Source organism: Rousettus aegyptiacus, unplaced genomic scaffold (genome assembly GCF_014176215.1).
Source record: "Rousettus aegyptiacus isolate mRouAeg1 unplaced genomic scaffold, mRouAeg1.p scaffold_m13_p_1, whole genome shotgun sequence".
In the NCBI taxonomy this organism is placed as follows: domain Eukaryota; kingdom Metazoa; phylum Chordata; class Mammalia; order Chiroptera; family Pteropodidae; genus Rousettus; species Rousettus aegyptiacus.
Window position 1 is genome coordinate 83,017,208 of NW_023416284.1, and position 72,089 is coordinate 83,089,296.

Below are 72,089 nucleotides of genomic sequence, written 5' to 3' on the forward strand. Positions count from 1 at the left end.
TAAACTGCTCTGAAAAATAAAGTCTATTCCTATATACAGAGAAAAAGTAAGCAAGGAGGAAGATGAAGAGTGACGGCGAGGTTTTTTAGACAGCTTGGTCAGAGAAAGTCTCAGACCTAAAGGAAGTGAGAGAGTGAGCCATGAGTATATCAGGAGGAATAGCATTCCAGGCAGAGAGAACAGCAAGTGCAAAGTATCTGAAGTAGGAATAAGCTTTGTGTGTGTTCCAGGGACAGCAAGCAAGACAGAATGGCTGGGGCTGAGTGTATGAGAGAGAGTAACAGAGAAAAGTCTAAGGAAGTAGGCAGGAGCTAAAGCATGCAAGAGCCAGTTTATATACCATAGTATGAACTTTGCACTTAATTCTTCTCCTGACTGACATAGACATTCTTTCTTTAGTTAACACCTCAAGCTCAATATTTCCTTTTGAGGTGACTGGATGTTCAGCTCTTATTCATTATGTACCTATATTATGGTTTAAAATAAAAAGGCAATCTCATTTATCATTCTTGGAGATCATCTCCCTAGTATCTACCATTTATAGGATGTTGGGAAGTTTAAATAAGATAGAAATATGTTGGAATAATATATTAGTCCCTGTAGATGTAAAGAGTACGATTGTTATTGAAATTATGCATGTTGACACAAGCCAGAAAGATGTTTATTTCTAATTAGCAGAGATAAGTCATTTGTAGCCAACCAAAATTTCAAAAACTATTTTAAGTAAGACTGTTGTAAGAGTTTGGAGAAATTAACCCTTTAAAGTTGGAATTAAAAAAAAAAGTCCGTACCTATCGCCCTGCTATTTCTTGAATAATTTAGTGCAGTTATCTATTGGTTCAAAATGTTTTCAATTAAGAAAGACAAAATTTCTTCTCCTAGATTAATCAAAATTCACTTTAAGTGACTTTAATTAGCAACCAGAAAAGATATTTCATCAACTTGAAAAGTAAACTAAGTGAATTTGGTTCATTATTGGAAGTGAAGTCAAAGGAAAATTAAAAATAAAATAGCATGTGCTTTAAATTTCTCACCACAAAATTTAATAACAGGTTTTATATTAGACTGTGTATCAGGCAGCTTGGTTCAGAAGACATCTCAGAACATATCTAGATCCCCAGGTCATGATTTTGTTCTCTTCCTTTGTCCAAGGGAGATATGATTTGTTATTTTCCCACAGAAGCCATATTTCAGTAGCTTGTACCCACCAGTTCCTCTCTGCCATGTGGCTTTGTGAATGCTGTTTCCTCTACCCAGAACACCTTTCCATTCTCTCTTCATTTAGTTCTTTCCTACCGGTCTTCAAATATCAGCTTGTTTGTCAAATGTCACCTCTTCCTGCAGGCTTCCCCTGACCTCCCAGAGCAGAATGCCTCTGTTTATAGCACTTGTTAAAGTGAGATTTGTGGGGGCAGGTTCCATGTCTTCATTTCACACTGTATCCCTAGTTCTGGGCACCTCAATGAATATTTGTTGAATAAAGGAATGAATGTGAGGAATTCATACCATCATTGGGGGGGCAATTGCTGTGAAATACTTAAACTATCAGATGCAAAGATCCAAAAATATCTTATTTGGGAATTCTGGCTTTATTGTGATTAAAGTTGTGTCTTCAACTTTTTTGTCATGACCAGATGATTTTCGATTTCCTTGTCTTTTGATTCAAGGTTCAATGTTATGAATCACATTAAAAACTGGTAATGGGTTCTCCTATTTTGATAAAAATCCCAAATAGCCAAAGAAAGGGGCTTCATAACAACATTGGATATGTATATAAACCAGGTCAAGTTTTGAGGTCAACTTTTGAGAAGCCTTGAATCCATGGTTCTTATATTTACTTTTACATTTGGCAGCAACTATTTCCTTAACGCCTTTACCAGTTGTAATAAAGGGAGCCTAATAATAAAGCATAAGATGAACTGAGGGAAGCAAGAGAGAAGGGAAATGGGGAAGAAACAATATTTAGAAGAATTACAACTCCATATAGCTTTTCCCTAGAACATTTTCTGTAGAATAACTGATATGCAGCCAACTCCTCATCTGTTTCCTTTGTGTACTTAGCCCTTTGCCCAAACAAACTTATCTTAGAATTATTATTCTCTTGAATGTTTTCAAATGTAATTGTGATAAATTGTAAATTCCCTCAATAATTAAAAAATAGTTTGTGTATCTGAAAATAAATGGAACACCAAAGCAAACCAGAAAGAAGCCAATTTTACATAAACCTAGGGCCCCTTAGAGACACTAGGGTCTGACATTTTCCAAACCGTGGTCCATAGATCATCAGATTGGACATCAATGGGAAACTTTTAGAAGTGGAATTTCTGAGAGATGGCTTGTAATTCTTGTTTTTGCTATGTTGCCCAGATGATTCTCATGAATTCTCTGGTTTGAGAACCTCTGATCTAGTCTTCCCTATTGTTTTATAGATGAGGAAGATTAGGCAGGTCCCTGGGATTACCTAGCTGGTATGCAGCAGGAATGAGACTGACCAGGGCCTTCCTTTGTGATCACTGTCAGACCCAGAGCTCTCAGGGAGGCCTGCTAGTGCTAAAAATAATATACTTTCTACAGACCTGCAGTGTCACTGCTTCCTGTTCACACCATCCTGAAATCTCTGCAACTATTAACACAGTGACCACTAGAACGCACCACACCAAGGACTTTGATTTCAGCAAGTCTCCAGCTAGAGGTAACTGGGGGCTTTGAAAATATGCTCCCACTTGTTCTTTCATGACCTAAGACATCCCACAGTGGGGTAAGGGAAGAAGCAGTGGCAGAGAGCCAACTCACTTAGTAGAAGCCTAAAACATGAAGAGTGCAGTCAGGCCATAAACAAAAAGCCATTTTGTAGCAATTTCCCTGTGTTCAAAATAGCAACCATCTCATTTAGTTGAATTTTTTTTTTCAGATTTACTGCAACATTTTTAGCTTGCTAGGGATGTCACTAGTATTTTAAAAGTTCAAGCCCTGTCATGACTTTTGAGTAAGCAGTCCTCACAGAGGTCAAAAAAAACCCACCCAAGACTTAAAGGCAGTGTGATCAATGCAAGTAGCAAAATCTCATTGCCCTTGAGAAAGCAATTCACTTTCTTTTTTTTTTTTTTCCAGAACTGAGAGCTATGTTTACTGAACATGAAGTCCAAAGTAGAAAGCATTACTTTTTTTTTTCATGGAGACTCAAGGGGAAGAAAAGAGTTGTTACTCAGAATAACTTTCCCATCTTAACCAAAAGTTTAACTACAAAGAATGAACTTGAGAAGTCTTCCCAAGGGTGATGAGCTATTCATAACTCTGAAGTACAGCAGGATTCCTGCAAAGGTCACTGTTGTTCCCCTTCCTCCCCTTCATCATTAATGTGGTTGGTACAGCAAACCAGTGCCTGTGTGGGGTGGAGGAACACAGCAAGACAAGCCCATTCGTTTTGGTCGAGATGAAATTACAAGTGGTGGAAGTCCTTCTGGAAACCAGTGAGTCAGCCGATATGTGGCAATGTGGGCAGGGGCTACCCTATTAAGGGCAAATTCTGAACAGCTCAGTGCAACCTCCAAGACAAGCATTGCTCACTTTCTCTCTGAAAATGGATGATCCCCAGGCCAGATCAAGACAGCCAGAGCCTGTCCTTGCCCCTTCCAGCTAATTGATTGACCCTGAAAACCAGTGCAGCGGAAACACTAGAGCCAAGATTGTGGTGTTGGTGGGAGATAGTCTCATCTCAGTCCATGCTTTCCTTCCACTGGTACTCCATTTCTCTCTCTACTCCCACCCAAACAAAGCACCTCCAGGAACCCACACTGTATCTCTTTGCCCTATGTTTCCAGTTCAATTTTAGGTTAGTGTTAAAACTACTTATTAAGTAAGACACTAGAGTGACTTAAAAGAAGACAAAGGTTGCTGGCATGTTAGTGGACTTCTTTACAACTATGACACCTATGTGAACAAAAGTTTTTCCCATTTTGCTCTAAATCACGTATTCTGAACATGTCTTACACAAGAAAAAACAAACTCTCCCACTACATAGTGCTTTCCAGTTATACTCCTACCAACACCATAATAATCCATGTAATACATGGACAGGGAGCAGGGAGCTATTGTTAAGGGAGGCAGAAGAAATCATTTGGTAGCCAATAACCTTCCCTTGGGAGTCATTCCTGGGTGTCTTCTCCTCTTCTACCTTCAGAGTTACCCTTCGGAGGCCCTCCAACCACAAGCTCTAACGGAATCCAAACTTTCTCCAAAACTGGATACCAGTGGAATCACATGAGCCCAAAAAGCCATGTTAAAAGGAAGAGATAAGATAATTAATTATAATAAGGTAAAATATTCTAAGGCAATAGGGAATATAAAGAGTCAGCATGTAATTTCATTTAAGAAAAGTCGTTTCGAGAAAAACAATACTGGAGAAATGGTCACATGAAGAGTTTCCCCACCATGGAAGCATAAAGGCCGGAAAATGCCCCACTTCTACTGAGCATTGCTTAATAACTGTTCTTCCTGGCAGCTTTTTGGTGGTTGTTATAACCCTCTCAAGAGGGGTTTCAAAATCCTATGCTGTAGCGGGGAACTACGAAAGACCCCACATAGCCAAAGCAATATGGAGAAAGAACAAAGTTGGAGGTATCATGCTACCTGATAACATATAAGGCTATATAATCAAAGCAGAATGGTACTGGCATAAAAACAGACACACACATTAATGGAACAGAATAGAGAGATCAGAAATAAACCCACACCTATACAGTCATTTAATCTATGACAAAGGCAAGAATATACAATGGAGTAAAGACAGTCTCTTCAACAAATGATGTTGGGAAAACTGGACAGATACATGCAAAAATATGAAATTTGACTACTCTCTTACACCATATACAAGAATAAACTCAAAATGGATTAAAGATTTAAATGTAAGACCTGAAACCATAAAACTCCTAGAAGAAAACATAGGCAGTAAATTCTCTGACATTGCTCTTAAAAATATTTTTATAATTATTTCTCCCCAGGCAAAGGAAACAAAAGACAAAATAAACAAATGGGACTAAATCAAACTAAAAGGTTTCTAACAGGGAAAAAAATCAACAAAACAGAAAGACAACCAATGAATAGGAAGATATTTGCCAGTGATTCATCTGATAAAGGGTTAACATTCAAAATTTATAAAGAACTCACTCGATTTAATACCAAAAAAACTAACAATCCAATTAAAAAATGGGCAGAGGACCTGCATGAACATTTTTCCAAAGGAAACATACAAACGGCCAATAGACATATGAGAAGATGCTCAATAAACATCACTAATCATCAGGAAAGTGCAAATCAAAATCATAGTGAGATATCAACTCAAACTTGTAGATAGCTATTATCAATAAATCAAACAAGTGTTGGCGAGGATGTGGAGAAAAGGGAACTCTTGTGCATTGTTAGTAGGATTGTAAATTTGGCAGGAACTATGGAAAATAGTATGGAGATTCCTCAAAAAAGTTAAAAATAGAACTACCTCATGACCCAGCAATTCCACTTTGGGGTATTTATCCAATAAAATCCAAAACTCTAATTTGAAAAAGTATAAACACTCCTATGTTTATCACAGCATTGCTTACGATAGCCAAAATAGAGAAGCAACCTAAGTGCTCACCAATATATGAATGGATAAGGGAGATATGGTACATACATACAATGGAATGTTACTCAGCCATAAAAAAGAATGAAATATTGCCATTTGTGACATAGATGAACCTAGAGGGTATTATGCTAAGTGAAATAATTCGGACAGAGAAAGACAAATACTACATGATTTTTCTTATATGTGGAATCTAAAAATCAAAATAAACAAAACAAACTCATAGATACAGAGAACAAATTGATGGTAGCCAGATAGGAGGGGAGTTGGGAGTATGGGGGAATTAAGAATTACAAATTGCCAGTTACAATAATAGTCATGAGGATGTGAAGTACAGTATAAGAAATACAGTCAATAATATTGTAATAACTATGTATGGCATCGGTTGGGTACTAGACCTATTGGAGTGATCACTTTGTAATGTATATGAATGTCTAACTACTATGTTGTATACCTGAAACTAATATATTGCATGTCAACTATAATTTAAAAATAAATAAATAAATAAATAAATAAATAAATAAATAAATAAATAAAAATCTAATACAAAATGAACAAAGTGGACAGTGGCCATAGCCTCAACAGTTTAGATAAAAGACTAGAAACTTAAAAGGCATTTTCTTAATTAGAATTCTATAAGTAGAAAACACCTTTATTTACCTCTTTCTAACCTTTTAATTGAGAGTTTTGGGTAGTACTTTTGGGAGAGTTCAAATATCTGAAAGCGTATGAACCTAGAAACACAGAAATCCATGCCTACTTCTTGCCTGCAGGAGTATAAGGCTGAAGCTAGTGAGGAAATGTGGACAGTAGGGAAGAGAGAGAGAGTGCTAATTTCTGAAGTTGTACATCTGTCATTTGGTAAACTAAAGATAAATAAGATTCTCCAAAGCTCAATCAGATCCCAGGCAGTGTACCTGAGCTTGAGTCATCTCAAAGGGATTTATTCTACTTAAGAAGCTCTATGATGTACCTCTAGGAGATAGAAGCTGAAGAAAGGTAGCAAGAGGTCAATCTATGCATTTGCCTACATCAGGAAACTGAGAGAAAGTTCACTTAAGGTGGGATTAAACAGCACTAATAGATAAGACTTTTGTCTACTTTACTCCAATCTTTGTCCTGACAGTGCAAACAGGAGAGAGAGAGAAGTGAAGGAAGACAAAATCAATTACTTTTTCACCAGAGCAGGTCCCCAGGAAAAAAAGGATTGAAGGTCTAAATTAAAGGAAAAGAAGAAACTTTAACTTGAATAAATTTTAACTTTTGCTTGAAACATTAACTTACATTATTTTATAATGTAAAATATCAGACTTCTTAATTTTTAAAAATGATGTCAAAATTGTGGAATTGTCCTGAGATGTCATTATTAGGGATAGTAGATCTGAAATGGCGTATTTTATAAGAGAAATAAAAATATAAAATAAAAGGAAAAAAATGTTATGGCAGAATGACAGGTATGGGTGGGTGTACCCCCTCAGATCTGTAAATATTTCATGATGGCATTATTGAGAACCAGCTAAGCTGGGGTTTGGGCTGGGCTCATGTAGGTAACCCACCTGGAGTCAGATGAAACTTTTTTCTCCTTCTGCTTTCACTGACTAATTCAACAAATATTTGTCGGGTCCTTTGTGATATGTTGGGGACAACTTCTCTTCTCCAAGCTGTTTTCTCCAAAATATCGTATATAACCTGGTTCTGATACATGTACAAACCCAGTGGCCTGCTCTAGTTGGCATGAAAGCATAAATGTCCATTGCTCCAGTGTAGAATCCAACTAGACGAGGACGTACCCTGGAAGAACGATGCAATTGCCCCACTGGAGCTTAGAGTCGCTATCCTTTGCAGTTTCTTCTCAACACAACTCATGCTGGAGTCCATCCTGGTCCTAAAGTCCTGTCTATATTCTTCCAAAAGAACTTAAGCTAGATCTCACTAAGAAAATGAGGGTTGTATGCTGAAGAGGTTATGTACAGACTCTCTGATAGACAGCCCCGGACGAGCCCTCCCTGCCGAGACGTCAGACCTATTAGGGAAGACTTCTCAGACTTTCAGACTAGCTGATTGTCACAACATGACCTCAGTTGGCACCAACTGGACAGTATTTTTGGTTATCAGTTTATATTTCCTTTCTTTTTGACTTAGTCAATCAGAAATCAGGCTGTGAGGTTTATCACCTCAAGCATACAGCTAGACAGAAAGCAGAAATAATCGATGTCTTCCTGGCTTTTGTTTTCAAAAGCCTAAAACAACAAATAGAGTTCGAAAGAGAAAAGCTTGCCTCACAGCAGAAAGACATTCCCCGAGCAGGGAAAAAGAAAAGCATCAAACCCAAGCAGTAAAGAACGAGGACCTGCTCCATGTGTGTGTACATTCTACCCAACATTCAGCTCACCCGTGAAATCATAGGTGAATTCAAAGGATGGTCAAATTCCCATATATTTGAAACCATTAAAATATATTTCAAAAAACAAAAAGAAATCGATGGTTATCCTTTGTGGGGTGCAACTTTCTGTGCCAGTTACCTTAAGGACCCAATCTCCCCTGTCCTAACCTAACATTTTCATTCTTATGGATCTCCAGAGTTTAGAAAGAAAATTACAGCTTCTTTAATCTTTAATTGGTGCCTGAATGGCTTTGAGTACAACCCTCAAATATAATGAGAAAAGATTTTCTTGTCCTTTCTGTTAACATGACACAATAGCATACATATCAAAGGGATCTCATGTTTTTATTTTAAGTATAGTATTTAAATAATGTGACATTCAGGACTATGTGACAGAATCAAGACTCGAATCTAGATTTTCTCATTCTAAGCCTGTTGCTGATAGAAAGACTGAGTTCTTGAAATAAAACAGGTCTGAATATCATAACCAAAACATACACCTTGTAAAAGTGGATACATACTTGTGTAGAGGAGCAGTGTGGGTGCCTATGCTAGGAGGGTCCATTGGGCCAGTTACAGTGTTGTTATCTTTGTGAATTTCTATTGCTTTTCAGGCCCAAAGGTCTTGGGATTTATAGGATAATGCATTTTTAAAAGTTTTTTAAAAAGAGTTTTATTAGAATAAAGCTAACATACAATATTGCGTTAGTTTCATAGGACAGTGCATTTTTGAATGTTGGAGAAGGCTGCCTCTTTCTTTGAGGACTCAAGTCTGAAACACATCCAAGAACCCAGAAATAACAGTCAAATTATTGTGTGTGTTGCGGGGAAGGAGGGAGGGCCGTGGGGAAGACATTCCCTAAAGAAGACTAGTTTATCTGATAAACATCTTTATTTTTACACAAAAATTTCAAGTGGATTGACTGTATCAAAAATAAGCCTTGTTTCAGGGAATTCCCTACCTATTTATGGTAATCCTATGGCCAATAAAAAGCTGCTTAAATGAAATGCATTTACCCAGTAGCCACTCAGTGAAAAGTATCTTATGTAGCTGGCTTCAGTGGCTGAGAGATGACCCTTCAATAATGCACTGTTTAAGCTAAATGGATTTTGAAGGTTCTATTAAATTCTTGGCAATTATTTTAATTGAGGGTGGTGATGATTAAATGGAGATTTGAAGTGATCTATAAATTAAGATGCAGAGAAAATGTGACAGAATGCATTGAAATGCCCACTTGTTTCTGGAGCTATTATAATCCGAGCATAAATAGGACCGTTAAGTGGAGACTAATTAGTTTTCCCCATGGAAAAAGAAATGACAGCTATAATTCAAATAGCAACACCTAAATTAAGACATTCTTCTTCTTTTTTTAAATTCTTTTTCTTTTTCTTTTCTTTTTTTTTTTTTTTTTGGTGACATTGGTTAATGAAAACCAGTAAGTTTCAGGTATACAATTTAACAGTAAGGCATATATATATTGCATTGTATGTTCCCCTCCTGTAATTAGATTTCTTTCTGTCACCACATATTTGACCCCTTTTACTCCATCTACCTCCCTCCACCCCCCTCCTCCCTACCTTCTGGTGACCACTAGTTTATTGTCCATGTATTCATTTTTTTTGTTTAATTTTACTATCCCACAGTCAAGTTCAAAAACTATTATCTGAGGAAGATTAGAAGGCACAAAATGGGGCTGGGAGAGTAAGGTCCCAAATACACTGCATTTGCCATTTTTAATATAAATTTCTCTAAGTTTTTATTTCCTGTTTTCCCATCTTGTTAATAGAAGAGCATGGGTATAAAGTAACCTTTTATTGATGGCTCAGAGTTCTTATTTAAATAAGTATACTGAATTGTGATACAGCAATGACTTTGGGCACAAATGGGGAGAAAATGGTCATTCACTCCTGCCCCAAATGCTTTCAGAGAGCTGCACTCTGAGAGCTGTGCCTTACAGATTATTTTCCAAGTTTAAGCTAACCATCTGTATGCATCACCTTCTCTTTTCACTCTGTGTGGGACATTTACTTCTAAATGCAAATAGTGATTCCGTATCATAATTTATCAGTCTGCACATATTACGTACATGTGACCCATAATCAGTGTTTAATTAATATTTGTCGAAGGAAGGAAGGAAGGAAGGATGGAAGGAAGGAAGGAAGGAAGGAAGGAAGGAAGGAAGGAAGGAAGGAAGGAAGGAAAGAAGGAGGGAAGGAAGGAAGGGAGGAAGTCCCCAGGCCAGAGTTTGGCCAGCCATTCTGTTTTTGCTCTCATCATCCAACTTTTACTTCTCCACTGTGCTCCAGAAATCACACCAGTTGCATTGCGTGGGCTCTAGAAAGATATATTCTTTCATTTTTATCATATGCTTCTTTTCTCCCTTGGCTCCTGTACCTTTTAGGGAAAGCCGGCCATGATGAATTAAACATAGCTCTCACTAACCTACTGCGCATATCCCCTGCTAAATCCCACTGTAGACCAAGCTCAGATTTCCATCTGGGAGTCTTCTGCCACCAGGCAAACCACAGGGTGTGTCTTTTGCTTCCCCACCCCTACCCCAAGTATCTAAAGCAAGCTTCTTAGACTCTGGCAGCATCAGGTTCACCTAGAGAGCTTGTTAATATACAAAATCCTTTGCCCCATCCCCAGAGTTTCTGAGGTAGGTCTGATGTGGTGCCCCTGAGTTTGCATTTCTAATAGGTTTCTAGGTGAGAGTGTGTGGATGTGGCTTGTCTGGGGCACCACTAGAGGACCTTTTTTCTAACTTGGCCCCAGAGGCCCAGTGTTGAAGTTCTAGCTGTCTCCACTAAGTTCACTCCACTCCACTTAAAAATCACTTTCCTACTGTAGAACATCTAAATGCCTTAACCTGCAGCAAACCAGGCTCCTCTATTCTGTAAGTATTTCCGGGCTAACAGCTAGCAGCTTTGGAAGCTGAGGTGGCCTTTTCATGCCCTATAGAATCTAATTCATCACCCTGAATGCACTTGTTATTTCATCCTTTAAGAGTCCAAGGCTGGGCCCAGCTCACACTAAATGTGTGGATGCAAGATTGAATGTGACTTCTTAAGGAGCCTGGTAGCTAGGGAGTAATCATCGGCAGCATTTGGCACCATGCCCAGGCAGCCTAGTTTCTAGAGAAATCCCCAGAGCTCAGTTAAGGAGCCTGTTACCCATGAAATGCAAACTTCCCAAGGAGCCAGGATGTTAGCTGGGACCTGGCTCACATAATCACTGCCTTGTTAAGAAGAGGACAGAGAACATGGTCAGGACCCCTCAGGAATACAGAGATGGCATCTGTAACACAGGTGACGCAAAAGGTGAAGCCATCAAGATGCTCAAATAAACCTTTCTCACTGTTTTGGCTGAGGCCTCCAAGACCATGTCCCCCATACCCTAAATGATGGGGGCTGCACAAGGACCTGCAGCAGTCCTGCCAGCATCAGCCATTCCCCCATAGAAGGGGCCAAAGTGAGAGAAGCCTAGTGCTGATGATTCCTCTGGGAGGAAATGATGGAACACCACAGGCCCCTTGCCACTTATCCCTCTCTGCTCCGTGGTCAAAGGGGCAAGTTGCTCCTCTTCACCTTAATCCAAGTGACCAGGCTTCAGGGGCTTCCCTGGGGTTAGGGTGTGGAGGTACAGCTAAGGTCCTAAGCTTCACCCATGACAGGGAGTGGGGGCACAGGTGCAGTTTCCTGGAGATCAGATGAGAGCCCTTTGGAAGTTACCTGCAGGAGCCACCCCCCTCCCACCCCCCGCCACCTCCCACCAGAGGGTGGACACCCTGGTGCTGAAGAATCTTCAGAAGCAGCCAGCAGAAGGAAGGGTGCCACCTGAATCCTGGGATCTGCAGCAGGGGTTGGTTATGGGGGAGTTTCTGAAAAACTGACCAAAGTAAGAGCCATGAGCACCTACCTGCCTAGCCCAGAGAACTTCACAGCAGTGTGCAGTGCCAGCCATAGAAGGCTTTGTCTCCTCCTCGCATAGGCCAAACCTGGAGCGGTCCCAGGTGCAGCCTCCTAGAGGACAAGGTGAATGAGGGAGAAGCCCCCAGTTAACCTCTCGCATGTGAGGTTGGAAGGGGGGAAATGCTCCCTTAAAATTAAGTTTGGAGTTTTATACATTAGACTAAACATTTTAATTATGGAAATGAGGCTATTCTTGTGGCTGGAAGCACCAGAAAATGCTGAGGGCATGCTGAGACTTTATCCAGGTCCCAGGAAAGAACCAGTGCAGAGAGGGGCTTCCAGGAGCCTGTGGAAGAGTCTAATTCCTTGTGGACAGTGGTGTGTCGGGTCCAGTTCCTTTCTTATGTTAGGCGCACTTACCTATTTACAATCTTCTCCCTCATATCTAGAAGTAGATTTTTTTCTTTCAATAACCAAAGCTCACAAATTTTGTGCATTTTACTGTATTCCAAGAACTGTGCTAATCATTTGAATGATTAATAATTTAAACTCTCAAGAAACCTCTGAGATGCCATCATCTATTTTACAGATGAGGAATCTAGGCAGAGTTACTCAGTTGCACAGACTACAAGGGATGTAGCTGGGATTAGAACCCAGGTAGAGGGGTGCCTGAGCCCAGGCTTTGAATCCTGTACAACAGTGGCTCTCAACCGGGGGCAATTTTGTCTCCCCCAGGGGTCAGTGGCAATGTCTGGAGATATTCTTGGTTCACATCTGAGGAGGGGGAGGGCAGTGAGTGTGTGCCACTAGCGTCTAGTGGTTCAAGGCCAAGGATGCCATGGAAGATCCCACAGCACTCAGGACAGCAAGAAATTATCCAGCCCAATACCAATAGTGTTGAGAATTCTGCCTTCTTTTATTTGTTTGCCAAATGGAAATAATGTCATTTTTCTAAATATAAAAAATCAAACAGTTCAGAAAAAATGACATTAGAACAGGAAAATTAACTGTAATCTCATCATCAGAGACTACGTATATATTGGTTATATACATTCTGATTCTTTTCCTCTGTGGATGTACACATGCACACACACATATTTCTCATTTGTATAGTCGTTATTTGTGTTTTTCCTTTTTCAAAAATGCAATAATGTTGTAGATACTGATCCTTAAGCCAAAATTTTTATCTAACCACGCATTTACTTAATCACACATTTACTTAACCATTAAAGACATATATTGTAGACTTGTTTCCTTGTCAACAACAAAGATCAATGGTAACTGGCTCTCAGAGTGGTCATTCTGACCCATAATGGGAGTGGGTTGAAAATTTGTGGGAGCTTTTTGTTTAGGGGGGCTTCTGGTATTTAGAAGTTGGGAGTCCAAGGATGCTGGGCATCCAATAATGTAACATCAATTCCTCATATGGAGAAGTATCCCTCATAATTTTGAAATATCACCCCAGATATTTGTATTGTTGAAAATAGTGTTTAGAATAATTTGAGCTAAGATCAACTTTATTTTAATTTAGAGAAATATATATATATATATATATATATATATATATATATACATATAGCGATTTAGACACACACATTTTCCAGGAATAACGAGGGATATTGAGGGAGGATTGTACTTCATTTTGTTCATTGTGGAAAATCCCATCATTAGTGGCAATGCAGCTAATGAGATCTGAACTTCCACTCCACATGGCCTACTTTGCTGCTTGGGATGTTCCTGATCATTCCACACTTAGGGGACAAGCTTGATATTCCATGTCTCCTAGTGTACTCATACCTGTGCATTTATGTATTTATACATTTCATTATCAATTCCTGTATTCTTATTTCTCTTTTATGTCACACTAAATGCAATATATGGATTTTTTCAAGCACATGTGTGAGTCTTTGTGTCATTACAATGATTTTTTAAAACCATGTGTGTAAGTTATATAAATTTCATTTCAGGATAATTAAAGGAGCATTATAAACATCTGCTATAAAAAGTGGGCACTACTGGGTCTAAGCTGAGGACTACTGACTTATATTATTACACTTAATGTGGCCTCATTCTTGGAACACTTGTATCATGGTTTATTTAATGAATCTACCATTGATGGGTATTGGTGTTTTGGTTTATATAAGCAACACTCTGATAAACAAACATATTTATAAATATATCTCTGGGCACTCATTTAATTATTTCCTTTGAGGAAAAAATTCATAGGACTGGAATCACTGAGTCAATGGGTATACACATTTTTCATTGCAAATTATCCAAACAATCCCAGTAAGAGAGTGTGAGACACACCACCTGGGTGAGGGTCAGGCAAGGAAGATGACACAAGGCAGGCAGCAGGCGCTGCACAGTGCTCATTCCCTGCTTTTCTGGGGCTCAGTGGCCTCACAGCCAGCATCCCGGATTTTGCATCCAGCAATAAAGGATGTCCTCAGAGCTGAAAGCCTGTGCTCAGCTGTGTGGGAACAAGGCCTCCACTGGAGCAGTGCCACAATGTAACCTGGGTGTCCCTTCTGACCCAGAGGCCCCTCTGGAGTGAGCCAGCATCCTTTAGTAAATTCCTTTCTGGTATAAGCTTGCATGAGTGGATTCTATTGTTTGCAACAAATATTCCTGACTGATGCAGAAACATAACTGAAGTTCAAGTGACTCTGGTTCATTTTAGTGATGTTTTTCACTTAAATTTTGTTATGTGTTGAATTGGGTTCCCTAAAAATTCATATGCCAAAGCCATTACACAGCACCTCAGAATATGAACTTATTGCAGATGTAATTAGTTAAGATGAGATCACACTGGAACAGAGTGAGTTCCTACTCCAATGTAACTGGGTACCCTTATGAAAAGGGAAAATTTGGACACAAACAGACACACAGCAGGGGATACCATGTGAAGATGGCTGCAGAGATTGAGGTGATGCTTCTCCAAACCAAGGAATGCCAAAGATTGCCAGAAAAAACAAACAAACAAACAAACAAACACCACTAAAAGCTAGGGGAGAAGCCTGGAACACATTCTTTCTCATAGTCCTCAGAAGGAAGCAACTCCGTCAACACCTTGATTTTGGGCTTCCAACCTCCAGAACTGCGAAATAGTAAATATCTGTTATTTAACCCATTTCCTGTTTGCCCAGAGAATACTCACCCATGACACTTGTGGCTGCAGCATTTACCCAGAGATAACTCATAGATTACAGTCCCAACCTTACCTCCAAATTTGCCATGAAATATTTCTTTCATTATTATTTTTGTATCACTCTAGTATATCATTAGTCTTTGGAAACAAATGACATCATTCTATTTATAGCATTCTGTTTTTAGTAGTGGTATTTCCATTTATACAATGTAGTAATTCTCAATCACTGAAAATGTCAAATCTTAGAAAACAGAGCATTCCTACACTCGCTGGCAGCGAGCTGCACTTTTTTTCTAAATGAGAAAAGAATTAAGTCATGCAGTCTGTGGTACTTTGTTACAGTAGCCCTAGAATACAGACTTCTAAGCTTCCGTTCCTGAATTTGTCATGTACTAATAGCAAGTGTTCTGTCATTGTTCAGCAGAATCATTGAGCAATAAAGGCTGCGGCAATCTCAGGAGTCATCTGATCCACCCCTAACTCTGACATACAAAGAATTAAAACTCAGGGATGCCATGACTCATCCAAATTCAGACAGCTGGTTGGCAGCAGGACCAGGTATAGAAGCCTCATCTTTTTAGTTTCTGCATAACATCTTTCTCACTGAGATTAGAACCTAAAGGGCAACAGAGCTCTGGAGGTGAGTATGGACAGAAACCACTCTGTGAGGCTCGTAGCTCTTATGTCATTGTTTGTCTTCAGACTTACTCAGGAAGTATGTAAAAGTACAGAGTACCGGCCTCCCCCAGCTCATTGAATCACATTTCTGGGAGTGGAGTATGAAAATCTGTGTACTTTAAGAGCTCAGCTAGGTTTGGAAACTTGTGCACTACCATACTCCATGTCTGCAAGAGAGAGGGAATGGAGCCTGTGCTCTAGGGTAGACAGGCTTGGCTTGAGGGCTTTTAGCTGTGTGGCCTCAGGCACACTACTGAAGTTCTCCAAGTCTCAGCTTCCTCATCTGTAAAAGGAAAGCTGTACCATTTACTGCCTCATTAAGCTATGTAAAATTAAGAGAGAAACAGAATTAAAGAGAAAAAATCATCTACAGCACATGGCAGGGTGCTTGGACATTAGAATTTTGCTATTATATTGTTATTCATAAAAAAAAGTGAGCATGACATTTACAACACCTAACCTTAAGGCCACATCACTCCTCGATGTCAGAGGTCATGCCTTCTCCTATTTTTCTTTTTTCTTTTTTTTCATCCTCTTCTCTAATAAGGTCATAAGCTCATGCTGTTCTCTCTGCCTGGTTATCTTTCTCCACCTGTCAAAATCCTGCCTACTCTTCAAGGTCAAGTGTCACCTCCTCTTGACACCCTCCTTAATCCTCAGAGTCAAGTGATGCCTCTGGCCCCATGTCTCCAGCCCCTTGTTGGAGCCTCCACAGGCCTCATCACAGGCTGTAGAGTTGTGGTATAATTTGTTTCAAGTTTGTCCCCATCCTTAGTCAAGCCCAACACTGAGCAGTGTGCCTGGCGCTAAGATGTTCAGGGAATGTCCCCTGAATTTAGTGAAATATGAATGCTTATTCCAGTTCCAACAAGGGCCTACTGGACTTCTCTGTGGGCCATGAGTCAAGATTCCAGGTGACAGCGATTCATCCACAGTGTTTTTCACAGGAGGACAAAGGATGACCAGAGGAAGTGTTTGGGTCAAGAGTGGCACTCAACCTTAAATGTAATTACTAGAGAATGGCAAAAGGACTCCAGTCATGGGTTTCTGAAGGAGTCTTTCAGTTTCTGCCACAGGCTGCAGTGGTCATCTCATTAAGATCTCCAGGGAGACTACACCGCAGATCCTGAGTCTAATAGAGTGGAGTGCACCAATTTCCCAAAGGCACAAGTGGTGATTAAGGGATAAAAATGTCAATTGCTTGCTGAGCTATATTCATCATGGTTGCTGCTCCATGAGAATGCCATTTCATAGAATGCTATCTATGGCCATAGATATTTCAGGGTATTGGGTCAGGCAAGATGAAAGAGGGAGAGAGAGAGAGAGAAATTGATGAATGGTGTACTGCTGAGTTATTTTTCTCTTAAATAACCTCTCTTTTTCATTTGTTATCACATCCTGACCTGATACAAAATTCCTACCACTCTTTTCTTAGTGAAACGTGGCTGCATGGGTTTGAGGTAAACGATATCACACATGTGGAGTATTGTGACCAAAAATAGAGGCAGCTTTTGGGAGCCGTGGGGTAGATGACACTGGTGATTAAAACCCAGAAAAAATTTCCAAGTTTCTATTTACCATAACTTTTCAAATGTTCTCCCTGCTGTCCCAGGTTGGCCATTGCTGCTCATGATTTGGCAAATGCTTAGGCGCTCAGTGACTTGAAATTTTTCTGCCTTTCTACAGTAAACTGAGGATTACTAGCAAGAAAGAGGCTTCCATTTTTTTCTAGAGCTCCTCTTCCTCCTGAAACATAATTTCTAAACTTTGCCTCCTGCTGCCTTTCTTTTACTCTAGATATCTATCATTAATAATTGCCTGTTCCTCCTCTGTGGTATCTCTTAAATTTATTCCTTTCTCTCTTTCTCCCCACCCTCCACCCCCAACACACACACCTCACTTTAACCTAAAATTTCATCACTCCATCCCTGGATCATTGCAACCTCCTTCCTGTTCCCAAACTTCTCACATGCAACCTCAGCCACGAATCTATAGTCAGGTACAAAAAACCATTTATACTGACATTCAAAGCCCTCCTATCCTGACCTCTCTGAGCTTGTCTAATTTTTCTCTCTCCCTCCATCATCTATCCATTATTCCAACCATCTACCCATTCATCTATCATCCATTTATCTCCCTCTATTCTCAAACATGGGGCTTTACTTGATTCAAGCCTATGTTCCCTCTGCCCCTAGAATACTTCTGTTCATTCCTAAAACCATTCCTGTTTGTCTAAGTCCTACAAGAGGCTCCTCTAATAAATCAGAACTCCATGTCAACAAATTTGGGTAATGCTGTATACCTCAACCACTCTTGGGGTACACAATGCACATTTACACTTTTCAGGCCCTCAGAAGTCCTATAGTCAAAGATACATGCTCTCTGCCTAGAATATTCCCCCCACCACCACCCCTCTCCCACTGACTAATTAAATTTTTACTCTTCTTTTGGGCCCTGCTTAGATCACTTTACTCCCTCAAGGAAGACATCCTTTACCACCTGCCCCCAACCTAGGTGAGGCCTAGTTATAGCTTCCATCGCATCTTCCATTCCTCCCTCACCGATTCATCCATTTACAACCACTGTAATGTCTGTATTTCCCACTGGAATGCAAGTTCCACAAAGGCAGGGACCATCACTTTCAGTGTCATAACCCAGCACAGTGCCTGGCATACGGTGGGCTCATACATATTTATTGATCAACTAAAAACAAAAATGTAACTTAGAGAAACATTACACCAAATAAATACTTTTGACTTGGAAACTTTTCTCCCTTTTTATGTAACAGGCTTTGACCTATAGTGATACATACTTGGAAAACATTTCCCTTTCCCTTTGCCAGAAATGCTTCACTTCCTTGACAGGTAAAAAATTCTACCCATTGCTCTCAGTTAGGAGTCTTTGCATTGGAAAATCCCATTAAAATTAGTTTGCATAATAAAGGACATTGAAAATCTACATCTAGCACTAGCTTCCGGCAAGAATTTATGTAGCCAATCAAATGATATCACCAATGGCCTGGTTTCTCCCTGGGTCCCTTCTATCTTTTTGATCTATATTCCATGGTGAGGCCTCATTGCCAGCTCCAACCCAGTGCCCAGTCTCTGGTAGCCCTGGCACCCCTTTGAAATAGGAGGGCAACCGTTAAGGTTTAATGCAATCACAGCCCATTCCAGGGTTGGAGCATCAATCCCAGAGAGAGAAAATAGCTGAGAATTGAAGAGGAGAGCTTTGTCAAAGAAATGTAGTATTCTGTTTAGAAGAGGAAGTGACTGAAGGGTAGTCAACAATCTCTCAAGCTGGGCTAAAAAGCCTTCCCTGAAAACTTCAAAAAACTGTGAAGTTTCCTTTCTGTGACCTTCCACCTGGTGCCTATGATCTGTAGCACAAATTTTGGTCCTTTTATGTGTGGTGTTAGATTGTCCTCTGAGTAACTCAGCTATGTAAGCCTGTCCTCCAGCCATAAGAGTTACTTATTTCTGCATGGCAGTTTACCCCCAAATTTAGTTTATTAGAACAATCAACTTACTATACTTAAAGATTCTGTGGGCCAACCATTCAGAAGGAACATGGTGGGGATGGCTTATTCCTGTTCCATGAGGTTGGGAGCCTCAGACAGGAGGGTTCAAAGACTGAGAGTGACTCAGTGGGAAGGAATCATCTGGAGGTGTCTTCACCCGTATGTCTGTCAGTAGATGCTAGTCATCAGCTGCAACCTCAACTGGAGCCAGAACTATTAAACATGACTTCTTCGTGTGACCGGGGCTTCCTCAGAGCATGGCAGCTTCAAGCTTCTTATAGGGGAGCTCAAGGCTCCAAAGGTAAATATCCTTAGAAAACCAAGGGGAGTCTTGCTTTTTTTGACCTAGCCTCAAAAGTCACATCATATCACTGCCACAGTAGTCACAAGCCCATCCAAATTCAAGAGGAAGAAACACAGAGCCCACGTCTCATTGGGAGGAGTGTCAACTCACATTGTAAAAAGAATATAGGTCAAGAGGTAGCAATACAACTATCCTTGGAAAAAACAATGTGCCACACCCCATTACATATTTTGAGTACCTTAAGAGCAGGGCTCTTTATAAATACTGCTTGAATGAGTAATCTAAGAACAGGAATAATTTGACAATTATATGTTAATTTAATTTGTAACAAAATCAAATAAATGTTTGTCAGATTTTCTATTTAAAATGTTTAAAAGTTCTTGTTCTATTAGAATATGTATAAGAGAAAAGGTTGCATGCAAGATTAAAGTAGAGAAGAAGATGCTAAAGACAACCACTTAATGACTTGAAATAGTAACTGGAAGTAGATTTGGCTTTGGAAGAAATCGTCTCTAGGAACTGTTCAAACCGTATTTCAAGTTCTCCACCATCTAACTCCTTTTCCAGAATCCTCACCTTGAACTTTGTAATCTAGACAGATCAAATTTCTTGTAGTTTCTCAAAGTTTGTTGTAAATTCACTCTCCTCAGGACCTTTGCTGCTCCTTCCAGGTGGGAATATTTCCAGTTCTAATGCAGGTCTAGCTTAGATGTCACCTTCTATAGGAGGCTTTCCCTGATACACTTATTTTCTACCATCACAAAATATCCCATCTTTGGGTCGCTGCCTAGTTACTTGTTTGTCTCCTCCACTAAGCTGTAAACTTTTTGAAGCCAGACAAAATTCATCTAGGTAACCATTATATGACTGTGCTTCAAGGACTATGCAGCAGATGTTGTCATTGCCCTAGCCATAGCCTCTTGTCCTTATCATTTTAGTCTGGTCTAGTCTCACTTTCAACTGCCAGCACCTTACTCCTTTGGCTGAGCACATTTTCTGACTACCAAAGTCTATTTTACCTACTCCAGGAGCAGGGCAAAAGTTCCAGTGAATTTATGTTTCCTGAGAGCAGTCCTCAATCAATTGTTGATGGGAATTGGTGTACAAATATCCCAACTCCCGCCCTCCTTGGGTGGAATAACTCTGAGGTATGTGTTTTACACTGGATCCCAAAGTTTCCCAGCATGATGAAGCCCCTACAGAAGCAGCTGACTTAAAAATACACCCTTAATTGGCTGTCATCCTTTCTCCATCTTACTTCCTGACTTCACAACTGGTATTTCCTTCAGCTCCCCTGTAAAAGACTTGGTTTCAAATCCTTGACTTAGGATCTGCTTCCCTGAGAACCCATGGACAGATTGCTTGCTGAATGAATAAGTGAGCCTCTGCCTAGCCACTCAGCACACCACGGCGGGGACATGAAAACTGATGGCCAGCAGCCATGCACATTCTGAGCCAGGAAGAGCAAATATCTGGCAGGAAATCTCAAGCCTTGATTTCTATCTCTACTGATATTTGTAACCAATACACACGCATGGGAACATTATTTTACTTAAAAGGGCAATGTTGAGAAGTGGCACCGAAAGAGATGGTTAAATCGGCAAATAACATGGCACCTGTGAATTAAATTAGCTCTAGCAGTGGAGACAAAGGCTGGCTAGATCAATTTCCAGACAAATAATACTACTTGCTTTTTATTTGCTTGGCACTTGACCGACGTTATATAATCTTTCTTCCATCATACTGCAGAAGTGGAGACCAGGAGCCACTCTAGGTGGGTCACCCAGCAGTGAAGGGGAGCCTCTGTTGGAGGGAGGAATGGAATTCAGGGTTTCCCTCTTTCTCCCCTTTGCAAGTCGTTATAATTTTAAAAGGGAGTTGCAGTGGATTGCATCTGCAAAGTTATCTACTATTTATTCCCTCACCACACTTCCCCATACAATTCTCGATTATTTTTTCCTTCCAGCTAATTAATAGATGTTTGCTAGGCATAGGAAGAATATAGCACAGTTCTACAGGGGATAAACACAAGGGGATAAAAAATCAATGGTCCAGGATTTGATATTCTCCTAAGCCACATCCCAGCTCCACCTCTGAGAGAGGAGAGGAGGACAGAAGAGAGAAGTGGACCCCCCAAAAATGATATATGCACTTCCCTTCAAAAGAAATAATCTTTAAATTGAACATAAATCAATCTAGACAGGGTAAAGAAATCTTAAGAACTCTAAGAACTCAAAGTATTGAGGAAGAGGGAGCCGTTTTGCCATATCTAAGTGTGCCGTGTGTGCACCTGCACCTGTGGGCATGAATCCAGTAATGTCAGACCTTCCAATTCTTCCAAGAAATGCTAGAAAGGTGCTGACTTTTCAAACTTTGTAAGAGTTAAACAAAACAAGTTCATAAGATTATTATTTTTAAAAAATCATCTCACTGTCACCAGCTTACAAACTCCAACCTTCAGGAAAAAGTTTAAGCCCTTTAGCATGACATTCCTCAAACACCCTTTACGGTCTTATCTATTCTTGTATCTAACCCAGTCGTCCGGAAATACTTGCCAACCCCTTTGCCTGAAACCCCACACCCCCCAGTGGCAGTTCCAGTTAATACACAGGATTGAAAGGGAAGGATACAAACATGTCTTGAAGTGGAGTCCACACAGCTCACCTTTTTTTTTTTTTTTTTTTTTTGCTTAGATTGATTATTTAAGGTGTTCATGAACGGCGCTGAAGGAGATTAGTGGAGGCACCAAGTCCCGCCTTGGGTTCCTTCTTGGTCACATTCCCCTCTACTAATCTCTGCAAATTTAAATACTCTGTTTCCTCTATGTTCATATGTTCTTCCATGCTCATATATACCTGGGAAACTTGTATTAATTTTTCAAAACTTGGCTTACACATCACCTCGTCCCCCCCGCCCCGAAAACTCGACAAAAAGAATCGCTTTCTTTTCTATGCCTTGCACACATTCTCACTGTTATACGTATCGCAATGTCGTGTTATGTATTGCTTCCTGCGTTGGACTCCGCCATGGACTGTGAACTGAGTTGGGGTCCGTGTCTTGTGGTATTCGTATCCTCGGGGCCGGTTCACAGAGCCCTTCTTCTACTGTATTCCTAAATCTAAAATCTGCCACACTTCCGTGAACACAAGCATTCAATTACCGCTTGTTGAAAAGAAACTAAAATGAGAACTGAGAATTCATGTCGCTCGGCTCCTAACTCACAAGTTCCTTGCAGAACGTACCTCACTGCCACCTGCCTAACCCACTTACGTAACCCAGTTTGGCATTTCTGAGTCCTCACTCCGCCTGGGAGGTTTTGCAATGGGCCCCACCTGCTGCGGGGTCGGGAACTGCTGCGGGGGAGCAGGTGGACACAGAGCACAATTAAGCAGAGCCGCGTCTGGCCGGATTGGAAAAGGGACGGCTTTGTCAGGATTCCTGGATGCAGCACCTGTGCCGAAACAGAAGCGAAAGGAAAGAATGCAGGGCTCCTTGGTGCTTGCATAGGAGCGACGCTGAAAAGTGGGAGGGGCAGGGTCTGTAGGGTGGAGGCAGGCTTAGCTCTCACTAAGAGGCCTCAGGGGATTTCGGAGGAGGCGGAGTCATGGAGAAGGCCCAGAACAGAGGTGGATGAGACGAACTTCTATTTTTGGTCCAAGCCAGAGGGAGTGCCTGTACTGAAGTGCCCCGGCCTCGTGGGCAGGATGGTGGGTTGGGACACCCTTTGCCCTTCCTGCCCCGGGCAGAAAGCATGGAGGAGGCGTTGTACCCCCATGTTCTAGCACCAGCTGGCCAAACCCCCAGACCTGCATTTCATCATCCCCAAGGGCCTGGCAGGTGAGCAGGGAGGAAGGAATTCTGAGTTTGGTCTGCCATAAAAGTCCATAGTAAGTGTGTGTGTGTGTGTGTGTGTGTGTGTGTGTGTGTGCGCGTAGCGGGCGGGGGGGGGGCGCTACACAGGCCTAGGCGAATTTCCACTGGGGTGAAAAGTATTTGGAAAATGTATCTTTAACCAGAAAAGGGATCTTGTCACCTTTGATATTTTGAAACCCTGGGGGAAATGTCTTCTTTGTGCCAGGCACCTTTTCTTTTTCCTTTGTTTCATTTTTATTTTTTATAAAATAAAAAGTTATTTTCATTAATTCTTATTTTGCATTATTTTAATGTATTTTTATTTGCATTACTTCCATTTATCTTCATAATGCTTCTTGGGAATAGATACCAGTTTCAACCTTCGGAAACTTACCTTTGAACCTCTAGCAGGTGCTCAGATGCTGTTAGGGAGATGGCCCCCAACCCCTCCTTTTCTTGCATTCACTCGCGGTTCTATTTAGAGACCCGGAAGGGAGGAGAAGTTTCAGGTGCTGGGGAGAGGTACAGGTTCAGATTCCTTCTGTTGTGTGTAGATATCCAGTTATCCCAACACCATCTGTTGAGAAGACTATTCTTTTCTCATTGGATTGTGTTGGCACCCTTGTTGGAAGTCAGCTAACTATAAATATATGGATATATTGCTGCATTCTTAATATCTGCCGATCCTTATTGCCAGTACCACACTGTCTTGATTAGTATAGATCTGCTGTAAATTTTGAAATTGGAAAGTCTGTATTTTCCAACTTTGATCCTTTTCAAGACTGTTTTGGTTATTTTGGCTCTTGCATAACTGTGTGATTAAATTAAAACCACTGGTTTGTACACTTTAAAAGAGTGAATTTAATGGTATGTTAATTATAGTTCAATTTTTTTAAATGTTTAGGTGTGGGTCTAAATAAATAAATAAGAATAACACTCAAGAAGTGTGGCCCGGCAGTGTGGTCGTTAGCTTATGAAACATCAGCTGAGATTCTCCCAAGAAAAAGAGCTGGCCTGACCTGACCCTCAAAGAGAACAGGAGGTAGGACCCTCCATTGTCTCTCATACTCAGGCAGGCAAGCACCTCCCTAGAGTTGATCCAGAAAAGAATTTTCTTCTGATCTCTTTCAGAATTCTAAACTACCCTTGCCAGGGCCTCTTGTAGCCTAGGACCTACAGTTTACCTTCCCATGCTGTTCATTGCAGAAACCAGGTTGTGTCTAATACATGCAATAGTTTTCTACATATTACCCAGGTTTAAAACCTGACTAACCTGGAAGAATTCAGACTGCAAAGGAAGCAGTCCAAAGTTTACAGATATGGTCATTGCAACATTTTTTTTTATAACACCGAAAAAATGGAAAAAACTTAACTATCCAACAATAAGAAATTGATTAGGAAAGTTATAGTACACCTTAACAATGGAATATTACAGAATTACTGAGAGTAATATCTAATAAATAATTTTTAGTGACATGGCGATATGCTGATGATGACAGAAAGCAAAAAAAGCAATGCAAGATACAAAATTGTGTAGGTACTGAGTTCTTAACTGTGGTAAACTATACTCTGAGAAACATGGCATGATATTATGATCAACTTTAGTGGGTGGATATTGTTATTCTAAATTTTATTTTCAAATTTTCCGCAGTATGTATGTAATACTTTTTATCAAAAAAAAAAAAAAATATATATATATATATATATATATATATATATATATATATATATATATATCATTTAGGGTAGAATTCCAGGTAGTAAAATTGAAACATTTTAATGCAGACTTGGATGTATCATTGGGGACGAGTGGGAAGACCTGATTGATCTCACAACCTATTCTGCATCATCCACTGGGGAGAAGCAAAAGTGGGTGCTATAACATCATCTTGGACATTGTCAGTGCCCATGACAGGGCCCGAGATGGTGATTTGCGGTTCCAGGACTCCTTCTGCTGGGGGAGCCTGGTCCATTGTTGACAGGACACAGGGAAACTGTGGATCTAGTTTGGTGTCATTAGTCTGTGACTAGGCTAATAAATAAGATTGACAATGAGGGCTTTCAGTTTTCTACAGTGATTTCCTATGCACTCATGCTCTGCGTAATGACATTTTGGTCAATGACAGACCACATACACAATACAATGATGTCCTATAATGGAGCGGAAAAATTCCTTTTGCCTAGTGACATCATAGCTGGCATAAGGTCTGCAACACAGCACATTACTTACTATAAATTTTTTACTTTATAAAGTTGAAAAATTATAAAGTAAAAAAATTACAGTAAGCCAAGCTTAATTTATTATTAAAGAAATTTTTTAAAAATAAATTTAGTGTAGCCAAATGTACAGTGTTTATAGTCTACAGTCGTGTATAGTAGTGTCCTGGCCTTCACATTCACTCAGCACTTACTGTCTCACCCAGAGCAACTTCTAGTTCTGCATGCTCCATTCATGGTAAGTGCCCTATACAGGTGTACCAATTTATCTTTCATACCATAATTTTATTGTACCTTTGCTATGCTTAGCTGTATGAATATTTACCACTATTACAACTGCCTATAATATTCAGTATGGTAACATGCTGTACAGGCTTGTAGCCTAGGAGCAATAGGCTATACCATGTAGGCTATAACCTTTAGGTTTGTGTCAGTGTGCTCTATCATGTTCACACAATATGAAAGCACCTAATGATGCATTTCTCAGAATGTATCCCCATTGTTAAGCAACACATAACTTATGTTATTTCTTTTGATCCTTGTAACAACTGAGATAAAACCATTATTACCAACAATATTAACAATTACCTGTTCTAAGAAAGGTAACTGTAGATGTAGTAACAGATCAATCCCGAATTATCAATGGCTGAACATAATACAAGTTTATTCCCTATTCACATAACAGTCAAGTCCACAGACCACTTCTATGTAATGGCCTTTTATGTAGCACCTTTCATTTGTGGCTCTCCCTTCTCTTAGGGGCTCAGAGCCTTCTCCTCCCTACCAGCAGGTAAGGAAAGGGAGAGAATGGAGGGGCCCATGAAAGGTTTGACAGACCCAGCCTAGAAATAGCATATGTGCCTTCCATTGGCCAGAATCAGTCCCAGGGCCACAACTAACTTCTCTTGTGTGCCCAAGGAAAGGGAAATGATTTGAGGAAGAAGTAGCAGTGTATGCTACAGAGTCACAAGAATATATAGGCCTTGGCAGAAGGTCACACAGCTATTAAGAGGCAAAGCAAAGACTCAAAATCAGTGCTGAGTTTTGTTCTTGTCCATCTTGTGAATCTGCCCCTCTTCGAGATCCTCAAATTTCTCTCCCCTTCAGAATGTTTTCTTTTCTTCTGCTACTAGCATCCTTCCAAGGCACTGATTCCAGGATGATCATTAGGAAGGATAAGAACATCTTATGAAAACATTTGTGTTAAATACTGTTTTGAACCTTTCCAGACCCATCAATAATTCTTGTACAATATTTTCTTCCCAGGTTTTTCTTCCTCGATTAACTTCCATAATTCCTCTCATTAAACCTTAAAAAGACTTCAAAGGCTCTCCCCTACTTCTTAGGGCCTTTCCCAGCCCATAGAATCTTCTGCCACTGAGTAGAGGTCAGTGTTTGGCTCTGCTTCATGTGCTAATGGTACCTTTCCCTAGCAATGTCTTTACTTAAAAAAAAGCTGAGAATAAACATGAACTTGATTGACTAACTATCATCATTAAACAAAGGGTTTATAACTCAAATGTGATTAAAGAAATACAGATACTTGGATATACATACTTATTTGCATTTATTAAAAGAATTGAGAAGGGATTTAATTGATATCATCTTGACACCAGACACATTTTCTTATCCGACCAGCACCTTCAGATGAAGTTAAAGCCTGTTGCAAATTGTAAAGTTCTGTGTGATTGTTTTTACTATGCAAAACATAATCCATAACCAGGCAATTCTTTAAATAGGTGACAGATTTCTCTCCCTTGGTAGTAATCATGACTAATATATTCCAGGATGTTTTGCATTTTCCTGAATTTAAAATAAAACTGAACCCAAACAAGAATGCAGACATGGTCCTTCATTCATCAACTCTTACTGCTGTCTCCTATATGCAAGGCTAAATAAGGTTTAGTCTCTACTCTCATCTAGTTAATGGTTAGTGGAGGAAGCCAGACATTTATATAAAGTGCTTCATACTTTAAGAGAGGAATAAGGAAAGTGTTAGAAAAGTTGAAAGAAGCAAGGGTTACTTTCAGGTTAGTGAAATCATGGAAAGTTCTTTGGAGTAGAGATTATTTGAGTTGGGTCTTAAAAGTTGGCTAATATTTGTTAAGGTAAAGACAACCATTTGAGGAGAGGCTTGCAGGCAGGAAACTGCAGGCTCTATATGGAAAGAGGAAGAGTATTTCGACTTAACTGAATCAAAAGGAACGTAAAGAAGATGGGAAAGATTTAGGGAAGTTAAAAGCCAAACTGATGGCTGTTTTTGTTTTTAATTGGAAATAGAAAATTGATCCAGCAGGGGTTCACAGAATGACCTGGCATGGATGGAGACCGAAGGCAGGCAGAACATTTCAGAGGTCACTGTAATGGTCCAAATGTAAGGAAAATCTGAATTAGGACAGCAGCAGCAGAAACAAGGAGATATAGGTATAGAATCCAAAAGGCTTGTCTAATAAAGTATATAAAAGATCTGGGACTTCAAGAACTGATAAGCAAATCAGGGTTTGTTTCAATGTTTCAAAAGCTCCACAAATTTATCCATTTGACAAATACGGGTCATACTTGTGCTAAGTGCTGAGAAAACAATAGGGATCAAGCCCTGTTGGAGGGAGGGAGGCTTTAAACAAGTAACTCAGTGTAGAAATAAGGGAGAAAGTAATAGAGTAATATGACAGAGCATTCTGGAGGCAGGGGGTAGGAAATCTACTTGGATAGGAAGGTGACATTTTGGTTGAACTTTAAATAATGAGCATAAAACAGCCAGGGGAAAGTCAGAGGAAGAGCAATCTTCACAACTTTGAATTCAAATAACTTTTCAAGGAGTTACTTTAAGGTAAGGGACCACTTCTTATTTACTATCCTGTAGAATACATCATCATGACCTCACTCGCTTGTCTCTTATGTGTATTAGGTTCTCAGCCTCTAATGTCTTGTTTCTCCCAAAGTAAACATGGGCCAATTTCACATCTCCTCTTCCAAATAGCTGATGTTGGATATCCAAATGGGTTTTTATTAAGTTTCTCTAAAAGATCACCTTTATAGATAACATTTAACAACAAACTGAAGTGTCCCAGAAGCTCATATACATTGGATAATCAGGAATTGTCTATTAATGTATAACAAATGTCCCCACTCCATTTAATAGACCACTAGGCAGTTTCCCCAAAAAGACAGGTGAATTTTTCAATCCAAAGGGTGAGTCAACCCATCTGGTATGACAAATGCTGTTTCTGGCTTGATTCCTTGTCTGAAACCATTTGCCAAAACCTTTTTCATGAATCAATAGTTAAGATAATCTAAGCTATTCCCAATAGATTCAAAGTGCATTGGTTCCAAGCATAAAACATCAATTTGGTTTGGTTATAAAATTTAATATTCTATAATTCACAGAGAATCTAATTTATGTACCATCTGGCTTTGGAAGAAATACCTGTGGAAAAATTCAGGGGCTTTCAGGATTAACATTTCTCATCTTCTGATCTCATTCAAAACCTCACCATTCACACGAGGAGGTTATAATCTATCTGGAGTATTATCTCTTACTTCGAAAATGGTAAGTTCATTCTACCCGGTTTACTTTGTAATGTGTGCATGAATTTTCTCATTCTCTTGCTCTTACTAATAATCTCAAACCACATTAAATGTTCCCTGGCCCATAGTTAAGGGTCGTGAGTGGGTAGACCCATCACATTATAACCTGATTCATCTTCCTAAACCTCCATTTTATACATTATAACCCGAAAGATTTACAAAATACCTTCACTTATGTTCTCTCACTTTGTTCTCATGCTGACCCTGAGAACATCTCTATTTTAAAGATGAGGCCATTAAGCCCAGGAAGGTGACTTGTCCAAGACCTGGAATTCCTGGTCTTTGGTGTGCATCCTGTCCAAAATGTTTAACAGCCTTGTACCTACTACAGAACACAGTTATATTCACTGAACTTTGCCATTAAGCTTCACTACGTTGCTTTCCAACCTCTTCTTTTCTTCCCCTGTCTCAACTATGAGCTCCAATGGAACTTGTGTTTCTAACATTCTCTGAGCCTGTGATGCTTCAGAGAGTCTTAACTGGCCTCCTGGGATCCACCCCTAGGAGCTCGTGGGTGGGCTTCGGGGTGACAGAGTACCCTGCCAAGATGCATGTGGAATTTTATATGTATGTGTTTATGCGAGTCTGTCCAGGGTAAGAATCCAAAGTCCTCATCAGTTTCCTCAAAGTTAAGTCAATGGCATCTCCCCACCAAAAAGGGTGAAAATTAATTTTATACATTCTTTTCCTTCCCTCAAATGTCCTCTCCACTCCTCTTGACTTATCTAATGTTATGCTTCATAATTTCTCTTCAGAACTTAAAACAAAACCACCCACTGACATTGGTTGCAGATTTTCCTTCCTAGAAGAGTTGAATTGCTCTTTTCTTTTCAAATATTAATTCAAAGGGGGCAGAAGCCAGAGTATTTCTAGGGTGGCCTTACATATGCAAATAGTATATGATAACTTATCCCAATTGATAGCACAATTATCTGTAAACCTTAATCATTCCCTTCAGGGTTGTTTTAAATCCTTCCATTAGTACAACACTTCCTATGAGACAAAGAGCATAAAGAGCTGAGGAGATATATTTAACTACATTAATGCAAATGTGGTATCCACTATGAAAAGAAAACCATGCTGTTATCTATAAGGATTGCATAATGGTATTCCAGATGTAAAAGTAAAATCAGTAAATATTCAATCATTTCCCAGACACCAAAACAGACCAACCCCACTGCCTATGTGGACTTGAAGACAAATGAAGCTTTGTAAGAACAGATTTGGTTTGGGGACCAGGAGCGGTAAGGAGAGTGGAAAGTGGGAGGGGGCCCTGACATAAGTGTGTGGGGAATGCTGGCTGTTGATTCACAGCTTTAGCCTTGGTGTCCCTCCAGCCTCCCTACTTTGACACACATCCTCTGATATTTTCTCACTCTATTGTCCTCACAGTTCTGCCCCCCACAGTAGTCCACCTTCTGAATATGGCATACATTGTTCCCCATCAGGAATATGATATATCCCTAGTTGCTTCAGTCTACTCTCCTGAAGACACAGTTGAAGCCTGACTTTTCCATGAGTGGCACCTCTCTTGAAGCTCTCTGCCTAAACAGGTAGATTTTCTATACCCTGTATGGCTGGAAGGTAGAGCCAGCCTCTCCCACTGTTATCCATCAATCATTATGAAAACCTTTTTATTATAGACTCATGTCATCTGTGTCTGCCACCCTCTGCCTGTTCCAGACATCTGGTGCTCCCAGCACATTCAGTGCAGACTTGGGCACACCCATGGGCTGAATGTTGGCCCCCCAAAAAGATATGTCCACATCCTAACTCCTGGAACCTGTGAATGTGAACTTACATGGAAAAAGTATCTTCGCAGGTATAATTAAGTTAAGGATTTTGAGATGAGAAGATTATTCTGATGGGTCCCAAAAATCCAATGACAAGTTTTATTGCAAGAGGCACATGGCAGAAAGACAGAAAGAAGGGGAGGAGGCCAAGTGACCACAGAGGCAGAGTTTGAAGTGTTGTGGCTATAAGTCAAGGAATACTGGCAGCCACCAGAAGGTGAAAGAGGCAAAGAATAGAATCTCTCCTACAGCACTTGGAGAAAATATAGCCCTGCCAACACCTTAATTTTAGACTTCTAGACTCCGGAACTGTGAAAGAATAAATTGTTGTTATTTTAAGCCACTCAGTTTGTGGTAATTTGTTAGAACAATCACAGAAAATTAATACAGGTACCTAACTCCCAACATCTTGAATAATAATAAATAGCTAATATTTATTGAGTGCTTTCTAAGCACCGATATAGTGCTAAATCCTTTATCGGTGGAATTTTCAGCATGACACTAAAACATAGGTGCTGCTACATCCCCAGTTTACAGATAAGTAAATGTAAGCCAGTAGAGGAGAAGTCACAGGACAGTGTAAGGGGCTGGACAGGACTTATGTGACCACATGCCATGTGTATCACCTCTAGGTGACACTGCCTCCCATGAGAGACATCAAGCCTATTTGGACATGCAGTACCACTAACTCAGCAATGCCTTCCTATCTTAACTCTGTAGTTCACACCCTCTGTCCTCTAACACAGAATCCTCAGACTTGCTCTACCACTAAAATCACCAGCTATAGGATCCCACTAGCTGGCCACAACCCTCTCCCCTTTCAGCTGCCTCCCACTCCATCTAGCCTTTGACCTCTGGGCCCGTAAACCTCAAACTGAGCCACATGTATCGTTGGAGGTGTTCAGAGACTTTCCAAGAAGTAAATGGACATGAGTACTTTTAGGGAAATCATATTGTAGATCTTGAACTTCTGTGAGAATAACTTGTGTCATTCAGTTATTGCCACAATAATGCTGCCAAATAAACCACCCCCAAATGTAGTAACTTAAAACAATTGCTTATTCTTAGGGCACCTGTGTGTCAGGTGGGGTATCCCTATTTAGGCTACAGAGCTGCAGTTTGCTGGGCCAGAGCTGGCTCTGTGTTGTGTGATCAGTGCAGTCTCATAGAGCCCTGCATTCAGAAGGACCTTGTGCTTGGGCTTTAATGCTCTGAGATGGCTCCAAAACATTTTTGGTTGGTAAGCGAAGCACAATGGTATAATGGAGCATGCACCAGGAGCTTAGAGCCTCAACTCACACACAGTGCTACCTCCTGCCACCTCCTCACCCTCCAGGGTAAATACTCAGCCATCTGTTCCCCAACTCAGACCAGCAACCAATGCTGCTCTGTGTCCCCATGGGACCTGGACATGGACACCAGGAGGGCCAAATTCAAGCATACATCCTGTAATGTTCCAGGCGGTGCAAGGTGGTGGTTATCCCTGCTTAAGAATGACAATGATATAGCACGTTTAGACAATGGGTTAAGACTTCTTGTTCACTCCCAATTCAGCTAGTGTGTAGATCCCAGGATGAAGGCTGCTATCTGGGGGTGGCAGGGTTGCCCACCTACCATTGGAATGATGAGCAATGGGAAAAGGGAATTGATTCCTGACGTCCCACATTTTTAATGTGTAATGGGCCCTGCAATTATGCAGCAGGGCCTGGGTGGGCCAGCTCAATTCCATATCTTATTTGGGGCCCCGTTGGAAGGCAGAGGCTACCCAGAGCCTGGTGTTCTCATGGCAATGACAGAAGCACTAGAGGCCAAACCAAATTGCACAAGCACATTTTAAGCCTGTGTTAATATTATGTCCACTAAAGCAAGTCACTAAACCAAGCTCAAGGCCATGAATAGGAAAGACACTGTACCATGAGGCTGTGGTGAGGGTACGGATGCATAATTTTGTCATGGGGCAGTAGAGAAAAAGGATGGATCATTCAACCTGTCCTGGTACTTGTTTCTAAAACTGGTCTCCTTCAGAATGAGTAAGCTTGTGTCACATCAGCTCTTCCTTACACCTCCCTTTTCACAATTGTCCTTTTCCCACTCTACCAAAGAAAGGCATGGGCATGTGTATGGTGTTAATCGATGATGCATTAAATGTAATGATAACTCAACCCTGGACGTAAGATTAACATTCCCAATTTAATGTTCATAGGAAGTATTTTTAAATCTTATTTTTATTTACATAAATATTTCTATTATGAGGAAATATGACAGGGTCAACAATAAAGGGCTTTCGAGCACAAGAATCTAAAATGTGATAAAATTCTTTAGAGAGAGTGAGATGAAAATATGAAAAGGAATGTTGAAAAAAATCCCTTTGTTAAATAATAGCTGGTGGCTATCAAGGCAGTATGTCATTTAGATTGGATACATTTAAATCATAAATGTAACCATTTTATTTTAAATGTCAATATTTTCAATATGCTGGTGATTACATTCTTTGATAACACCTAAACTTCAGTTGAAATTTTTTACATGTTAACTTAGAAATTAGAGCAGATGCCCGATTTCTCAAAATCCCTTCCAGGGGGTAAGCAATCCAAAAGGTTTGAAGTCTACTACTCAAAAGCAGGGACCCTTACACTGTTACCCAACCTTTCACTCCATAGAGACTTCCCTTTCTTCTCTACCCCTCTAAGCGCCATAGGTAATCCCTTCAACCAGAGGACCTCAACCTTTTTGGCACCAGGGACAAGTGCCCCTATGAGAATCTAATGCCTAATAATCTGAGGTGGAGCTGAGGTGATAATGCTAGCTCTGGGGAGCGGCTGTAAATACAGATGAAGCTTCGCTTGCTCACCCACCATTCACCTCCAGTTGTGCAGCCTGATTCCTAACTGGCCATGGACTGTTACTGGTCCTTGGCCCAGGATTGGAGACTTCTAATTTAAACTACTTTCATAATCTTCTTTGACTCTTCTGTATCCCCATCATTAGAACCACCAGCTTGGTAAAAAGTTAACCAGGATTAAATTCACAGTTCAGTTTGTTTACCTCATACCTATTCCCAGACAGCTGAGCCTTGACATAGAAAAGTCTACAGCCATGGCATCTGTATTAGTCAGGGTTATCCAGACACATAGAACCAATAGGAGATATATATTTACATATGAAGAGATTTATTAGATATTTATACTTATAAGGTATTGGTTCACGTGGTTATGGATGCTGAGAAGCCCCACTATCTACTGTCTGCAAGCTGGAAACCCAGGAAAGTTGGTGGTGTAGTGTGAAGACCTGAGAGCTGAAGAGCCACTGGTGTGATTCCCGTCTGGGACTGAAGGCCTGAGAACCAGGAGCTCTGACGGCCACATAATCCCCATGTCCTGACTTATGCAGTCACATAGAGCTTATTCAACTTTCTTCTGCCTTTTTGTTCTATTCAGATCCTCGATGGATTGGATGATGCAGACCCACGTTAGGGAGACTATGTCCTTTATTGAGTCCTTCCATTCAAATATTAATCTCTTCTGAAAACACTCTAACAGACACATCCAGAAATAATGTTTAATCACCTAGTTGGGCATCCCATGGCCCAGAAAAGGTGACACATAAAATTAACTATCATAGCATTTCTGATGTCACAGAAAATTCATTATTACCTGTCTCAGAAGGGTTTGGCAATCCTCCTACTTGTCATAGGAAATTTTCTTATTCTCATCTACACTGATTTCAAATCTTAAGTTTCTACCCACCAACCATTTCTAACTTCCTCATTCTTGGGACGCAGACTTGCCTCCTACTTGATAATACTAAGGCCATAGAGCCTAAACACCCAATTTTCTGACCCCTCACACTCAGAGAAGAAGGTGCTCTTCCTCCTGTTCTGGCCCAATCTCTCCACCTTTGCCTTTCATCCAATCCCATGTTATCTTGAGCCATGCTCTATGACACTTATTTTGTTTTCTTGGCTCTTGTATCCTACTGTCTTTTTAAGCTCACACCATTGTAATATACCACTTACAATTTCTCCTTTTTTCCTAGTCATCGCCCCCAAACATCTGCACCATTCCTGCTGCCATTCTTTTAAAACATTTGCTCCTAACTCTTTGGTGACCTTTCCATTTTGTGCGTTCTCATTTTTTTTTTTTTTACTGGTTTGATCATTTTTTAATTTAATTTATTTTTTATTTTTTATTTTTTCTGGCTTTACTGAAATATAATAGACAGTTGGTTGCTTATATTTACATTGTACAATTCAATGAGTTTTTTCAATTATAGTCGACATACAGTAATATATCAGTTTTAATTGTACAGCATAGTGATCAGAGATCCACCACACTAAATCGAGCACTCCTCTTCCCCCTTACATATTTATTACAACATTATTAACCATCTTGCCCATGCTATGCTCCACATATCCATATCTATTCTGCAACTATCCATTTGTACTTCTTAATCCCTTTACCTGTTTTCACCTTCCCTCCCAACCTTCCATCTAGTATCCCTCTAAATATTCTCTGTATCTATGAGTTTACTTCCACTTTTGTTGTTGATGATGATTTTGGTTTTTAGATTCCACTTTTGTTGTTGATGATGATTTTGGTTTTTACAATATTTGTATTTCTCTAACTGACCCATTTCATTCAGTACAATAACCTCTAGGTCTTTCAAGGCAATATCTTTTTCCATCCCTTTTCTCTTAGTCTCTGTGTATCTTTAATCTGAAGTGAGTTTCTTGTAGACAGCATATGTAGGGATCTTGTCTTCTTATCCATTCAGCCACTCTATCTTTTGGTTGGAGCACTTAATTATTTTCCATTTGAGATATCAATGATAGAAATGGAGTTGTTACTATTCTTTATTCCTGTTTTTGATATGTTTTTTTCTTCTTAAAGAAGTCCCTCCAACATTTCCTGTAATACTGGCTTGGTGTTGATAAATTCCTTCAACTTATTTTTGTCTGGAAAGTCTTTATCTATCCTTCAACTCTAAATGATAGCTTTTCCGGGTAAAGTAGTCTTGGTTGTAGATCCTGGTTTTGTTTTTTTGTTTGTTTGTTTGTTTGTTTTGTTTTTTTGGTTTTATATATATTTTTTAATTACATCCAATATTTTGTGCCAAACCCTTCTGTCCTGCATAGTTTCTTTTGAGAAATCGGCCACCAGTCTTATGGGTGTTCTTTTCTCCCTTGCTGCTTTTAAGATTCTCTCTTTGTCTTTAAGCTTTGGCATTTTAAATATAATGTTTCTTGGTGTAGGCCTCCTTGGGTTCCTGGTTTTTGGGACTCTCTGAGCTTCCTAGTTGTATGTCTATTTCCTTCACCATGTGAGGGAAGTTTTCCATCATTATTTCTTCAAATAGCAATTCAACGTCTTATTTTCTTTCAGGTATGACATGGATAGTTTTACATTTAACAGTGTCCCATAGGCTCCTTAAATTATTATTATAGTCTCGGCTTCTTTTTCTTGCCATTCTAATTGAGTGTCCTTGGCTTCCCTATCCTCTATATCGGTGATTCAATCCTCTTCTTTATCCACTCTATGTATTCCTTCTAATATACTATGCATCTCAGAAAATGTGTTCTTTATTTCTGACTAGCTCCCTTTTCTAATTTCTATCTTCATTTTTATGTTTTTTATCTCTTTGTTAAAGTTCTCACTGAATTTTTCTACATTTCCCCTAATTCATTGAGCATCTTTATCACCATTGTTTTGAACGCTGCATCTGTTAGACTGTTTGACTCCATTATTTCTGGATCTCTGTTCTGTTCTGTCATATGGTTTCTGCTTCTCTGTCTTCCCATTTTTGCTGCATATCTGTGTCTGTTTCTATGTATTAAGCAAAGCTCCTGTCTCCAGGTCTTATTAGTGTGGATTCGTGTAGTAGTTGTCCAGTGGCACAATCCTGAGAGGGGTTCAGCTGTAGGCCAAATTTAGCCCCAGCCTGTGTCTCTCTTGGGCCACCTGTTAAGATTCAGCAACCAATCCACAGATGCTGTGCTTGTAGTTGCCTCAAAAGGCCACACCAGAAACCAAGGCCAGCTGCCACCAGTGTGAGTCTAGGCACTGTTCAGCAAGGAGCACCTGACTTGCAGTGGGTACACCTGGATGCTGCTTGGGTGGGGCCACAATTTGGGGGATGTGGAGTTTCAGGGGATCTTCTGGGCAGAGTGACCTCTGTTATCCAATGTTATGAAGTCTCAGCTATGGCAGTGCTGCATCTGCACACATGGATTGAGAGAGGGCTCAACAGAGGAACAATGGATACCACCAGCGCTTCTGCTCAGGAGAGATCTTAGCCTCCAGCCCTCGCTCCAATAACTCATTGTCTCCCTGTAAGTCCCTGGTGCCCCCTGTGCAGCCCACCCAGAGCTGGTGCTCAGAGTGAGCAGGCCCTTCACTGCGAAAGTCTACTCATGGATACAGCCCCTTTAAGAGATGTCTGCAGCTGCCGCTGCTATTGCCATAGCCTCTGTCCCACTCAACTGCCCTGGACCAGGCAGCTTCACATCTTTGTCCCCTCGTACCTTTTACTATTGCAGGTTGATTAATTATTTCTCTCCCTAGTTGTAGTTCTTCTGTTCATTTAGATCCCAGGTGACTTTCCTTGTTGTTTGCTCCATGTTTCCATCACAATTTTGATTTGGTCACAAGAGGGATGAACAAAGCATCTATACCATTTTTTCCCTATACCATTTTTTCCCTAGAGCCTATGTTGTTCTAATTTTGCTACCATCTTTTTGCTATACCATCCCCATAATTGTACCAGCCCAGCCCACACCTAACTCTCATATGCTTGATTTTCTTTTGACAGCAGTTTTTTTCTCCCTCCATCATATCATATCCCAAGATCATATCTTAGACCTTGTTTTCACTAATAATTATACCATGTCTGAAATCTCTTTTTCGAGCATCCCATAATCTGTCTGTCACCCCTTATCCTACAAAAATATTGGTTCTAGTAATCCTATGACAATTTTTCGCCTTATCAAGACTGCCAATCCATGAGCCACAAATTTTTTTCAATATTCGTCACATAATTATAAACATCAATTTGTAAACGCTCTCACCTTCCTCGTCTTTTTCTCACCTTCATTAGGAAAAATCCAAACCTGGTTAAATCTGCTTTTGTGTGATTCCATCTAAGCAACCAAACATTGCTCAAGAAAGATCACACAGCCTGGCTGACTGGTTGTACAAGGTGAAGACCACAAATATTAAAAACTTACTCACCTCCCTAGGGTTCTGACTACTGCAGTAAGTTTCCTTTCACATTCTCCTTATAGCTTCTCACTCCTCAAATCTCCTTTTTCTTTCTGAACTCTCAGTTGATGACCTTATGGGATCTTATAATTTTTATGGGAAAAAATAGATCTTACAGGAACCTATGATCTTTATGAGAAAATAAAAGCAATCTATACATTGATGATTCTATATTTAAATGCACAAGCTGATTGCTCCACTGAGCTTCAACCCTTTGTATTCAACAGAAGACTTAACATCTCCATTTGGATGTCTGATATGCACCTCAAATTTAGCATATCCAAAAAGCATTTCTAATATCTCCCAAAGAAATTGTTTCTCCTCCAGTTTTCCCGATCTCAATGGATGGCACTAGTTTCTGCTCAGTTGCTTATTAAAGTGTTCAGATTCTTCTAATACGGTCCCACTCCTACCCAACATCCATCCTTCTTTTCTTTCTTCCTAACAGAACCCAACTTTAGTGGTCAATGGACTAGCCAAAGTACTTACCTTTCAAACTTACTTATAGAGAAGAGGGGTCATGTGATTCCAATTCGGGCCGATAAGATGTACTCAGAAGTCTTTGGGTGGGATTGCCAAGGAAGCTTTTAAAAGGAGAAGACCTAGTGGACATTCTTGCTTTTGCCTTTCCCCCTTTTTCTTTCTTCTTGGCTAAAATTCAAGCAGGTACAGCAACCATTTCATGAGCAAATGTACTAGCCTTGCGCTGCCTATCTCGGGATTCGTATGGCTTTTCAAAAAACAAATCTCTATGTGGTTAAGTCACTACCATTGAGTTTCTGTTATGTGCAGTCAACTGTAATTTTAAATGACACACCTATGACACTGATGGAAAGGCAAGGCAATCCTTGCTTCAGAACCAACCCACTCTTCCTAAGAGAGATGGGTATTTTTATTGGGTTTTCATTCCAATTAGCTTATCAAAGAAATAAACATGAAAGTTCAATGAGCTTCTAAATATACATTTTGTACTTATTTTATACTTGGGACACTAAGTTCCCTTGCTTTGGTTTTGAGTTTCAACAAAAATATATTTTTTCCCCCATGACTTTGTCCCTAATACATTTGGAAACAAGCATTTAGGCCTCTCAAGGATTCGTTTATGTGGAATTTTTCCCCATATAAACCCCTCCATGTACATAACAGATCAAAGCTTTCCTAAGCCCAGCTAATTTTTTAAACAAACACATAAAGTGCTTACTATGTGCGAGGCACTGTTTTATGTGTTTTACAAACATAATCCACTTAACTTTTATAACAACCTATGGGGTAAGTGTAATTTTTATCTCCATTATCTAGGTAAGATAACTGAGGCACAGAGAGGTTAAATAACTTATTGAAAGTCACATAGCCAGTAAACAACAAAGTAATTGCTCAAACCCAGGCAATTTTTCTTCAGATAAGCCCAGGTTAAGCCCATGCAGGGAAATTAAATCAAGCAAACAAAATAAAAATGACAAATGTTTTTGAAGCATTTGAACATTGACTGTGTTTAAATCACTATCTAAATATAAGAAATACAGGAACTAAATAATATAAGTTTTCTATTCTCAAAGAGTTCAAAATAGAGAAGAGAGGACAGACATATCCGATAACTTATTAAATACAAAGCAGAATGACTTAGGGTAAAGAGAGGTACAGGGGACATTCTTAGAGGGGACAAGCAATAGTATTATGCTAATATTTTCCAGGAAGTACCCAGATGTCTCTGTCCAGGGTGTGATGAGGGCCAGAAAAAAAACACTTTCACAGCAGACTCAGATTCTTATCTCAGCTTAATTGGTTTGTGACCTTGGTCAAGTCACTTTTTCTCTAGGATTTGGACTTCAGCATTACAATGAGAGATCTGGCCTTGTAGACTCTACAAGATTACCTCCAGTTCCGACAGTTGACAGGTCTGTGGCATGGTGATTTTATTACTGAGCCTCATCTTGCTCATCCTGTAAGCCTAAGTGCTTCAATTGTTGCCTTCCAATCATCTATGATGTATTTTTTTTCTTAATTGAGAGCCTCTTTCCATGTCAATAAAAAACACTAACTCACGATTTTTAATGCTTGTATAATAATATATTGTATGTACTCTAATTTATTTAACCCATCATGTTTTATTCAAGATTACTTCCAAATTTGCTGCCATGAATACCTTTGTACCCATATAATTATGTCTCATCTAATTATTTCCAAAGAAAAAATCCTCAGAAGTGAATTTTTTAGGTCAAAGGGAAAGCATCATTTTAAAGATTCTGGTACATATTGTCAAATTTCTTCCAGACAGATTGCTCCAGTTTACACTCCTACTAGGAGCATATGAGAATCTCTTTACCTATACTTCAATAACCTGAGTATTATCTTTTAAAAAAAATTAAAGAAAAAAATGTTTTGCCATTTTACTAGCAAAACAGTTTTACCATTTTAATTTGTATTTCCTGGATTATTAGTGATATTGTCAATTTTTCATTAGATCATAGTTCTTCATTAATGAATAAAGTAGTTGTAACCTTTGCCCATTTTTCTGTTGGTACCATTTATGTTTTTCTTATTGATTTAGATATTAATATATTTTTATATTTTTACATTTTATAGCTATTATATTTGATAGCCATTTTAAAGCTACTAACCCATTATTTATTATATATGTTGCATATATTCTCTCCATTTCACCATTTGCTTTTTACCATTGTTTATAATTCTTTAATTGAACAGGCTTAGTTAATTTTAATCTAGACCAGGAGTAAGCAAACTTTTTCTGTAAGGGGCCAGATAGTAGATATTTTAGATTTCGTGGGTAATGCAGTCTCTGTCACAACTACTCAGCTTTGCTGGTATAGCATAAAAGCAGCCATCAACAATACATAAGTAAATGAATAATGCTATGTACCAATTAAACTTTATTTACAAAAAAAATGGTAGGCTAGATTTGGCCTTTAGTCTGTGGTTTTCCAACCCCTTGTGTCAAGTAATCTATACATCTGTTTCTGTATTTTTCCAACTAAGTTTCTGGTATTTAATCTTTCTAATTTCAGCTGTATTTCATTCTAATTCAGAATTGTTTTTTGAAGAGTGGGACACACAAACCTGCAGTCTTTGAATTGTCTATCTTTTCAGGACAATCCACCTGTCATTCAGCCACTGCTACTTTATTTGGAGAACCAAATCTTGCCATAGTTCTAGGCATTCACTTTTATTATGTCATTTTATGAAATAAAAATATAAGAGCATCACTGGTTTGGTATTTCTTTTGAGTTTTTCCAAAACAATTTAGAAAAATATTATTTCTTATATTTCCAAAGAAAAATGATGGCTCCCTCCAAATTATATGACTTTCTATGAATCTGTTGTTTTATTTAATTGCATGAGGCATTTGTCATTATTTGATAAGCTAGATTTGTGAGACTGGCTCTTTAGAGATGTATATTTTCTCTTTTATACTTTTCTTATAATTAGGAAGTTTGCCAACAAGTAAAATATGTGGCTTTGTTAATGGCCTCTGATTTGAATGATCGGCTTTCTTCTAACTACACATTTAAGTGAGAAAAAAAAAACAGCATCATACTCTCTCTCCCTCTATTATACTTTTCATTCTATGTTACAAAATAGTATTTATTAAAACAGACAAGCAAAGTATTTGAAAGGACCAAAATCACTAAATTTAAACTGATAGTGCACCACTGGAAGTATTCTTTAAAGAAAGTAAAGCAGTAGTAATGATATAAGAAACACAGTTAATATTTTGAGTATGTACTGTGTGCCAGGACTATGGGAAGGATTTAAATTCAAATTTAAATTAAATTTATAACTTAAATTTATACTCTGACAACTATACAGTGTGTTTAATAATATTATCCCTATTTTATAGACAAAGAATCTGACACTTAAAGATATAAAGTTTCTTGCTTAAGTTCACAAAGTTAGTAACAGAGCCTGAACTTGAAACACAGTGTGTCTAAACTCAAGTCCATTCTCTTTAAATTGCTTTTATCAATAATTCCGAATCATAATTCTTGAAAATTGATCCCCTTCTCCACTCCCAATAATAGTAGTAGTAACAGCGTAGGAGCAGCAGACACTTCTACAGTGCTTTGTATGTGACAGTCCTGTTCTAAGAACTTTCCATGTACTAACTCCATTTATCCTCCTAAAGAACTTTATTAGGTAGGTACTATAGCTATCTGTATGTTTGTAGGTACTGTAACTATTCCCATTGAGGCACAGAAAAGTTACTTCAGTAAATGTCAGAGCCAGGATTAAAACCTAGATGATCTAGCAGGCCCCAGAATCCATGCTATTAATCATATCGTTTCACTTACAGGATATTTAGAAAATATGGAAAACAACAACCAATTCAATGCAATTCTTACCAAAATTCCTGTGGTCTTATTCACAGAAATTTTTAAAAAAATCCTAAAATTTGTGGAACCACAAAATACCTCAAATAGCCAAAGCAATCTTAAAAGAACAAAGCTGGAGATATTACACTTTCTGATTTAAAACTAAATTATAAAGCTATAGTAATCAAAACAGCATGGTACTAACAAAAAAAATAGACATATAAACCAACAGAACAGAATAGAGAGTACAGAAACAAACCCATGCATATACAGTCAACTAGCATTTCACAAGGGCACCAAAAATACAAAGTGAGCAAAAGATAGTCTCTCCAGTTAATTATGTTGGAAACATGATAGCCACATGCAAAAAAAAAAAAAAAAAAATGAAACTGGACCCCTGTTTCATCCCGTTCACAAAAATTAACTTGAACTGAATTAATCATGTAAATGTAAGCTCTGAAGCCATAAAACTCCTAGAAGAAAACAGGAGGAAAGCTCCCAGACATTGTTTTCTGCAATGATTTTTTTGGACATGACACCCAAAACAAAGGCAACAAAAGCAAAAGTAAACAAGTGGGACTATATCCAATTAAATGCTTCACAAAGCAAAAGAATAAACAAAATGAAAAGGCAATCTATGAAATGGGAGAAAACATTTACAAATCTGATAGGGGGTTAATATCCAAAATACATAAGGAACTCATACAACTCAATAGCAAAAATAACAAATAATCCAATTTTAAAAATGGTCAAAAGACCTGAATAGACTTTCTTTCCAAAGAAAACATACAGATGGCCAACAGGTACATTAAAAGATGCTCAGCATCACTAATCATCAGGGAAATGCAAATCAAAACCACAGTGAGATATCACTTTACACATGTTAGAATGTTTATTTTCAAAAAGACAAGAAATAATGAATGTTGGCAAGGATGTGGAGAAAAGGAAACTTTTGTACATTGTTGGGGAAAAGTAAATTAGTATATCCACCATTAAAAATAGTATGGAGCTTCCTCAAGAAATTAAAAATAGAGCTACCACATGATTCAGCAATCCCACTTCTGGGTATATATTCAAAAGAAATTAAATCAGTATCTCAAAGAGCTATTTGCACTCCCATGTTCATTGCAGGATTATTCACAATAGCCACGATAATGAAAACAACCAGTTTATTGATGAATGAACAGATAAAGAAAATGAGAGTATATATCACAATGGAATATTATTCAGCCATACAAAAGAAATCATGCCATTTGTGACAGCATGAATAAACATAGGACACATTATGCTAAGTAAAATAAGCCAGACACAAAAGACAAATACTGAATGGCATCTTACATATGTAATAAAAAAAATCAAACTCATAAAAAGAGAGTAGAATGGTGAATAATGTTCATTAAAGGGTTGAAATTTTCAGTTATAAAATCGATAAGCTCTGAGGATCTAATGTACAGCATGGTAATTATAGTTAACAATACTGTACTGTAGACATACTGTACTGTATAGTTGATAAAAAAGTAGACCTTGTGTTCTCATCACAAAGAAAGAAAGAAAGAAAGAAAGAAAGAAAGAAAGAAAGAAAGAAAGAAAGAAAGAAAGAAAGAAAGGAAGGAAGGAAGGAAGGAAGGAAGGAAGGAAGGAGAAGGACGGAATAAGCAAGGAATAGTAAAAGGAAAATGACGTAATGACTTCAAAATTGCTTCCTGCATTCCTTCCTTCCTTCTGCCCTTCCCCGCCCTTCCTCCTTCCTTCCGTCCGTCTCATTCCTTCCTTCCTGCCTTCCTCCCTCCCTCCCTCCCCTCCCGCCCTCCACTCCCTCCCCTACGGCCCTCAAAAAGAAAGAAAGAAAGAAAGACAGACAGACCAAGGTAACTGTATGAGGTGATGAATGGTGATGAATGTATTAATTAGCTTGATTGTAGTGATTATTTCACAATGTACACATACAAATCATCAGGTTTTTTGGCCTAATAAAAAGCTGAGACATCCACTTTCTCCTGCCCTTGAATATCAGAGCTCCTGTTTCTTAGTCCTTTGGACTACAGGACTCACACTAGTGGTCCCTTGATTCTCAGGCCTTAAGGCTCAGACTGAATTAAACCACAGGCTTTCTTGGTTCTCCAGCTTGCAGACACAAGATTATGGAATTTCTCAACCTCCTTAATGGTGAGCTAATTCCTGTAATAAATCTCTCAAATAGATGATAGATGAATAGATAGATGATAGATGATAGATAGATTAGATAGATAGATAGATAGATAGATAGATAGATAGATAGATAGATAGATAGATGATAGATAGATAGATAGAAAGATAGATAGATGATAGATAGATAGATAGATAGATAGATAGATAGATAGATTGATAGATAGAAAGATAGATGATAGATAGATGATAGATGATAGATAATCTTACTTGTTCTGCTTCTCTGGGGAATCCTGACTAACACAGTCACTATGAAGAATTGTTGTAAAGGAGTCTTTGATAGTTAGAATCTTTGTTATGTCATGAGAAGAGGTACTGTTCTAACCAGGGCCTATCTTCGCCTCCCTTTTCAGCCAAAGCCTTTGACAATGGCAAAGAGACAAAGGGGGAACTGCTTAGAGGTAATCTCTGCAGCATGGTGAGAATGAAGCTGTCATCCTTTTGGCTGAAATAATATAACCTATTAACCATTCTGCCTAATAGGTATGCTCCTCAAAGGTTGCTAGCCATTCTATTATCTCTGTTTTGACCTACTGGATTTAGAGGCCTCAGAAGATAGTGTATACTTGACATTGCAATGAGATTGCAGATCAATTCCAACACATCAGAAAATCCAGTGAGGAGAAAAGGCTTGCTGCTAAACAACTACATTTATCTTACTTATAATTATCTATTACAGTGTGTAAGTTACTAGCCATAGAAGATTGTGAGGGTTTTTTAGATAAGAGAATAAATTAAGTTCCTCTCATCTTGTAATATCTCTGTCTATCTGACTGTCCAAGATGAGAAGCCATGAAAGCAACATAACCAGGGGATGAAGGAGTTGGTGTGGTCACATGTGTGTTTTCTTTTCCACTTTAGAAGAAGGAGAGCATAGCTAAGAAACAGGATACCACGATTGGTTATTTACTGTAATCTACTTTTTATAAGGAAGTCTGCTAGATACCCAAGGGCTGTACAGAAGCCCAAGGCAGCATCCTTTCAGGAAACTGAATATCCATATGAAAATAACAGCAATATCACAAGATAAAACATGCTAATTTTCAAGGCAATATTAGACAGTAGGTGTTGGAGTTCAGAGGAGAAAGATGTTTGCCTGCTGGGTGACTAGGGAAGACTTCCCAGAGAGGATGCATTTAATGTTTCAATTATGGGTAGCATTTGGGATGCAAGGACAGAGGAAGAGAAGACATTCAGAAGTAGACTACCTGAGCAAATGCACAGATCCAGATGGGCCCAAGATGTGTTTGAGAAGACTGATGGCTCTCGCTGGGGACAGAGGGAATGAGGAGATAAGGCCATAGTGGAGTTAGAGGCCAGAATATGGGAAATCAGAATGCTACTCTTCCTTGGAAATGATATTCTAATAGTTACTGATCTAGAGTACCCACTAAAGTACCTTTATCCTGAAAGATACTCTGGGGGGAACTTCAGGAGCCTCTTTCACTCCTCTAGCTCCTGGGTGACCCTTGAGTACCACATAGTTCTAGTATTACTAATTGGTTCCCTGGGGCCTTCAGTGGGTGAATGGGAAATTAAGTAAGATACTATCCATACCTACACAGGTAGCTCTTAAATAAGAATTCCACTTTCCCCTCTTTCTTCATCACCATTTTTAAAATTAAAACACTGAGAAGCCAAGGGAGGAAGCAACTTCAAAAAGCTTCCCCTTGTGCACAAGGGAAAAACAAAGCCAAACATTGAGAGTTTTGGCACCAGTACTGCAAGGAGAAACTTCATGCACTGTTCTTTATCAGGCATTTGTCAAGGCCCTGAAGACACAATTATGAACATACCAGATAGGATCCAAGGCCTCATGGAACTAACAAACCATTGAAGAAGACATATATTAAATCAGATATTATATGGAGGACAAATTTAGGAAGATTAGAGACTATACCAAGGCAGTCCAGGGAGTACTTGTCTGAGGAAGTGACTTTAGGCATTGGCCAAGTGATGTGATGGGTAGGGATGAGGAAAACTCAACCTTCACTCATTATTCACCTTCTATGTCAGTGGAGAATGGGCTCTAACTAATTCCCTGAAGGCTGATACAGTCCTTACAGATGAGGTGAGTCTGAGTCTGCAAATACTTTTTTTCTCCTCATAATACATAGGCAACTTCCAGATCTCAAGATATAGCTCAACTGGCAAGTTTTGAGTATTTGAAGATACTGTAAAGAGGCTTTTCATTTAGTTTGGTTTACAGCTAATTTGGGACAGTATGAATTTAAAACCACCAGTGACCTCTGAGCCATCAAATATAGTATCTTTGTCCTCAGGCCTCAACCTTTCTGACACTGTGGGTCACATCCTCTCCGACCAGTTTCCACGACATTGTATCACTCTTTTTCAAAGTCTCTGGCCTCTTCTTGTTCCTGTGATTTGGTTTGGACACAAGCAACAGAGACTCACAATAATAGAGGCTTAAACAAGGTAGAAGTTCACCTTTTCCTAATACCAAATTCTTGGGATCAGCAATTCAAGGCTGGTACAGAGAATCCACAAAATCGTCTAGAGCCCTGGAGCCTCTATTGCTCCATCCTTAGACGGTGGCACCCATCCTCATGACCCAAGGAGACTGCTAGAACTCCAGCTCTTCACATCACAATTCCAAGAAGCAGGATGAAACACTGGACAAAGACTAAGGGGACAAAGGTCATGTACCAAATGTCTATTAGATTTCTGAAAGAAATAACATGACACCAATTCTTAATTCTCTCGGCCGAAACTTAGTCCTATGGCCTAGTGACAAAGGAAGCTGGATATTTAATCTTTATTTTGACAACTCTGTGTCCAATTATAAATGTGGGTTATTATGGAAGAAAGTGAGAATGGATACTAATGAACAACCACTAGTCTCTGTGCACCCCCACATATGTGCACACCCTGAGTGATTCTGGCTCGGCCCTCTTCCTTTATAGCCTCACACTTAGCGCTCTCATCCAGCTACCACCTGTGTGCCGCTGATGCCCCTCTTCACTTCTTGACTTTCCTCATAAGCTCAATATTTCCATCTATTGGCTGTATATATCTCCTCCTCCAAAGTATAAAATTTTTTCAATTAATAGAATAGTTATGAATACTTATGTGCAAAGCATAATACTTGACTGCATGAGACTAAAAGTTGAGTAAGATGAAATTCACATATCAAGACATGACAGTCCAGTACAGTGGGCAGTACAATGAAGGATACCTGAGAAACAGGGTGATAAAGAGCATGGATCCTGTTGCTACATCCAGGTTCTAATTTAGACATTGCACAATTCACTTAACATTTTTTTGCTTAGCTTTCTTCTTCTTCTTCATTATGAGAATACTTTAAAATATTTACCTCTGAGGCCACTTTTTATATTATATTTTAGCTGACCATATGTGTATATTTTTAAAAGTCATTTCCAAGTTACTTTTTCTTCAGCTTTACTGAGGTAAAATTGACAAAACTGTATGTATTTAAAGTGTACAATATGATAGTTTGGTATATATACACATTGTGAAATGGTTACCAAAATCAAATTAATTAACACATCTATCACCTCACACTGTCCCTTGTTTGTTTGTTTGTTTGTGGTGAGAGCACTTAAGATCTACACTCTTAGCAAATTTCAGGTGTACAGCACAATAGTATAACTATGATCACCATGCTGCACATTAGATCTTCAGAACATATTCATCTTATAACTGAAAGTTTGTATCCTTTGACCAACATCTCCCCATTTCTTTCACATCCCCAACCCTTGAACACAACCATTCTATTCTGTTTTTATGAGTTCAACTTTTTCTTTTGTAGATACCACATATAAGTAATATTCAGTATTTATCTGTCTCTGGCTTATTTTACTTAGCATAATGTTCACCTATTTATCCATGTGTTTGCAAATGGCAGGATTTCCTTTTTTATGGCTGAATAATGTTCCATTGTGTGTGTGTGTGTACCATATTTTCTTTGTCCATTAACTTGTTGATTAACAATAAGGTTGTTCCAATATCTTGGCTATTGTGAATAATGCTGCAATGAACATGGAAGTGCAGATAGCCCTTTGAGATATTGATTCCATTTCTTTTGGATGTATACCCAGAAGTGGGATTGCTGGATTATATAGTAGCCGTATTTGTGGAACCTCCATACAGTTTCCCTTAGTGGCTGTGCAAATTTACATTCCCCTCAACAATACATAAGGGTTCCCTTTTCTTCACCCCTCTCCAACACTTATTATCTCTTGCCTTTTTGATAATAGCAATTCTAACAGATGTCAGGAAAATGATTTCCATTTCCCTGACGATTAGTGATGTTGAGCACCAATTCATGTACCTGTTTGCCATTTATATGTCTTCTTTGAGAAAAAGATCTATTCAGGTCCTTTCCAATTTTTTAAGTGGGTTATTTAAGATATATGATTTGCAAATATTTTCTTCCATTTTATAGATTGCCTTTTCATTTTATTTATTCTTTCGCCACGTAAAGCATTTTAATTAGGTATAATCCCACTTGTTTATTTTTGCATTTATTGCCTATGCTTTGGGTGTTATGTCCAAAAAAATCAATGCAAAAACCAATGTCTAGGAAATTTCCCCCTATGTTTTCTTCTAGGAGTTTTATGGTTTCAGATCTTAAAATTATGTGATTAATTCAGTTCCAGTTAATTTTTGTGAATGCTGTAAAATAGGGATATGGTTTCGTTTTTTTTTTTATTTTACATATAGATATCCAGTTTTCTCGATACCATTTTATAAAGAGAATATTCTTATTTCATTGTGTGTTCTTGCTGACTATGTCAAAGATAATGTAACCCTATATGTGTGGATTAATTTCTAAGCTGTTCTGTTCCATTTGTTTATGTGTCTGTTTTTTTATATTAGTACTATACTGTATTGGTTACTGTAACATTGTAATATTATGAAATCAGGAAATGTGATATCTCCAGCTTTGCTCTTCTTTCTCAAGATTGCTTTGGCTATTCAAGGTCTTTTGTTGTTCCATATAAATTTTAAGTTTATTTTTATTTCTGTGGAAAACCACTTTGGTATTTTGATAGGGATTGCATTGACTCTGTAAATCGCTTTGGGCAGTATGAATATATTAACAATATTAATTGTTCTAATCCAAGAACATAGAATATCTTTTCACACATTTTTATTTTTTCAATTTCTTTATGTATATATATTTTATTATTATTTTACATTAGTTTCAGTAATATAAAGATAATGGTATAAATTATGAAGTAATCCCACCGATTAATCTAGCACTCATGTGGCACTATTTATAGCCATTACAATAATGTCGACTATATTTCCTATACTGTACTCTATATCCCATGACTGTTTTGCAACTACTAATTTCTACATCTTCATATCTTCACCTTTTTCACCCAGCCCCCCAACACCTCTCCTCTCTGGCAATCATTAGTTTTTTCTCTGTACCTGTGACTCTGTGACTCTGTTTTCATTTACTTCATTTGTTTTCACAAAAAAGTGGAAATCATATGGTATTTATCTTTCTCTGACTTATTTTATTCAATATAGTACTTTCTGGGTCCATCTATGTTGTCGCAAACAGTAAGATTTCATTTTCTTATGGCTGAGTAATATTCTATTGTGTATTTGTACAATAAATAACTTCTTTATCCAGTCATCTTCCAGTGAACATTTAGGTTACTTCATATCTGAGCTATCATGAATAGCATTTCATGAACATCAGGATGCATAGATCTTTATAGATTAATGTTTTGGTTTTCTTTGGATAAATACTGAAAAATACAATTGCTATGTCAAAAGGTAGTTTTATAATTAATATTTTGAAGAAACTCCAAACTGTTTTCCATAGTGGCTACCAATTTGCAATTACACCAACAGGGATTGCCTTTTCTCAACACCCCCACCGACACTTGTAGTTTGTTAATTTATTGATGATAATCATTTTGATAGGAGTGAAGTAATATCTCACTGTGGTTTTTTTACTCTTGAATTTATTATTTATTTATTTATCTATCTATTTATTTATTTATTTTTATTAAGCTTATTGGGGTAACATTGGTTAATACAATTATATAATTTTCAAGTATACATTATAATTTGACATCTGTATAGTCTATTGTGTGTTTACCACCCAAAGTCCAGTTTCCTTCAGCTACTATATATTCGATTCCCCTTACTCACTTCACCATCCCCCTCCTCCCCTATATTTGACTCCCTTTAACCGTATAACTACCCCCTTTTCCCCTCCCCACTACCCTCTGGTAAGCACTAGTCTATAGTCCATGTCCATGAGTCTCTGTTTGTTTGTCCTGTTCATTTAATGATTTTAGGTTTACATCTCACATGTAAATGATATCATGTGATTTTCAATTTTTTCTGTCTGGTTTATTTCACTTAGCATGATTATCTCGAGGTACATCTATGTTGTAGCAAATGGCAGTACTTCATCTCTTCTTATGGCTGAGTAATATTCCATTGTATATACGTACCACAGCTTCTTTATACAATCATCTATTGTGGAACACTTCAGTTGCTTCCATGTCCTGGCCACTGTGAACATCGGTGTGCAAATACCTTTTCACATATGGGTTTTCAAGACTTTGAAGTAAATACCCAGAAGAAGGATCGCTGGATCATATGGCAGATCAATTCTTAGTTTTTTGAGGCACTGCCATACTATTTCCCATAGTGGCTAAACCAACTTGCAGTCCCACCAGCAGTATATGAGGGTAACCATTTTTCTGCATCCTTTCCAACATTTTTTATTACTCGTCTTAGTGATTATAGCTGTTCTAATAGGTATGAAATAGCATCTCATTGTGGTTTTGATTTGCATCTCCCTAATAACTAGTGATGTTGAGCATTGCTTCAAATATTTGTTGGTCATTTGTATGTCCCTTAGGGAAAAGTGTCTGTTCAGGACCTCTGCTCATTTTTTGACTAGATCATTTGTTTTTTTGCTGTTATTGAGTAGTATGACTTCTTTGTATATTTTGGATATTAGGCCCTTATTGGAGGCAATGCTTGCAAATATATTTTCCCATTTAGATAGTTGTCTCTTTACCTTGTTGATGGTTTCTTTTGCTGAGCAGAAGCTTTTCGGTTTGATATAATTCCATTCATTTATTTTAACTTCTACTTCCTTTGCCATTGAGGTCAAGTTCATAAAATCCTCTTTAAGTCCAAGTTCCTTGAGTTTGGCTCCTATGTTTTCTTTTATGCATTTTATTGTTTCAGGTCTTATATTCAGGTCCTTTATCCATTTTGAGTTAATTTTGGTGTGTGGTGATAGACAACAGTTCAGTTTCATTTTTTTGCAGGTGGCTTTCCAGTTTTCCCAGCATCATTTATTGAAGAGACTTTCTTTTCTCCACTGTATGTTTTTGACTTTTTTGTTTAAAATTATTTGCCCATATAAATATACGTTAACTTGTGGACTCTTGATTCTGTTCCACTGGTCCATGTATCTGTTTTGCTGCCAATACCATGCTGTTTTGATTACTGTCGCTTTGTAGTATAATTTGAAGTGGGGCAGAGTGATACCTGTACTCTCATTCTTGTTTCTCAAGATAGTATTGGCAACTCAGAGTCATTTGTGCTTCCATACAAATCTGATGATCTTTTGTTCTAGTTCTTTAAAAAATGCAGATGGAATTTTGGTGGGGATTGCATTAAATCTGTATAATGCCTTAGACAATATGGTCATTTTAACAACGTTGATTCTTCCAATCCAAGAACACAAAATATCTTTCCATTTCTTTGTATCTTCTTCGATTTCTTTCAATAGGGTTTTCTAGTGTTCATTATATGGTTCCTTCACATGTTTTGTTAGATTTATTCCTAGGTATTTTATTATTTTTGTTGCAGTTGCAAAAGGAATTATTTTTTCCTCTTCTTTTTCTGACACTTCATTATTAGAGTATAGGAAAGCAATGGATTTTTGAACATTGATTTTGTATCCAGAGTTTTTGCCGTGTTTGCTTATTGTTTCTAGTAGTGTTCTTGTGGAGTCTTTAGGGTTTTCTATCTAGAGAATCATATCATCTGCAAATAGTAACAGTTCGACATCTTCATTTCCTATTTGGATGTCTTTTATATCTTTCTCTTGTCTGACTGCACTTGCTAGGACCTCCAATGTTATATTGAATAACAGCGGTGATAGTGGACAGCCTTGTCTTTTTCCTGATCTTAGAGGGAAGATTTTTAGTTTTTCACCTTTAAATATAATGTTGACTGGGGGTTTGTCATATATGGACTTTATTATTTTAAGGTACTTTCCTTCTATACCAATTTTGTTAAGTGTTTTTATCATAAATGGGTGCTATGTCTTGAAGAAGACTTTTTCTTCATCTATTTGATATTGTCATTTGATTCTTATTTTTTAATTTGTTTATGTGGTGTATCACATTAATCGATTTGTGTATGTTGAACCATCTATGTACCTCTGAGATGAAGCCCACCTGATCCTGCTGTATAATCTTTTTAATATGCTGCTGTCTTCTGTTTGCTAGTGTCTTATTTAAGATTTTTGCATCTGTGTGTACGAGAGAGATTGGTCTGTAGTGTGTGTGTGTGTGTGTGATCCTCATTATGTTTTGGTATTAGAGTAATAGCAGCCTCATAAAATGAATTGGGAAATATTGCCTCCTATTGGATTTTTTGGAAGAGTTTGAAGAGAATAGGTATTACATCTTTGAATGTTTGGTAGAATTCACTGGTAAAGCCATCTATCTGGTCCTGGACTTTTACTTTTTAGTAGGTTTTTGATGATTGTTTCAATTTCCATACTGCTGATTGGTCTATTTAGATTTTCCATTTCTTCTTGATTCAGTCTAGGAAGGTTGAATTTTTCTAAGTACTGGTCCGTTTCTTCTAAGTTATTAAATTTGGCGTTACATACTTTTTATAGTATTCTTGTATGATCCTTTATATTTTTGTGGTGTCAGTCATAATTTTCCCTCTTTCATCCCTGATTTTGTTTATTTGTGTCCTTTCTCTTTTTTCTTTAGTGAGTCTACCCAAGGGTTTGTCAATTTTATTAACCTTCTCAAAGAATTTTGATTATTTCTTATTTCTGCTGAATTTTGGTTTCATCTGTTCTTCCTATTCTAGTTTACTAAGATCAAGTGTTAGGTTGTTAATTTGGGCTCGTTCCTGTTTTTTGTGATAGGTTTGTAATGATACGAACTTTCCTCTTATGCCCGCTTTTGCCCTGTCCCAGAAGTTTTGATACCTTGTACTATTATTATCATTCGTTTCTATGTATCTCTTGATCTCTCTTTTTATTTCTTCTCTGACCCACTTATTCTTCAGTAACATGTTATTTAATTTCCATGTATTTGTGGTTCTTTTTGATTTCTTTTTACAGTTAATTTCTAGTTTCAAAGCATTATAATCAGAGAATATGGTTGATATGATTTCCACCCTCTTATATTTGTTGACATTATCTCTGTGTCCCAGTATGTGGTCGATTCTTGAGAATGTTCCATGTGCACTAGAGAAGAATGTATAAGCAGTTGTTTGGGGATAAAAGGCTCTGTAAATGTCAATTATGTCCAGTTGGTCTATTGTGTCATATAAGGATGTCATTTCCTTATTGATTTTCTGTTTGGATGATCTGTCCATATTCGACAATTGGGTATTTAGATCCCCTACTATGATAGAGTTCTGGTCTGTTTCTCCCTTTAGCCCTGTTAGTAATTGCTTTACATATTTCAGAGTTCCTGATTGGAAACATAGATATTAATAAGTGTTATGTCTTCTTGGTGCATGATTTCTTTTATCATTATGCAATGTCCCTCGGTATCTTTCTTACCTTTTATTTTGAAGTCTATTTCATCTGGTATTAGTGCCACTGCACTCACTTTTCTCTGAATGCCATTTGCTTGAAATATCATTTTCCACTATTTCACTTTGAGTCTACATTTGTCTTTAGAGCTGAGATGTCTCCTGGAGGAAGCATATGGTTGGGTTTTGTTTTTTGATCCAACCTGCAACTCTATGCCTTTTTATTGGTGAGTTCAGTCCATTTACATTTAGGGGGATTCTTGCAATATGAGATCTTCTCATAGCCATTTTATCTTTTGCTTTGTAGTAATTGGTGTTTCCATTGCATTCTTGTCTTTGTGTGTCTTTTGTTTGTTTGTTTGTTTTAATTTTGGTTGAGTTTTGTAGGTTTTCCCTCGGTCCTTCTTGTTTTGTGTATATACTTCAGTTCTGAATCTTTGGAGTGTGATTATCATTACGAATATGTAAAGGATAGTTTCATACACACACACACACACATATAAACACATATATATGTATATATATACACGTGTGTATAGGTGTGTATATATATATATATATATATATATATATACACACACATACATATATATAGTCATCCATTTTCTTCTGCATGTGCCTTTTCTCCATTCCCTTTTGCAAATTTGGATATTTAAATCCTCTCCTTATTTGTCATTGTTATCTCAGTTTGTACCTATGTATGCTGAATGTTCATTACTATCTTTCTATAGCAAATCTCTTCTCATTGTTTAAGCATATAATGCCCTATACTTAGTAAGGGTTATACTCCTCTGCTTCTATCTGCCTGCTAGTCATCTTAATCACAGTTATGTATTTTATGTATTATGTCATTTTGTTTTAGACAAGCTGACCTTTTTCAGTATTTCTTGTTGTACAGGCCTTATAGTGGAGTATCCCCTCAAATTTTGTATGTCTGGAAAGGTCTTTATTTCTTTTTCATATCTAAAGGACAGCTTAGCTGGATACATTATTTTTGGCTAGTAGTTCCTTTCATGTATAGTTTGAATACTTGATTCCACTCCTTTCTGACTTGCCAGGTTTGTGCTGAGAAGTTCGACGATAATCTAATGGGTTTTCCTTTGTAAGTTACCATCTTCTTTTCCCTGGCTGCCCTGAGAATTTTTGTCATTATTCTTGATAATTATGACTTTTCATAATGTGTTTTGGAGAAAGCCTTTTTAGGTTGAGATAAATGGGTGTTCTGTTAACTTCATGAATTTCAAGCTCCAGCTCCTTCCTTAGATTTGGGAAATGCTTATCAACTATTTGTCTGAAAATGCTTTCTAGTTCCTTCTCCTTTTCCTCCCCTTCAAGAATGCCCATTATTCTTATATCCCTCTCCTGATGGTATTAGCTAGTTCTTGTATTTCTATTTCTCTTTCATTATTTTTCATTCTTCAATTTCTCTCTTCTTCCTTCTGATTTATTTCTAGATTTGTGTCTTCGATATCACTAATTCTTTCCTCTAGTTAGTCATCTTTAGTTCCCAAGCTTGTTATTTTATATTTCATCTCTTGTGGTGTGTTCTTCATCTCCTTGTTATAGAACTCATTCTGCTCATCTAGTTGTTTTTTTCAATTCCCAAAATTGTTGATATAAATTATTTTGGATCTCACTGAATTTTTTTAGAAGTACCATCCTGAATTCTCTGTCATTTAAGCCGTAAATTTCTATGTCCGTAAGTTTATTTTCTGGAGATTTTTTTCTCTTTCTTTCTGAAATGCTTTGTCGCCTTGGTTGCTTCTGGTGTTTAACAGACTATTTCTCCACCTGGGCATTAATAGAGACATATTCTGATTTTTTTTTCCAGAAAGAAGATTTATTATATACAGGTCTGTTTAGCCTATTGCAAAGAAAGCATTTTTCTTTTGGTTTTCAATAGATGGTGTCTAAACCTCTAGATCCCTGCTTTACATAACATCTTAGTAATGTCTTTTTTTTCCTTATAGATATTCAAGCACACTTATTACCCTCAATCTCAGTCCCTGTCAATGTTAGCAACAGTTTCAGTAGCATTGCTCAGATTGCCCTGGGATTCCGCGGTGTTGGGTCTTGGAGGATATGGGGAGAGGGGCTCTCTGAGTTGGGGAATGAGGTCCTTGCTTTTTGCACCCACTGCTGGTAATAATTAACTGTTGTTTCTCTGCTGTTCTGCTTCTCTACTTGCCCATTTCTTTGCTTTCTACCCTGATGACTGTGCATTGCCACTAACCACGTGGAGCTAACAGCTTCCCGTGGAAAGGCTGTTAAGGGAACCCATTGCACCTTCTCCCCTCTGCCTTCTCCTTCAGGGAATTCCTCCTGCGAGAAGCAGCTTCTTTGTTTCTCCCAGTCTACTGCCTGACTCCCAGAGTTCTGACCTGTGTTAGCTCTTATGCACAGATCCCACGCTCAGACGTGCTGTTTTGCAGTTTGGGTGTTTTTTGTTGAGTTTTAGATGTGCAGGTTATTGTTTTTCAAGGGGCAGAATTTGTGGACATCTCTCACTTTGCCATGTTTCTAACTTCCCTCTGATATCTAAAATGCAGGGTTTCCTTCCCAAACTCATCCATTACTTTTTCTCATATGAACCAAGGAATATTTATGGACATTTCAGTAGAGCAAGTTGAGCTTCATGAGGTCTCAACCTCATTTCTGCACAACAGATTCATAGTGGAGCGAAAAACTTGTTTTCTGGAAACAAACTGCTTGTTTTGAGCTCCTGGCTTTGCTGCTTACTAGCTCTCTAAACCTCCAGAATCCTTACATTTTAACGATTGCACCAGGTGCAGGGGACAGAAGGTAAAGCCTAGAGCACACCCAAGGTGGGGAATGAAAATGAGATTCTCATAAAATACTGGGAGTCCAAAGAACTTTACCCACAGTGCAGCCTTGCCAAGCAGAAGGAAATAGCAAGGAAACTGACTGTCTCAATCCTACGGTGAGGAGTAAAATTAAAATAATCCCCTGGGAATTACTAACCACAGGTTGGGCTTCATGTGGATTTAGGTTCCTTTTACCTACGTATTCTGAAAAAACTCTAAAGGAAAATTTAACTTGAGGTGGTCATGGATTGGTAGTATCCAAAGTGACTGGTGGAGAAAAAAAGTTTCCAACTTCAATCCAGTCCCCAAAGAATCTCCACAGACACATTTCTAATAAAAATAAGCAGTTCACAATTTTTTAAAAAATAACAAAACAGAAAAAAATAAGGCACATTTTAATGCCTTCAAATAAGCAGTTATTCAGACAAATCCTCATTCATTGCAAGGAAAAAAAGTTTGGCTTTAAAAAACACTGGGAGAATCTCTTGCCAACAACACTGAATTGGTTAGAAAAATAAACCTTTCCCACAAAAGTATTTTTCCCAAGAAAAGAAAGACAGGCGTGAGTATTTGGGGGAGGTAAAATAATAAAGATGTTTGTTTAAGGTGCTCATGGATCATCCAAGTGAGAATGCCCAATGACATCAGAAAATAAGGGACTAAAGCTCAAGGAAGAGGTTGGGATTAAAGACATAGCTATAGAAGTTTAAGACATGAAAAAACCATGAAGGCCAAAAGGATTTGGCACAATATTTTTCAAGATCTGAAATAAAAAATAAAAACTATCAACTCAGAATCCTCTCCTCAGTGAAAATGTCCTTCAGGAATAAAGGGAAAATAAAGAAGAAAAGCAAAGAGAATTTGTCACCAGCACATGTACCTTAAAAGAATAGCTAAAAGAAGCCCTCCAAACAGAAGGAAAGTGATAAAAGAATCTTGGAATAACAGGATGGGAAAAAAAAGAACGTCTTAAGTCAAAACATAGAAATATACACTAGGTTCTCCTCTTCAGTTTTCTAAGTTATGTTAGTCAAAGCAAATATTATAGCACCATCTGAAATGGTTCAAAAAATATTGGTAAAGGCATCAAAGATTTGACAAGAAGTTATCAAGATCTGTGAAACTCATATATTGAAGTAAAGGTTAGTGGATATGAAAAAATTAAAAGATCTTATTTTCTGTCTACTCAGAGTTCTAGAATAAGACAGTAGAGTAATAAGAAATGTTCTACAGATAATAGGTGAGATTTTTTCAGAATTATTGATAAAAGAAATCAATGCTCATGTATAGGATGCCCAACAAATATACCTGCAAATCAACACCTAGACATATTATAGTATAATTTCAGAACATTGCATAGAAAAAGATCTTAAAATAAAGTCAAAGAAATCATCAACAAATAAGTAGCAATTAAACTGCTAACCTCTCATAACAGCAATGGAAGTGAGAAGATAATAGAATACATATATTCAATACGTTGAAAAAAATAATCGTCAATCTAAAATTCTATAAGCAAAAAAAACTAACTTTCAGTGAAGAGGGTAAACAAACTATAGAGACAGACAAAAATTAAAGATTCACACTAAAATTAAAATCTTAAAGGTGTACTTCCTGTAGAATAAAGGCGATCACAGATGGAAGAATTGAGATGTAAAAGAGTAGTGAGCAAAGATTTTGGTGAACATGTAGGGAAATTCAAACAAGCATTGACTCTATCAAACAATCATGATAGTATGTGGGAAAAAGTAGGCCAGAAATAAAATACTGAAAAACTATATTATATGAGTTTGGATATGGGTGATAAGAGTTCGTGCATTTCAAGGTCCTTAGATTATAGGGGCAAAAATGAGTAAATCATGTAAAAATACAAATATTTGAAAATCAAATATGGAAAACAATGAATCAGATAAATACTAACAAAAAACCTGGAGTAGCTATATTAATACCAGAAAATGTAGACATAAGGCATAAGGTTTTACTAGCAATAAAGAATGTCACAAAATGATTTAAAAGCCTCAATTAACCCCAAATACGCAATTCTAAATTTGTATGCAATGAATAACATAACTTCAAAGTATATGATATAGAACTTGACAGATCTACAAAGAAATTTACAAGTCTACATTAATAATGGGAGATTTTACTCTCAGTATTTAGTAAATTAAGGAAACAAAAAAAAAATGAGAAAAACGAAGAATATTGGGACAGTACAATAAATAAGCTTGTTCAAATAGATAGCACATTCAAAAACCCAGGAAGTAGTTATGAAAATTAGACTTCAATACATTTCAAACAATCAGTACCATACAGACCATATTTAATTATCACAATGTACTTAAATTATGAATGAATAACACAAATAAGATGCAATTACATGCTGTTTACAAAGTTGGAAGTAAAAGGATGGAAAAAATAAACCATAAGAACACTAACCAAAGGACAGCTAGAGAGGTTGTATTAATATTAGACAAAGTAGTATTAAGGACAAGACATACTATGAAAGAGACACAGTTCATAAGATAAAGAGGTAAATTCAATAGGACAATACAGAAATTATAAATTGGTATTCAATGTATACTTAACTTCAACTTAACTTCAAAATATAAAAAGCAAACAACAGACCTAAAAAGAGAAATAGATCCTCTTTCTCAATCATAATTGGAAAAATTTTTAATGAGCGTACAGTTTAATGAATTTACAGAGAGTGAATGCACCCAGTTCAAAAAGAGAACATTAGTTGTACCACAGGAGCTCTCCTCAAACTCCTTCCCAAGTAATTCCTTTCTTTGACTTTTTAAAAATAGACTTTACTTCTTGGAGCAGCTTTAGGTCCATAGCAAAATTGAAAGGAAAGTACAGAGATTTCTCATATCCTTTTGTGCCTCACACATTCATAGCCTTCCCCATTATCAACATCTATCACAAGAGTGGAACATTTGTTACAACGAATGAGGCATAATTACCACCAAAAGTCCATAGTTTACATTAGGATTCATTCTTGGTGTTGTATATTCTATGCACTTGGACAAATGTATAATGACATATCCATTATAGTATCACACAAAATAGTTTTATTCCCCCCCCCCCAAATCCTCAATGTTCTGCCTATTCATTCCTCCTTACCCTCTAAATCCTGGCAACCATTGATCTTTTTACTGTCTCCATAGTTTTGTCATTTCCAGAATGTCATATAGCTTGAATCATACAGTATGTAACCTTTTCAGATTGGCTCTTTTGACCTAGTAATAGGCATTTAAGTTTCCTCCATGTCTTTTTATGGCTTGAGAGCTCATTTATTTTCAGCAATGAATAATATTCCATTATCATCATGTTTATAAAGTTTATTTATCCTTTTCAACCAATATGAAAGACATCTTGGTTGCTTCCAAGTTTTGGCAATTATGGATAAAGCTGTATCAACATATATGTGCAGGTATTTGTGTAGAATAACTGGGAATTTAAACACATCTTTCTCTGTACCTAATAGATCAAGCATGTAAAAATATAAGTAAGATTGTAATAGATTTAAACAACATGATTAATCAATTTAACCTAATTGACTTATATAATGCCCAATAATATAGACTACAGATCTTTTCAAGAACACATGGAACATTGATCAAGATGAACTATAACTAGGCTATAAAGCAAGTCTCAACAAATTTTAAAAATACTGAAATTATAAAAAATATGAAATTAAACTAGAAATCAAGTTGTTGTTGTTGTTTTAAGGTCATTAGAAAATATCCAGAAACTGGGAAAGGGATTATAATTTTTTTGGAGCATGAACATCTTCAGTCTCCTTTTCTTTCATTCTTGCTTTCTTTTGAATATTATATTCAAAGGTATATAATATTATATGCATTCGTAGGTGCCAACCATTTTATCCCTAGGAATGCCATGTTTTATTAACATCACCATAACTTCTAGGAAGTTATTCTACATCAGACCACAATGCTAATTTGATCCCAGGTCTCTGCGCCCCAAAAAGAGCTTCTGAGAAAAGGTTGCCCTTTAGAAGATTCTTGTATTAAGTGGAAATGGCTATACCCTTGTCCCACCAACTATTTTAGTCACTGGCTTGGAGCTGCCTAAGAAGAAAATGCAATCAACTACCACTTCTCTGCTCAGACATTGCCCAGGAGGTTTCTCCAAGAAGAACATACTTGGCTTAAAATAAAAGTAGACCAGAGGGAGATAATAGCTGGAGGTTGTCAGATAATTATACTCATAGTTGCTGGGCAGGTTCTTTCTTGAAATTATCTGAGTGACAAGTCTCCATGTCTACCATAGCCTATACTAGTAAAGAAGAAAGATTTGAAGTCAATAATCCAAGTATCTATATCAAGAAGTTAGAGAATAAAGAAGGTATAGTATATATACAAAATATAACAGTATTCAGCCATAAAAAAAAGGAATAAAATCTTTTTTTTTACCATTTGCAATAACCTGGATGGACCTCGAGAGCATTATGACAAGTGAAATAAATCAGAGAAAGACAAATACTTATATGTGAAATCTAACAACAATAAAAAAGCTCATAGATACAGAGAACAGATTGGTGGTTGCCAGAGACAGGGAAATGGGAGGTGGGTGAAATGAGTGAAAGAAGTCGAAAGTACCAACTTCCAGTTATAACATAAACAAGTCATGGGAGTGTAATGTATATCATAGTGACTTTAGTAATAATACTGTATCACACACTTGAAAGTTGCTAAGGAAGTAAATCTTAAAACTTCTCCTCACAGAAAAAAAAATTAATTATGATGGTAATGGGTTTCAACTAGACTTATTGTGGTGAACTTTTTATAATGGATACAAATATCAAATTATTATGTTGCATAGCTGAGACTAATATAGTGTTATATGTCAATTATACCTTAATTAAAAAAATTTTTAAAGATGCTAGAAAAGGAATAGAATATTAAACAGAAATAAAATATAATGGAGGATATAATAAAGATAATATCAGGAAGGAATGAAATAGAAAGCAGATGAATGAGAGAGAAAATCCACCAAGTCAAAAGCTGGTTATTTGTAAAGACTAATGAAATTGATAACTCTCTAGCAAGATTTCTCAAAACAAAAGAAAGTGAGACAGGAAAAAGATATAGAGACTATAAAATGCCAATATCATGATTCAACATATATTTAAAAGATAATGAAAGGTTATTATAAACAATTTTATGCCAATACATTTGACAACTTAGATGAAATAGACAAATTCCTTGAAAAGCACAACTTATTAAAATAGTCACACAAAATAGAAAACTTAAGCAGTCATGTATCTGTCAAAGTAATTAATCCATAATTAAAAACCTTTCCACAAAGAAAACCCTAGTCCCAGATGACATTGCTGTTAACTTCGTCCAAACATTTAAGAGAAAGGAATGAAAGAATACTTTCCAACTTTTATGAGATTTGGAGACTACAATTTGTCAAAGATATTATGAGAAAGTAAATTTATAAGCCAATTTCTGTCAGACTAAGATGGAAAAATTCGAAACAAAATAAAAACAAAACAAATTCAGCTTTATCTCAGGAATGAAAGATTGATTTAATGTCCTAAAATCAATCAGTGCAATTCACCACATTAACAAAATAGAGAACAAATACATAATCATCTCAATAGATTCAGAAAAGGTATTTGATAAAATTCCATAAAAAACTCTGAGCAAACTTGAACTAGAAGGAAACTTCATTAATCTGATGAGGGGAAGGTCCAAAAACCTGCAGCCAACAATATACATACAGTTGAAATATTGAACACTTTCCCTGATTTTCAGACTGAACCAGAAAAGGATATCTACAATTGTCACTTCTTTCAGCTTTGTGCTGGCAGTCTTAGTCTCTATAATGTATCCATAGAAATAAATAAAAGGCATAAAGTTTCTACTGAAAAATGAAAAACTCTCACATGTAAAATTGGATATGTAAATTATTCAAAGCAATCTACAAACTATTAGAATTAATGGCTGAATTTAGCAAGGTTATTAGACACATGGTTAATATACAAAAATCAAATCCTATAGGAAATTAGTGTCACATATTCTAAAAAGATGGCTCAAAGTCTCTCTTTTCCTCAGAAATATATTTGGCTTCTCCATTTAGGTGATCTTCCTAGTGTCGATGGGAGAGAAATGGCTACAGCAACTTTTAGATACCTTGGAGGAGGGTAAGGGGTGCTCCCAAAAGAAGGAGTTGGTCTTTTGTTTAGGGAAGTACATCTTTATAGGATTACTGGTTTTGAAAGGTAAAACCCAAGATATTGGCTAGAATGAGAGAGTTTCAGTAAAAGAGAACTGAAGTTTTCTTTGTAATAATGTCAAAGGCTATTCTCTGTGAGGTGAAATATGATATAACTTTAAGTGATTTTCAGCTCCCTCTGGGTAAAAGGCAAAAAAAGTTAGAAAGAAAGGTCTCTGGCTCGGGAGGAAAGTGGACTCCAGAAATATGGTGAGTGGCAGAGTCTGAGGAGAGAATTTTGAGTTGTTTCCTATTTTGTACCTTAATTATTCTTCATTAACCTCCAACGATTTCAGCAGACCTTTATTAACTACTAAATTAGTGTCAGATTTAGTTTAGCATATTCCTGGGAAATTAAGGAAGGGCTGTGATTATGTTGGCTAGTGAATCAAACTACAGAAAAGCAGAAGGCAAGGAAGATGTATGGGAAGGAGATGGGAGAGAACCCAACAGCCAGAAGCAGTCTAGAATAAGCTGACTGGAGTTTGCAGTTGATGTATACTCTCTAGGAATTCTTGGAAGTATTTAGGAGGGTCCTGAGTGTATTAAAATCAAATGAGGGATATGGACTCAGTTATTTTATTTGGCTATCAAAGGAATGGTGACTCCCTCAGTTATTTATAGAGTTGAGGACATTCAGGTTACATTTAATTACTCTATTGATAATAAATAACATCTGTGCAAAAATATGACACTACATAGTTTGCAAACACTTTTAATTTTTACTATATTATTTCACAGATAGTTAATTACTTTTTTACTTTCCAAACCTACCCCCAATATTTGGAAGAGACCATATATTTTTTCTTAAATAATACATTTAAAAATATTTAAACATAATCTGACACTATTTTAGAATAGAGCTATGCAGTGATTTCTTTATAATTATTATATAATTAATTATCTTTACAACAAAGCAAACATTTCAGCTCATTCGAAATAAGATTTTTTGACTTGAATTTGTATCTAACCTTTCAGGAATATCTTTATTAGAAAGCCTCAATGATATTCTCTAGTGGCATAGGCCAGATGGCCTTATGAGCCTCCTCTGCTTAGGTCCTATGATACATAAAAATGGAATAGAATAGATGAAGAGAACCTCAGAAAGACTCATTTGTCAGAAGAGAAATACAGCAGAAGCTGCATCCCCCAGCAAACATGAACTCATGATGATCATGGTAATTGACCAGTTCCCTCTTCCTCAACATAGAGTTAATTTTATACATTAACTACAAAGTACTTCCAAAGTTTTGCCTGATGCAGCCCACAGCAATCGAGAAAAGAAGCTCTGTATGTGAACAGGAGATTGGGGGTACCTAAAATTCCTTTTTGAGATAAGGCTATTGTCAAAGTATATATATACATATATATATTCTTTTTTAATTTAAAAACATAACTCTTATGTTTAGAATAAATATGCTTCAAATTTTTTGCATTACTCATTAATGAAGGAACTAGCAGAGTTGTAAAACTTGGTCAAAGCGAATTGGAAAGACAGCATATCTAGGCACTGAAAGAAATAATGCTATAATAAGATTGTGAGGTTAGATATACAACTGGTAATCTACAGGGCAATAAAACCATAACCTTTGTCACTACCTTTTCTAAAGGAGAACAATCATGTGCATCTCAAATGGACAAAAATCATTTCTACTTTATAAATCTACAATTTAACGTGTAATTTCATAGAATCTGAGCCCTAACCAACAGTAAATAGTAAGTGAAACAAAGGTATACTCTCTCTAGACAATGCTTGAGTATGACAACAAAGGGACATGGTCATCTTACTTTACATCCAAGTTTGGGGTATTTTTTCTTAACACTTACAATACATAAGAATATGAATAAAATAAACTTAAGTATACAGTTGTAAGAGTTTAGCTTTTTCAACCTAAAAATGGAAACGAGTTCTCTGGGATTAATGTATTTATTTGTTTGTCTGTTTGTTTAATTATTTATTTACTTTTGCATCGAGCAAAGAGACTCCAAGATTGTCTTGCTCTCCCAGGAGGAAGCACTTCATAAAAATATCTGATCTTGTTTCTTTTGCTTTAATTGACGTCTTTAAGGAGGACAGGCCCTACCAGGAGTACGAAGTTCAGAACATTGGACTTTTCCCGAAACTGGCCAGCCAAATTTAAAGAATTTCATTATTATGTCTTTAAAGAAAAAATACAGAAACAAATCTTCAGGAAAATAGGACAGGCCAACTCTAAGAAAAAGAAAAAAGGAAAGAAAAGCTTATTCTCGAGAGGAATAGTTAGAAGTTCATTTGACTTTTCCTAGGAATTTACCTAATAAAATTTACTAGGAAAGGTGGTTAAAATAAGGCAAAGCAGATGCTGAAGCAAGCTACATAATCTAAGAATGCTTCAGCTATTAACTGTTGCTTGAGTGAAAGGTAATTATGGCATTCAGGAAGTCCAGCAGTCCTCAACCTTTTTGGCACCAGGGAACAGTGCTCCTATGAGAATCTAATGCCTGATGGTCTGAGGTGGAGCTGAGGTAGTAATCTAGCGCTGGGTAGTGGCTGCAAATACAGATGAAGCTTTGCTCAGGTACCCACCACCAACCTCCTGCTGTGTGACTCAGTTACCAACAGGCCACGAATCAGTACTGGGACCCCTGCCCTAGTCTGTTGAAAGCAGCCAGCCAGGCTGCTTATTTAGTCTGTTGTTGCCTTGTGAGAACAATGGTCTTGTGTTGCCATATATTCAGATCTTTTTAAAGCTGGAATTCAATTTGTATGTGCAGTCTCTTAGTTTTAACTTTAACTCAACAGTTTTTGACATGTCAGTGAAGGCAAACAAAACACATCTCTGAGCCAATAGTTTCTGACCTCTGCATTAATGGCTCTATTGTCATATCCAATATCATCAATGCTCTATAAAAATCTCTCTGCTCAGAAAATCTCATTCCCAGGTTTTCTTTATGTTTTGCTTCTTTGAATGAAAGATTCTCTGCCCAACTTTTGATTCAGTCTCTCCTAAAATTTGCCTTTCAAATCCTCATCCTTGGCTTGGTCTACTGCAGTCTTTGGATAAGTGAAGTTCCACTTCTGTGTTTGACTTTAGCATCTAGAGAATACACCCCAGTTTGGGCCTGGCATGTTCATACTGCTTGTATGAACAGAGATTGTGAAGTAGAGTGTGTTTGGAGAGGCCGGGGGACATGGGAGGTAGAATTGTTCCAATACACAAGTTGTGTTATGAATAGCATGGAATACTGAGGATTAGAAATTGACAAATCAAAACTATTTCTTTGGCCACACTGGTTAATAATAAAGGGCAGCAGCTCTCATCCTGGCTATACATTACAATTACTTAAAGCATTTATAACATACAAATGATTGGGTACCTCCCCAGAGATTCTGATGTAATCTGTCTGGATTATATGATTTGGCATCAATACTTTTTTAAAGTTCTCTAGTGACCTTAAGCAGGGTTACAAACCACTGAGTGAGGAAAAGCCTCAGAGCATTATTGTTCAGAAGGTGGACTTTAAAGTGAGCTTTCAAGTGAGTTTCAGTTCTGTCTTTATCATCCAAAAGTTATGTGACTTCAGCCAATATGTCTAGGACATCTACCGCTCCTTTAATCATGTAAAACACATAAATAAATGCTAATTTCACGAGGCTGTGTTAAATGAGGCAATGTTTGTAAAGTGCTTGGAAAATGTAGAATAAATGGTGGCTATTATTATTGTCAGCAGGTGTGAGGGAAAATTTGGTGACCATTATTCAGCAATATTTAAAATAATCTTATTATTTAAAAATAACATGTTAAACATCCATGTTAAATTTCTACTGGAGATATTTTATATATATATAGTCATTCAAAATATTTTTTCAACAAATGATTTTGATGATGACATAGAATTTTCAGTTGAAGTCCTTTAATCATCATGACTTATAGACACATGAGCAGAATAGGCCCTTCCCACTTATTATAATCATATGCAGGGAGATAATACAGAAAAATACAATTGGCTATTACATATATGATAAGATATTGAACCATCCTAGCAACCTAGCAATCAAATTAAAATAACAGTGAAATGCCTTTGTGGTTTATCAGAGTGGCAAAGACTTTCTTTTAGATCAATATCACGAGTATATTCTATTCCAGATATTTTGTGACAATGAATCTCTTGTCAACCACACTGAATTGGTTAAAAATATGACTCCTCTCCATCAAAGTATTTTCCCAAGAAAAGATAAAGGGAGTGAAGGTATGGGGAGGTGCAATAATAAAGATGTATGTTTAAGTTGCTCATGGAGCATCCAAGTGAAGACACTCAGTGGTGGCAGAAAATAAGGGATTCAAACTCAAGGGAGAGGTTGAGACTGAAGATGTGGCTCAGATTTGAGGATATATATATATATATATATATATATATATATATATCTGGATATAGATATATATATACACATATATGAGTTTACTTAATTACTTAAGTAAATGTACTTAATATGTATGTAAAGAATAGAGGGTCAAGAACTGAAATTTGGGAGAAATCATCATTTAAGAAATGAAGTGGGAAAGACAGCATATTGTTTAACTTTTTCAAACCCCTCCATAAAAATAATAGAAGCAAAAAAAAGCCCTCTGGAAAATATCTACAATATAACTAGGTTGGCAAGATGTCCCACAGATTGCAAGATCAAATCAGGGGCACACAAATCTCTGGCAGCTACAAAATCTACAAAACATTGGTACTGATACCAAGGAAAGTCAAGGGAAGCAACATGGCATCTGATGGACCCAAGAACTGCAAAATAGCCATCAATGGCCACTTGAAAAGTTCAGCAGGACAAATCGAAGAAGTGGAAGAGGTTGTACACCCCAATAACAGAGGTGTTTGAGGGGTCCCAAGGAAAGCCTGCGGTAGCTGAAATTGTCAATTAACTTTCAAAAAAAAAAAATAGCCAAAGCTCCCTTCCAGGTCATGTCTCCTAATATGGAGAAACTTCTGAGAACAGAATCCAAATTGAGCAGGACAAGGACAATAGACACACTAAAGAGAAAAGTGCAGGTAAATGTAGAGGAGGGTTATAGAACCAGGAACATAAGGGAGTGAGTTGCCATATTTTTAACACTATGTAAAATCAATAGAAGAGGGAGATCTGTGAAGTCAAGAAAGCTCTCTTGAACCTTATCTCCTTCCAAAAGTTCAGAAAAACTAATTTCACTTAAAAATGATCATTGAAGTAAAAGCCAAAATAAATGAATGAAGCTATATAAAACTACAAAGCTTCTGCTCAGCAAGGGAAAGAGACAACCATCTGAATGGGAAAATGTATTTGCAAGCAATGCCTCCATGAAGGGCCTAATATCCAAAATATCCAAAAAAAAAAAAAAAGTCATATGACTCACTAACAACAACAACAACAAAAAAACACAAACAATCCGATCAAAAAATGAGCAGAGGACCTGAACAGACACTTCTCCCTAGAGGACATACAAATTACCAACAGATATTTGAAAAGATGCTCAACATTGCTAGCTATTAAGGACATGCAAATCAAAACCACAAGATGCCATCTCACACCTATTAGAATACTATGATCAACAGGACAAGTAATAAAAAATGTTGAATAGGATGCAGAGAAAAAGGAACCCTCATATGTTGCTGGTGGGACTGAAAATTGGTACAGCCACTATGGAAAACAGTATGGAGCTTCCTCAAAATGACTAAGAATTGATCTACCATATGATCTACCATATGATCCAGCAATCCCTCTACTGGGTACTTACCCCAAAGACTTGAAAACCCATACCCAAAAAGATATTTGCAAACCGATGTTCATAGCAGCATTATTCACAGTGGCCAGGACATGGAAGCAACTGAAGTGTCCTATGACAGATGATTAGGTAAAGAAGCTGTGGTACATATATACAATGGAATATTACTTAGCTATAAGAAGAGATGAAATACTGCCATTTGTGACAACATGGATGGACTTTGAGAGAATCATGCTAAGCAAAATAAGCCAGACAGAAAAAGTTGAAAATCACATGTGGGATACAAATCTAAAAGAAACAAATGAACAGGACAAACAAACAGAGACTCATGGACATGGACAAGGGACTAGTGGTTACCAGAGGGGAAGGGAGAGTGGGGAAGAGAAAGGTACACAGCGTAAGGGAGTCAAATACGTGGTGACAGAAAGAAATCTAACTATGGGAGGTGAACACACAGCACAAATGTATATATGCCTTACTGTTAAAGTGTACAGCTGAAACTAATTGGATTTCGTTAACCAATGTCACCATAAAAATTAATTAATTAATTAAAATAAATTAATTAATTCAAATGATCAATGAAAAATGTGTTCAAAGATATTTTTAAAAAGCAGAATAACATCCCTCAGAAAGAACACCACAAAAAAAAATAAAACAGAAGAAAAGTAAAGCTTAATAATTCAAAATGAGCAAAAAGACATCAAAAATGGTAAAATGTATAAAAGGAAATATACATCTGAAATAGAAATCTCAAAAAAATTGATAAAGCTCAGCAAAGAATTAGAAATATAGAAACATCATTTTAGAAATGAAAACTAAATTAGAAGGAACATGAGAGTGAATAAATATAACAGATAAATGCTTTAACAGAAATAGAACATTAACAAATTAAAAGAAAAAATGAAGAGAAAGATAAATTGGATCAGGCAGAAAGTAACTAATATAGAAGACATGTAAAAAAAATACAATGATAAATTTTCATTTAATGCAAAATGCAAAAATGAATAGGAGTTTCTGCAGAAGAAAATTAAAGTCAGAAAACAGAACAAATACTAAAATCTACAAATCAGGAAAATTTTCCTGAAATTAAAAGAGGTTTGATACTACCTACATATTGATAAGGTACCTCACATGCCTGAAAAAATTGACTCACACTGATAAATATCAGGATATGCTCTAGCAAAGTTATTAGACTTTTTGGTGGGATTCCTTTTTCCTAGAAGAAATTGAGTAACTTATTTAAGGTACTCAAAGGAAAAAAGTGTAAGCCAAGGACTTTATATCCAGGCAAACTTATTTTCAAGTATAAAGGCAGCGAATTCTCATCAGCATGTAAGAACTATGAGAATATTGTTCTCATGAGTCCTTCTTTATAATCCACTAGAGACAGAGCTTTAAGCAGCCAAAATGCCTTGAAGAGATATCAACTTAAATACTGGCAGTGAGCATAAATATATATTTAGTCAATGGAGACTAAATGAAAGACATGAGAAAAAAAGTATAAAATAGCTATATACTCTGGCAATACTACAACTGTAAAAATGGGGAAAGCATATGCAAAAATTTTTCAATTTTAATTATCTTTATTAACCTTATGGTAAAAGTGTTGGGATTGTTATTCTGAAAGTGTTTGGGTAAAAGCAAATTAATGATTTCATATCTAATTCCATTATCTATATGCCCTTGAAAACCAGATTTTTAGTTTAGGAACAAATGGATACAAATGTACAATGGACAAAATTAATTATTCTGGCTGTCTTGAATTTGTATTGGAAATGTCAGCATGAACTCATGAGGTTTTTTTTTTCCTTTTAAATCTTTAAATATACTAGTTCTACTTATTGAAAAGGTCTAGAAATGATGACCTACCCAATAGCAATAACCTACCAAATAGCAATGTCACTAATTTCCACATTGTGGTCTTGGAGAAATGGCTGATTCTAGGCATGGGGCAGGACATATACAAGATTAGCCTGGAAAATCATACCATATAGCAAGAAAGCTATAAAAATTCCTAGGGTTGGTCAAAACGATGTAGCAACTAAGTTGAAAAGACTCCTACTGACCAAAGAAAGGATAATTTGAGCATCAATAAGGATAATAGCTGTAATATTATTTGATCTCTGAGTTCATAAATTATATCTCCCTAAAAATAAATACCCTAACCCTAGTGAGTTGCTTTTAGAGAATGCTAGAGAACTGACTCTATTATGAAAACAAGTAAATAAAGGGAAGAGTTACTATCTTGTCTTTTCTATAAAATTTCTACCACTGGGTAATCAAATGGTAAATGAGGGAAAGTTTTTATTTATAAAAGTATTCCAGCTAATAGATAAAGAAGAAATGATAAATGAAGTAAAGGATCTAGGCATTATCAGTGGTTGCTAACAGCACAGAGAGACAACTAGACATTATATGTTTCTTGACAAAGAACAAAACTCCACCTATCGTGGTTTTCCAAAATAAAAAAATCTAGGAAGCACCTAGGAATTATATAGACTTAAGAAACATATTTTGAAATAAAAGCAAGTAGGGAAACCTAACCTATAGTATTTAGCCATAGCACTTGGGTAATATCACTTGGGTGATAAAATTATAAGGAAAGTAAACAAGTGGTAAGATTAAAGAGTGGTTATTCACATAAGAGGTTCAGGGTTACTGGGGAAATGTGGCTGTCAGGTTCCATTCCTTGTCCTGGATGGTGGCTA